Source organism: Solea senegalensis, linkage group LG8 (assembly GCF_019176455.1).
Source record: "Solea senegalensis isolate Sse05_10M linkage group LG8, IFAPA_SoseM_1, whole genome shotgun sequence".
NCBI lineage: Eukaryota > Metazoa > Chordata > Actinopteri > Pleuronectiformes > Soleidae > Solea > Solea senegalensis.
In genome coordinates this window covers 26,788,066-26,859,182 of record NC_058028.1, presented here as the reverse complement: position 1 = coordinate 26,859,182, position 71,117 = coordinate 26,788,066, and the positions used below count along the sequence as shown (strand labels likewise).

At 42.7% G+C, this 71,117-nt stretch overlaps 5 protein-coding genes across 5 annotated transcripts; all 5 read left to right on the top strand.

Moving 5' to 3' along the window:
- Positions 1–278: 278 nt before the first annotated feature.
- LOC122772978 (vomeronasal type-2 receptor 26-like) lies at positions 279–1,246 on the top strand (the record flags this gene model as incomplete). Its single annotated transcript, XM_044031321.1, has 1 exon — positions 279–1,246. A coding segment is annotated over one exon (801 nt), but the record flags the coding sequence as incomplete, so codon positions are not given.
- An 11,082-nt stretch (positions 1,247–12,328) lies between these two features.
- Positions 12,329–18,985, top strand: LOC122773969 (extracellular calcium-sensing receptor-like). Its single transcript, XM_044032989.1, has 9 exons — positions 12,329–12,571; positions 12,796–13,090; positions 13,261–13,347; positions 13,543–13,806; positions 13,959–14,165; positions 14,241–14,516; positions 14,729–14,956; positions 17,778–17,901; positions 17,976–18,985. The coding sequence occupies exons 1-9, from the start codon at positions 12,354–12,356 to the stop codon at positions 18,884–18,886; spliced, it is 2,610 nt and encodes an 869-aa protein (XP_043888924.1). The 5' UTR covers positions 12,329–12,353; the 3' UTR covers positions 18,887–18,985.
- Positions 18,986–23,938: 4,953 nt separating this feature from the next.
- Positions 23,939–28,425, top strand: LOC122773964 (extracellular calcium-sensing receptor-like). The gene is made up of 9 exons (XM_044032985.1): positions 23,939–24,207; positions 24,303–24,597; positions 24,759–24,845; positions 25,044–25,313; positions 25,542–25,748; positions 25,816–26,091; positions 26,482–26,709; positions 27,299–27,422; positions 27,501–28,425. Exons 1-9 carry the CDS (start codon positions 23,957–23,959, stop codon positions 28,409–28,411), a joined length of 2,649 nt encoding a protein of 882 aa, XP_043888920.1. The 5' UTR covers positions 23,939–23,956; the 3' UTR covers positions 28,412–28,425.
- Positions 28,426–36,026: 7,601 nt separating this feature from the next.
- On the top strand, positions 36,027–40,639 carry LOC122773968 (extracellular calcium-sensing receptor-like). Its single transcript, XM_044032988.1, has 9 exons — positions 36,027–36,282; positions 36,514–36,808; positions 36,979–37,065; positions 37,262–37,525; positions 37,679–37,885; positions 37,961–38,236; positions 38,704–38,931; positions 39,522–39,636; positions 39,715–40,639. The coding sequence occupies exons 1-9, from the start codon at positions 36,050–36,052 to the stop codon at positions 40,623–40,625; spliced, it is 2,616 nt and encodes an 871-aa protein (XP_043888923.1). The 5' UTR covers positions 36,027–36,049; the 3' UTR covers positions 40,626–40,639.
- Positions 40,640–46,936: 6,297 nt separating this feature from the next.
- LOC122773966 (extracellular calcium-sensing receptor-like) lies at positions 46,937–51,540 on the top strand. The gene is made up of 9 exons (XM_044032987.1): positions 46,937–47,192; positions 47,422–47,716; positions 47,883–47,969; positions 48,165–48,428; positions 48,582–48,788; positions 48,864–49,139; positions 49,607–49,834; positions 50,414–50,537; positions 50,616–51,540. Exons 1-9 carry the CDS (start codon positions 46,960–46,962, stop codon positions 51,524–51,526), a joined length of 2,625 nt encoding a protein of 874 aa, XP_043888922.1. The 5' UTR covers positions 46,937–46,959; the 3' UTR covers positions 51,527–51,540.
- The last annotated feature ends 19,577 nt before the right edge of the window (positions 51,541–71,117 follow it).

Below are 71,117 nucleotides of genomic sequence, written 5' to 3'. Positions count from 1 at the left end.
ATATAGCATAAATCTAAGCAGCAGAAGTATTTTTGTGTACTACTTGCACTGCATATATGGTTTATGGTTATCTCTTTATTAAGACAAATTAAATAAATGAATACATAAATTTGACAGTTCAGAGCTGTTGTATAAACATGTATCTCATCACTTTCCTTCTTTTCTCAGACTCCATGGAGTGCACCACTTGTCCAGAAGATTTCTGGTCCAGCCCCAGGCATGACCACTGTGTTCCTAAGAAAACAGAGTTCCTCTCCTACCATGAGCCTCTGGGTATCTGCTTGACAACCACCTCACTGTTGGGCACATGTATCTGTGTTGTTGTTCTAGGCATCTTCATCCATCATCGCAACACACCTATAGTTCGTGCCAACAATTCAGAACTCAGTTTTCTTCTCTTGGTGTCACTTAAACTCTGTTTCCTCTGCTCTTTGCTCTTCATTGGACGACCCAAATTATGGACTTGCCAACTAAGACATGCAGCATTTGGCATCAGCTTTGTGCTTTGTGTCTCATGTATCCTGGTGAAAACCATGGTGGTTCTGGCTGTGTTCAGGGCCTCCAAACCAGGAGGTGAGTCCAGTCTCAAGTGGTTTGGTGCTGTACAGCAGAGAGGGACAGTTCTGGTTTTGACTTCTGTTCAAGCAGCAATCTGCACTGCCTGGCTTGTCTCTGCTTCACCAGTGCCTCATAAAAACACCCAGTATCACAGTGACAAGATAGTTTATGAGTGTGCAGTTGGGTCCACAGTTGGTTTTGCAGTTTTACTTGGTTATATTGGTTTACTGGCTGTCCTCAGTTGTTTGTTAGCTTTTCTAGCAAGGAATCTTCCAGACAGTTTCAATGAGGCCAAACTCATCACTTTCAGCATGTTGATCTTCTGTGCAGTGTGGGTGGCCTTTGTTCCTGCTTACATCAACTCACCAGGCAAATATGCAGATGCAGTGGAGGTTTTTGCCATCCTGGCCTCCAGTTTTGGCCTCTTGGTGGCGCTGTTTGGACCCAAATGTTATATAATCCTTGTGAGACCTGAAAGAAACACAAAGAAAGCAATCATGGGTCGTGGGACCACAAAATAATACAGTTAACACCCCTGTCTCTCTCTGTGATGCTCTTTATTTTAGAATTGTGTTTAAATGACTAGATCACAATACAGGCAATAAAGATGTTGATAAGAAATACTTAAAATATCTAACTTTTCTTTCTTGCCACTAATTATTCCACTGTTGGGAGTTACTGTAATTTTACATTACTTATTTTTCCCTATTTTTCCTCTTACCCCCATACAACTCCAATCCTTGTTCACATCCTCATCCTCTCCTGCATCCACTACTCTCCACTCTGGTCTGCTCCCTCACATATCCCTCTATAAACTTCAACAGGTCCAGAATTCAGCTGCTGCTTCATCACCCCCATCCTACAATAACTCCACACTCTCCCGGTAAATTTCAGAATCCTATTCAAAATCCTTCTGCATGCCTTAAAGGCCATCCACAACCTTGCACTTCTGTATCTCTTCAACCTCCTCCAAATCCCCACATCCTCCTCCATTCACTGCCCACCTCAGCACAATCTTGCGCTTATAGATAAAATGCATTATTATTATTATCCAGGTCCAGGACGGAAGTGGAGATTTTCATGTTGGAGATGATGGGGAGGAGTTCCAGGGGGGAGACAGGGGTGAAGTATGACAGTGGTTGAGTGGTGGTGGAGGCGGTGAGCGGTGGAGAGACTGAGATGAGCGAGGGTTGCTGAGTATAAATGGTTTTGATCTTTGATTGAAAAAGGCCAGGAAGGGGTTGCATTTGTCAGCTGTGATGGAGGTGAGGATGTTGTTGCAGGGTTTGAGGAGTTTATTGGCAGTGGAGAAGAGAGTCTTGGGGTTATTGGAGCAGGAGTGAATGAGTTGTGAGTCGTGGTTGGAGCTGCAGTCATGGTTGGCTGCATTGTGGGCATCTTTGTAGTTTGAAAGGTGGGCTGTATAAGCATGGAGATGAACTGTGACACTGGTTTTCATGTAAAGTCTAAAGCAGTCTGGAGAAGTGTCCCCACCAAATGCGGGAATGGGACGGGAGATGAAAACGGACTTTCCGCAAGTGTGTAGGAAGTCCAGGAGGGAGAGTTCAGAGGCACCCCAGGCCAGGTCGTTGGTTCCTATGTGCGCCATGTCTGTGTGCTATCTGCGGGATCGGGAGAGTTTTAATCTGTTTGTTTGCTTTTGCGAGCATCGTGTTGTCACAGGCCATGGTTGAAATGCGCATCACTAACTTTTGGCTTGTCTGCTAAGCTAACAGCCAGATGATGTGTATCACAACAAGATCACCTGTTCAAATTTGGCCTCTTGAAATGTTCAAAGCTCAATGTTAAAAGGGAGAAGGAAAAGAAGCCAAGTAGATCCAGAAAACAGAGACAGAATTAGCTTCAAACCATCTGTGTGAGCAAAAGAACAACTCTAACGTTTCTGACTTGTCATGAAATATTACATGACAAATCAGAGTTTCATATAATACAATACTTCAGAAATTACACAAGTGACTATGTATAATGGTTGGCCAGTAAAATTCACTTACTTGAGTAACGTAAGTCAACGTCCAGAAACTAGGTTTATTTGGGCAGCCCGTGGCTGGGGTACCCCTGAGCAAGGTACCCAACCCCCAATACTCCCCGGGCGCTACTCAGTGTGGCAGCCCACTGCTCCTAATTCTAGGATGGGTCAAAATGCAGAGGAATACTTTCCCTAAGGGGATTAATAAAAACTAACTTTAAACTTTAACTTTACGAGTGGAGGATAAGAATATGTTTTTGTATCTTTGAATAAATGATAGTTACAAAGATGGCTGCAGTCTCAGCATTACAATTTTGCTAACTACTTATTTTCCTTCAATAATATAAAAATCAAGAATAGATGGCCAGACAATGACAGATGTTCTGTAGAGGGTGAGTTCAAATGTTGATGGATTACATTTAATTATTTGATGTATTTTCCAAAGCGACTATTAGTTGAAGAGAGGTGTCATTAGTCAATTGGAAGCAAAAATATATATTTATGAAATAATTTACAAATAAGACTCCATGATCAACCTCACAGAAGAGGTCAGTCCCAAATATGTTGCAAAAAACTTTCAGCCTTTGGATTTCATGACTAATATTTCACTTAAAGGTGACATAGAATGCTGGTATAGCACATATATGTTAGTTATGGAGGTCTACTTACATATATTAACTTGTTTTCATGGTTAAAAACCTCCCAGTCGCTGCAATTGTCTCGTCAGCCACGCTGTTTCAGACAAAAATCACACCCCCAGAACGTGGACTGTGTTGTGATTGGCCAGCCAACGAGAGCTTTCCCACTGTCCTGTAATTGGCCAGGTACCTGGAAGTGACGTAATTGGTAGGCCAGCTCTCAGATACACAGCTCCCCCTCTGTCACGGTGGATGTTCTGCATCTCAGCAGCTACAACAAGAGTAGTTCTTCTTCTTCTGCGGTTGGATGTACGCAACCGGATGTGCCCAGACTAGTGCCCGCACCAGGAGGCGCTATTGTGGTGAGAGGAGTGGTGAGGATTTCTGATGACGACATCAAATTGAGGAAGTGCTGATCCGCTTCGCAGAGCCCAGGAAAACAATAAAACAGTATTTTCTCAGCAGTGGCTGAACTGTTTGTTCTTAAACTTTACGGTTTCATAAACGAGGTAATGATGCAGATACACACACAAATTGAAGCTTCCGGTCTATGTCACCTGTAACAGAATCAGAGTAGTTTTTATTGTCAAGTACATTTACACATACAAGGAATTTTGAAAAAATAAAATAAAACAGAAACCTAAGTTATAAAAAAAATTGAAAAAAATACAGAAATATAAGCAAAATATTTACATATGGTGCAGTGGGTTTAATTTAATTATTGTCATTATATTTTATATGGTTTGAGTTATGACACAAATCTGCATTTGTATTTGCTAACATTAATATGTTTGCTGTATTGTGGGCTGGATTACAGTCAGTTCTTTGTGGGGGGTGGGGGTAGGTCAGGGATGCTGTTCATGAGACTCAGCAGAGGGAATGGAGCCCAGCCAGAGGGAAGGGAAAGAGATGATGACTGGGATGAGAGGGGTTGATTTTACCTGCACGCCTCAGAGTCCTGGAGGTGTACATGTCATGGAGAGATGGGAGGTTGCAGCCGATCACCTTCTCTGCAGAGCAAATGATACGCTGTAGCCTGCTCTTTTTACGTTTGTACCAGACTGTGATGGAAGAGGTGACGATGGACTCAATGATGGCAGTGTAGAAGTGCAGTTTGAACTTCTTCAGCTGGCTCAAGAAGTACATCCTCTGCTGTCCTTTTTTGATGAGGGAGCTGATGTTCAGCTGGATGCTAAGTGATTTTAATGTTTGTGTCCACCTTGTGTTTGTGTGTATGTCTGACTATGCTGCTGCCTCAATGAGTCTTTTCCTGGTTAAATAAAGGTTAAAAAATAAAAAATAAAAAATAAATGAGGTGCGGGGTGATGATGGTCCCCAGATGTGGATAGAGTCCATGGTAGAAATGGTAGAGTTGCAGAGGGTGATGGGGGCAGGTCTGAAGTCTTTTCTATAGTCCACAGCAATCTCCACTGTTTTTATATCGTTGAGCTCTAAGTTGTTTTGACTGCATCATCAGGCATGTTCCTGCTTAGTCCAGGTGCTCCAGGATGAAGTAGAGGGCCAGGTTAACAGCATCATCTAGCAAACTGTTGGGCTACATTGCCTTAGCAAGTCCTAGGCCACTATTTGTTCACCTGGACTAATTCAGATTTGCATGGATAGTGTGTAAAACATGTTTGTGGATGACATCAACTGTCAAATCTACATTTTACTTTAGTGGAATGAATGTATATACTTGTTACAATGCAATGTTCAGGTGGTAAGGCAGAATGTGACCAGAGGGCGCTGCTGTGCAGGGGAGGATTATAAGCTTTTGTTTTCCTGTGTCAAAAATGGCGTGGAGCACAAGTTAATAATACATTCAACATTGTCCCCAATGAAATTGTTTTCATTTGATGAACGCAATTTCCACTGTAGACACTTCGTGTAGTTGTATGTGAATAGTTGGTTGTGCCGGATGCTGCGCGTTCTCTGTTTCTGGTCAGTGGGGCCTGGCCGAGATATCCTTCCAGCGCCTGCAGTGTTGTGTATTTCTGAACTGCACGTGGATGCACACGTACAGCGCACGCTTCAGTTATAGCAGTGGGGCCAGAAGTTTAGGGACCCAGAGTGCTTCTCATTGGTTGATTTGAACTGGTTTGTGCACATGAAGGACCACAGAGTGTCATTCCTCTTCAAGAAGTGAGTGGTCAGTCTAATTTATTTTTATTCTAACTTGTAATTGATAATTTAGTTTACATATTGTTTGAAGTTCTGCAATGCATAACTGGCGAGACGTGTGTGGGTGTGTGTGGTGGCTTTGCATATGGAGTGTGCGCTGTTCATGCCATGAGTCGTGCATTGTTGTTATTGTTGTCACGTTTCGATCTTGAGTGTTTGATATTGTGAGATTTTGAACACTGCCATTTGGTGGTGCTATTGATATGATAATATATGTCATAAGATTGGCATTGTTTGTGTGATGGCATTATTCAGCTACAATGTTGTGTCAAAGGTGCTGTGGTCCCCTCTCTCACTTGGGTTAGTGAGGGTATGAGAGTGATAAGTGGTATTTCTGGATTGCATTATAAGATTTTCCTGCATGGCCCCACCAGAATTTCCGGACCAAAATCGCCACTGGGGAACACACATTTCAGTGTAGATTTGCACCACCCCCAGCAGGTTGGGTGGAAGCTGGGGGAGAATTATGCACTGGAAGTTATAGAGAATGTGGAGACTGATTTCCTGGGTGTTTCAAACCTCAGACCAGAGTACAATGTTTATAAGGCTGTGTACACTCTGGCGTATGCTCTTGATGACATGCTGCTGTGTGAGCCAGGGAAAGGACCTCTCAGTAACAACACCTGTGTTCATTTACAAAGACTGGAGCCATGGCAGGTGAGATATCAGTTTACACTCAACTCTTCATTTCACTTAATTCTTTGTATTTCTTTATGATTTGTAAGTGTAAGAACTTCATAGATTAATATAATAAAAGCATCTCACTTTCCCTATACAGCAAGCAGATAGTGTAGTATCAGGTCAGTGTAAGTACATGTGGGGTGACATAAAATTACAATCTTTTATGGAAATTTGTTTTTAAAAAGTATCCTGCAATAATTAGATTTATGTTGATTTATCTGTACTGCTGTGTTCACAAATGCTGTTACACACTTATTCTCTTTATACAAGTTAGATACATGAAAGAAGGTGAGTCCAGTCTCAAGTGGTTTGGTGCTGTGCAGCAGAGAGGGACAGTTCTGGTTTTAACTTTTGTTCAAGCAGCAATCTGGCTTGTCTCTGCTTCAAGGTAAGCGATGCAGGTAGTCTGAGATATCAGACAGCAATGGGGGACGATTTACAGTCTGATTACTCAAAACATCTCTGGACAACATCCTTGTATGAGGCTTGGGTATTCAGTAGAGCTTGACAATCATACCGGAAGAGTAGTTGAGCCAATCCGAGGGGCGGTAACGTATTGTGTCACTTCCTGTGCTTCCACTGGTGTTCCGCTGTGTGTCTCCTGTGCTCTCTGCAGTTTATATCTACTGGAACTATCATTTCACTGAACAAACACTCGTTTTATTACTAATACTAGTACTAAGACTAATACTTTCACCCGCTACTTTTGCTTCACGTACGGTGTTTCTGTCTTTGCAAGTGTAAAGTTAGCTTAGCAGCGATGGCTTCTCTCTCTCCCTCTCCTTCTCCTGCTCTCTCCTGTGTTGTGTGCCACATGTTTAGTTACTCCTCTGCCTCCTTTAGCAATAAAAGTACTAAAAAATTTAGCTTGCTGGCTAGGGTGGAGGCGAGGCTTAGTGAAGTAGAAACTAGGCTCCGCACCATAGAAGCAAAATCAGTTAGCCAGTCCCCAGTAGTCGTTGCAAACCACATAGCATTAGCTCCCCCAGCAGCTCTCGTACAGCCTGGAGACAAACAGGGCAGCTGGGTGACTGTAGTGTTAAGCCTAAGAGTCCTGTCCACCACCAACCTGTTCACACCTCAAACAAGTTTTCCCCTCTCAGCACCACACAGACTGAGAAACCAACTCTAGTAATTGGTGACTCCATCCTGAGGAACGTGAAAATAGCAACGCCAGCGACCACAGTCAGGTGTTTTCCCGGGGCCAGAGCGGGCGACATAGAGTCTTATCTGAAACTGCTGGCTACAGATAATCATAAATACAGTAATGTTATTATTCATGTCGGCAGTAGTGACACCCGATTACGCCAATCGGACGTCACTAAAGTTAATGTTAAGTCTGTGTGTAGGTACGCACAATCTATGTCTGACAGCGTAATCTTCTCTGGTCCTTTGCCCAATTTAACCAGTGATGACATGTATAGCCGCATGTCGTCATTCAATCGCTGGCTGTCGAGGTGGTGTCCAGAAAACAACATTGGGTATTTAGATAACTGGCAAAACTTCTGAGGGAAACCTGGTCTCATGAGGAGAGACGGCGTCCATCCCACTTTGGATGGAGCAGCTCTCTTATCAAGCAGCTTAGGGCATTTTATTAGAAACCCATGACAATCCAGAGTTGAGACCAGGACACAGAATTCCAGTCTTTCATGCTTCTCTGTGCTTTCGGACAGCATCCCAGAATCTGCCATTCATCTTACAACGCACTCCGTCCACCGCGGAGACCGTACAGTGGCTTCGGAAAGGAAGAGAGGCAGGGGCGTGTGTGTCTACGTAAACAACAGTTGGTGTTCGGACGTACAGGTGGTTGAAAGACACTGCTCGACTGATATCGAACTTCTAATGATGAAATGCAGACCATTCTATATGCCTAGGGAGTTCAGTGCTGTGTTTTTGCTGAGTGTTTACATCCCGCCGCGGGCGGACTCCGCCTTGGCGTTGAGGCTGCTGCATGACATCATCAACAAACACGACACCACACACCCGGATGCAGTGTTCGTTGCAGCCGGCGATTTCAACCACTGCAACCTCAAGAGTGTTCTCTCCAAATACCACCAACAAGTGAACTTTCCGACGAGGGAGAACAACACTCTGGACCAGGTCTACTGCAACATAAAGGGAGCCTACAAGGCTGTGCCTCGGCCTCACTTGGTCAGTCCGACCACATCTCAGCTTTCCTCTACCCCGCATTCAGACAACGCCTCAAGCAAGCCCCTCCAGTATGTACTACTGTTAAAGTGTGGAATGAAGAAACTGAACTGGTGCTTCAGGACTGCTTTGGTAGTACAAATTGGGACATTTTTAAAGCTGCTACGGGGACTGACTGTATTGTGGACTTGCAGGAATATGCCTCCAGTGTCACATGCTACATCAGTACATGTGAAGAAAACATTGTACCCACAAAATGTCGCAAGATATACCCAAACCAACAGCCCTGGATCAACTGTGAAGTTCGGTCCATGCTACATGCTCGCTCAGCTGCATTTGCCTGAGGCAGCGCTGAGGACTACAAAAAGGACCTGCGTAGGTCCATCAGAGATGCCAAGAAGCAATACAGACTGAAGCTGGAGGGTTTCTACTGCACCACAGATTCCTGTTGCATGTGGCAAGGACTGCAGCACATCACTGACTACCAGCAGGGGAACAGATGGGCCACAACCAGCCAGCCCTCACTACCAGATGAGTTAAATGAGTTCTATGCCCGCTTCAAGGCCTTCAACACCAACCAACAGAGAGGACCACTGACCACGGAGCGTGCACAAGACTCACCACTCACCGTGACAACAGCTGAGGTGCGTACAGCTCTGAGGAGAACAAATCCACGAACGGCAGCCGGCCCAGACAACATCTCCGGGCGTGCCCTCAGGGTCTGTTCATGGGAACTGGCTGATATGCTTGCTGATATCTACAACCTGTCACTAGCACAAGCTGTTGTTCCTGTTTGCTTCAAATCCACCACCATCGTTCCCCTCCCAAAGAGGGGAACGATGGTGGTTTTACAGTTTGCGTACCGTCAGAACCGTTTTTCTTTTTTTTTACCTTATATATGCTTTTTTACCTTATATATGCTTTCTCTAGGGAACATTATTAGAAAGCATAACATACATTTTCATTGTTATGCAGATGACACACAGCTATATCTATCGATGAGGCCGGATTAAATAAATCAGGTTGTTCAACTCCAGGAATGTCTCAGAGACATTAAGTCCTGGATGACCTGTAATTTTCTACTTTTAAACTCAGAAAAAACTGAGGTCATTATACTCGGCCCTAAACACCTCAGAGAAAAACTTTCTGTCACTTTAGATGACATCACCCTGGCTTCCAGTTCCACTGTGAGGAACCTTGGAGTTACTTTTGACCAGGAAATGTCTTTTGATTCACACATAAAACTAATTTCCAGAACAGCCTTCTTCCACCTGCGGAACATTATGAAAATTAGAAACATTCTGTCTTTACAGGATGCTGAAAAACTAGTTCATGCTTTTGTTACATGTAGATTAGATTACTGTAACTCCTTATTAGCAGGATGTTCTAACAAGTCTGTTAGAATCCTTCAGTTAATTCAAAATGCTGCAGCACGAGTTCTGACAGGAACTAGAAAGAGAGACCATATAACTCCAGTGTTAGCTTCTCTACACTGGCTCCCCATACAGTTTAGAATTAAATTTAAAATTTCTCTCCACTGATGCCTAGTGTTTGCTCATTGTGTGAACTGTTGGGGTTCTCTGCTCTCTTTGATGTTGTCTATGTACAGTGCCTTGAGATAATGTATGTTATGATTTGGCGCTATACAAATAAATAAATTGAAATAAATTGAAATTGAAATTAGAACCGGTCCACAGACAATGCCATCAACACTGTCATTCACACCACCCTCACTCACCTAGAGGCCAAGGATACATACGTCAGACTGCTTTTCATAGACTACAGCTCAGCGTTTAACATGGTCATTCCCCATAAACTCTCTACTAAGCTCCTCACTCTTGGTTCAACACCTGGTCTCTGTAACTGGTTGCTGAGCAGTCAGTCAGAGTTGGCTGAACTGTAAGCATAGGGACTGCGTGCCGAGTCCCTTACTGTACACCCTCTTCACCTACGATTGTGTGACCACCCAGAACAACAACAGTATTGTAAAGTTTGCGGACGATACTACAGTCATCGGACTGATTACTGATGGGTCGGAAACGGCGTATAGGAGAGAGGTGGCAGAACTTGTGGCCTGGTGTCAGGACAATAATCTCTCCTTGAATGCAGAAAAGACCAAGGAGATGATCATTGACCCGAGAAGGAAGACAGTGCAGCACATACCACTGTGCATAGGTGAGACAGAAGTGGACAGGGTGAAAACCTTCAAATTCCTCGGGACTTACATCACTGAGGACTTCACTTGGTCTCACAACACACAGCAAAGGCTTAAGGAAGCGACTGTACTTCCTGAGAAAGCTGAGGAAATTTGGCATGTCATCCAAAATCCTCAGCAACTTCTACAGGTGTACGGTCGAGAGCATCCTCACCAGTTCCATCACAGTCTGGTATGGAAACTGCACTGCCCAAGACAGGAAGGCCCTCCAGCGGGTGGTCAAAACTGCACAGTCCATCTCTGGAGCAGCCTTCCACTCACTTCAGGACATCTACTCCACCAGGGCCACCAGAAGAGCCCACAACATCATCAAAGACAGCACACACCCACATCACAGACTCTTCACGCTGCTACCATCAGGCAGACGCTACAGGAGTCTAAGATCCAGAACCACAAGAATGACAAACAGTTTTTATCCACAGGCCATCAGGCTGGTGAACAGCTCCCTCATCAAGACCCCCCCCCCTCCCTCACATCCCTGAACTGATCTACATACACACACACCCACACACACACCACCCCGAACTGATTAACATACGAACACTGCTACTACTCTCTGTACTGTCAATACTTGTTATCATTTCTTCCCAGAATCAATTGTACAATATTGTCCTTGGATCTGTTCTAAGATTCCATTTTTCATTTTAATTTTAATTTTGTTTTTTTAGTCTGTACATTTTTAACTTGTTAAGTTATATATATATTTTTATTTCATTTTTTTCGTGTGACCAGGGAGATGTGCAAAGTAAGAATTTCATTGTGCAGTGTGACGTGTGTCTTAACTGAACATATGACAATAAACCTCTTGAATCTTGAATCTTGTTGAAATGTCTGGATTTAGTTTAATATGATGTTAGTGATGTCCATGCGTCCTAGCTTTCAGCTCTAGATGCATGCTTGTAACCTCTCATATAACCAGGCATTTCATTCTACAAAAGTGGTTAACAAAGGAACACATCAGCCATGTGTTCAAGAAGCCATCTTTGATTTTTTGTCAACCATCATCTTGATTTGTTGTCTACCTCTATCTGACTTGACCATTTGGTCTGTACACACACATAAACACAAGGTATATAGTTGCATTAGTATTGTTTTAATCCTTGATGTATTTTTAATAAATGTTTCTAAAATATAGTCTGGTCTGATTAATATTGCACAAATGTAAATATTGCCAACCTCTTCCCTGTAGAACTCAAATCCTTCAATTCTAGTACTGTGATTTATCAACTACCAAGTGAATTATTAATCATAATCCAAATTGACGTACATCTTGTTGTGAGACACTACACAGGTTAAACCTGTTCCTCAGGTTAAAACAGAAACTAATTGATTTGTCTATGTATTTTACAATTTGCTTCAACTCATTCTCGAGACCTAAAAAATGATAGTCCCCTAAGAAACTGTTTTTTTTCTGGCTATGTTGAATTCAGCAACAGGTTAAATTTGAATGAGTGCAAGGAGATAATAAACTCTCAACTATGAAAGTTTTGATGCTAAGAATGCATCGAATGTATCATTGTTGGAATGCCTCCTGCTAAATTACCACAGACAGGCCAGCCTTTCACTTCTAGGCAAAGCAGGTCTACAGAAAGAAGTTGAGTCCCGAACAATGCTTGCCTCCTCCAAGAGGTAAACAAGGCCAATAAGAAAGCTGTGTGCTATTTAGTAGACCTACACTCATAGAGTTGTGGAGTCAGGAATCCAACCCACAACCTTCTAAATAAATAAGAAATACAAACACTTGCACCATGATGATAATGACAAGAGAACTATGTGCAAATGACGCATGACGTTACTGAGGACCTGCCCCTACAGCTTCTTAGTCTGCCCTGATAGGTTATGTGCAAAAATAAACATTGTCATAAGTTAATAAAATGTGAGTGGTGATGGGACTGAACTCAATAACTGGATGAACGATAGGAAAGTTGTGAATCATAGGAAAGTCATGAGGGTATTGCTATTGCTAATGTTGTACTGCTGCTTATTCTCTGCTGTGTACTCCTTTTTTTATTCATCCTCTTGTCAGTTACAGGGACAGTTTATTCTAAATGGCATGCACAAAACTGGAGATGTGATTCTAGGTGGAATTTTTGCAATCAACTTATTTTCTGCTGATCCTGACCTGACTTTTACCTCAGAGCCACAGCTGCCTACCTGCTATAGGTGAGTCTGAAAGGGAAACAGTACATTTAAGGAGCTGTTGTTTAGCTAATCAGTATGACATATTTTTTTAGTAACAAGAACTGATTACATTATAGCTGACATTTTTAAGCATTGAAGTTTGATTAAGGGTGTTAATGATGATATTATTTTCAGTAGCTGTAGTCGTGAAATATGTAGCGTTGCACCTTATAAGGTTTTTCCAAAAACACTTGTTTTTTTGTTAGTTTTGATGTCACAGGATTCAGACAAACTCAGACCATGGCCTTTGCTATCGATGAGATCAACAGAAACTCCAACCTGCTGCCTAATGTCACTCTGGGATACAGTCTGTATGATAACTGCGTCCAACTAGGAATTGGATTTCGTGCAGCACTGACCTTAGTCAGTGGTCAAGAAGAGCAACTTATATTAGAGGAGAACTGTGTAGGAACTCCTCCAGTCCTAGGGATTGTGGGTGATTCTTCATCCACACGTTCAATTGCCTTATCATCATTGTTAGGTTTGTACAGAGTGCCTCTGGTAAGTTTATCTGCCTCTGTAGTCAGTCATTGTTTTAAATAATTGGCATGTAATTTAAAAAAAAATAATAACAATAATTCAATTGTAAATATTAAATATTCAACATTGGAAAGCTTTTTGAGTCTGCAGATGATGACTGTTTTTAGTATATGAGATGTTATTTTTTGCAGGTGAGTTATTTTGCCACATGTTCCTGCCTGAGTGATCGACGGAAGTTTCCATCTTTCTTTAGGACGATCCCAAGTGATGCTTTTCAGGTGAAAATCCACCCCCCCAAAACCCCCCTGAAAAAGTGTCTCACTCATGTCTCAATAACAGAGTTGTGTGGTGTCAGATATTCAACACTTAAAGACAGTGATTAAACATGAGTCTTTGATGAACCTATTCAGCAGGATTTCTAGTAAAGAGGATTCCAGCCTGTGCACTAATCCCTCTGCTATGTGTCCACATAGGTGAATGCTATGATTCAGATTCTAAAACACTTTGGTTGGACTTGGACAGGTCTCATCATCAGTGATAATGATTATGGAGTCCACGCTGCCCGATCCTTTCACTCTGATCTGGGTCCAGCTGGTGGAGGTTGTCTGGCTTACACTGAGATTTTGCCTCAAGGTGACGACCCTGATGAAATAAGGAGAATAGTGGATGTGATGAGGAAATCTACAGCCCGAGTGGTGATTGTGTTTGCAACTCGCACGATTAATCTCATGAAAGAGGTCAGTCATTAAAGAGATATTCTAAAAAAAACAGTTTAGAGTTTAGATTTCATTTTTAATGTTTCAACTGTAAGTTGTTAAAGCTGTTGTTAGGAGGGTTTTAGAGTAACTGTGTTTACCAGGACCATTACTTATTATATTTCAATGTACAGGTGGTGAGGCAGAATGTGACAGGCCTGCAGTGGATTGCCAGTGAAGCCTGGACAACAGCTGCTGTGCTCCAGACTCCTCACTTCACCCCATACCTGGGTGGAACACTGGGCATCTCCATCCGTCGAGGAGAAATACCAGGACTCAGAGACTTCCTGTTACAAATACGTCCTGAACTACATCACAACAACACAGATGGAAACAACAGGGTGAGAATTTTCCACTAACTGGTTATTTGTGGATTTTATATACTGGCTTTAATACACAAAATAATTATCTTTCAGGTGAATCAGTTTTGGGAACACACATTTCAGTGTAGATTTGCACCACCTCCAGCAGGTTGGGTGGAAGCTGGAGGAGAATTATGCACTGGACAGGAGGTTATAGAGAATGTGGAGAATGAATTGGTGGATGTTTCAAACCTCAGACCAGAGTATAATGTGTATAAGGCTGTGTACGCTCTGGCGTATGCTCTTGATAACATGCTGCAGTGTGAGCCAGGGAGAGGACCTTTCAGCAACAACACCTGTGCTCATTTACAAAGACTGGAGCCATGGCAGGTGAGATATCAGTTTACACTACTATTAGTTTAATTTGATTCTTTGTATTACTTTAAGACTTGAATAACAGACAGGTCTCTCTCTTTGACTGAAAATATAAATTCCTTTCAAGTCAACTTGCACATGTTAAATGAGAGTGTGAATCTGTTGGTCAGCCCAGGGAAACAATGACTGTCTTGTTTTCTTTTTATGTCTGATTCTCCTTTCCAAAGCTTGTGTATTACTTGGAGAAAGTCAACTTCACCACAACATTTGGTGATCAAGTGTCATTTGATGAGAATGGTGATTCCATACCAATATATGACATCATAAATTGGGTGTGGCTCCCTGATGGAAGAACTAAAGTTCAAAGAGTGGGTGAGGTTAAGAGGTCAGCCTTCAAAGGTGAAGAACTCACACTGGAAGAAGACACAATCTTCTGGAACTTTGAATCCAAACAGGTTACTACTTTTTTTTTTCTCCATTATTGTCTCTTTGCCACACTCACTGGTCTGGATTCATATTTTTCCTGAGTTTGCAGAGGTTTGCTATGGTCCATATAATGTGAATGATGTCATTCACCCATGTTCGTTATGGTACTGTTAAAGCCTTCATGGACATATGCGTGCACCTTTGACTGTATGAAAGTCCCACAGGCCTTTCATTTCGATAACTGATATAGGATTTCCTTTTTGATTCTCTCCCATAAATCACCCATGTGTGATATAGGTAAAACTACAATGTGCAGGCTTTCTCTTGAAATAAGTTGGTCAATGTAGCAGCACTGTGGGCAGTGCTCAACTCACTGAAGCACCAACAAATTGTTGACATGCAAGTGAAAGGCATGACCCACCACTTGCTGTCTGCACTAATTCCTCTTGTGAGATGTGTTTTCAGATGAAGACCAACATTGGTGAAGGGTGGCATTAGTGAGAGCATGTCCACCACAGGGTGGTTTACTGTTGTCTTTTAGATCTGTAAGTGACACATTTGTAGATAATCACTCTCATTGCGCCTTCTGTGATCTGGCGGCCCTGATGAGCTACATTCTCATGGTTGTATCTGAGCAGGAGAGAAGCAATGTGTTGAGTGCGGGGAATGATTAGTGAGTGCTTTTCTTCATTTGTGAGAGGTGCCATCATCAAACATTTGCCAACTCTGAGCATTCCATCTTCATCTTTGTAAGGGGACTTTGTTTTAGCAATGTTTGCTTCAGATGAAAGAATATTCTTCTTTGAATAGCTCATGCTGCACAGAGCAAATAATCACTGCCATAGCTCTGAGAAGGCCTGTTGTGGTGTTTGACTCACTATACCACTTCCACAGCATCTGCTTTGATTTGAGATATTTTTGAAGGATGCTGCAACTCAAATCAGTGATGCTAAAGTGCAGCACAGGATCATCCATTAAGAAAATCTAAAAGATGCACCGCTTTCTTCCTTGAGCAACAGACTCTGACAATGGAACGTAGCATCTTGCTATCTGAATATCTGAACAAATCCTTCCACTTTCTTCACAGAGAAAAGCTTTTCCTTTACAAACATTTGACAGTGTCTAAGACACCTCTTTGAGTGTATTGTTTTCCTCTTAGGAAACCTGAAATGTGAAACTAAGTCTTTCAAATCCTTGGCCTGCTCATCAGGCCTTCCTTTGTGACTGTTGGATGTTATCATATGTAATAGTAGTTTAGACTCTGACGTCCATCATCAATATAAAATTAACCACAAAATGCTAAGCATCAGAGACAAGCTTCTTTGCTCTCATATGTGGCTCACCTCATACTGTAGATTGCCACAGCAGCTGTGGCACTGTTGCAAAAGGCATGTTGTCGTATAGTCTCTAACATCCTTACTGATGCCACCGAGTAGCAAAGACATTTTATAATATGAGACTGTCCTCCAATGAAACGTACATATAGGTCGTATGCAGGAATTACGACCTATGTTTACGTTTTCAAAACCAGCGCCCCGAGCGGTTGTATACTTAACAGCAACCACTTCCACCTTAGACGCGGTATCTAGTAGCTTCGCTGCTGTCGGCACCGGCAGTCGGCTCAGTGGCGAGAGCACTGTGCCGGAGCGTGGTCGACAATAATATGATTCCTAACTATACCACCTTTTTAATATTTTTTTAATTTTTACTACCGAACCCTGTCTTTTTTGCCCTAACCCTACCCTCAGTAACATCTGTGCATATTCGAGTTGGAAAATACTAGTAAAAACATACCTTTACGTCGCATTCAGGGCTTTGAAAAAAACGACCCACAGTCACGTTTTCAGAAAACTACCTATATGTACGTTTTCAGGGGTTGAAAAAACAACCTATATGTACGTTTCAGTTGAAGGACAGGTTGCATAATATTCAGCACTTGCAGCTTGAACTTGATCCTTGCTGAGGTTATTATCTTCTTAACATAGCATTCTGAGGTAGTCTCTGTGGTACACTTGCACCACAATAAAACAATAAAACATTTGCTGTATGTCTGCTGCAAATACTACAGAATGTTTTTTCGCGGTGAGGGATGACCCCTAAAATAGTCTTGTTTGAATTGGGGCCACCAAGTAGCAAAGACTTTCCATCATATTCGGCATATGACTTGAGCATCACTCTCAGCTGATCAGATTTATGGGGATTCACTAAATGATGGTCAGTACCAGTGTGCTTTATCTTTCTCAGTGGCAGGCTCTACATCTTCATTGTGAAGTATTGTTTGTATGAACTTAATGCACTCTTCATGTCTGGTGTGAAACAATGAATATGGTTCATAGTTTTGGAAGGTGCTGTCTGGGGAGCTTAACAGTAATGGTGCCACCCAGTTATTGCCCTTGTATTAAACATCTCTCCATGATGTCAAGAGAAGCTTGATCATCCACTAAAGCAGCAACCTTATCATCATTCCATCTTTTCTTAAAAACTGCAGAACCGAGTTTGTCAATGTTCTTTCTAAAATTATTTCTTGTGTAGAAAAAGATATAGAGCAACTGCGATGAGATGACGTATGGCTGAAATTCTCCTTGACCAGGACTTTGTTTGGACATTGTCAGATGTACAACCACTGCTGAGTACAAGCATTTTCACCACATTGACACTCACTGATTTGCAAGTTGTTTGCAGGCAGACTTCACCCACTATGATCCACACAAGGTCCAGCTGCTTCATGTAGTTATACAAGTATCACCATCCACAGGGCTTAACAGACATGCAACAGAAAACACACAGCACATGGAAACGTATGAAGGGGTACCATAAGAGACAATAACAGACTGATTCTTCTCTACACAGCCTCCTCAGTCAGTGTGCAGTGAGAGTTGTCCTCCAGGTACCCGCATGGCCAGAAAAAAGGGGGAACCTGAGTGTTGTTTTGACTGTGTCCCTTGTTCTGAGGGAAAGATCAGCAATACAACTGGTGAGTATGACGCTTTAAACACCACAGTTCAGAGCTGTTGTATAAACATGTATGTCATCACTTTTTTTTCTCAGACTCCATGGAGTGCACCAGTTGTCCAGAAGATTTCTGGTCCAGCCCCCAGCATGACCACTGTGTTCCTAAGAAAACAGAGTTCCTCTCCTACCATGAGCCTCTGGGTATCTGCTTGACAACCACCTCACTGTTGGGCACATTTATCTGCGTTGTTGTTCTGGGCATCTTCATCCATCATCACAGCACACCTATAGTTCGTGCCAACAATTCAGAGCTCAGTTTTCTTCTTTTGGTGTCACTCAAATTGTGTTTCCTCTGCTCGTTACTCTTCATTGGACGACCCAGATTATGGACTTGCCAAATAAGACATGCGGCATTTGGTATCAGCTTTGTGCTTTGTGTCTCATGTATCCTGGTGAAAACCATGGTGGTTCTGGCTGTGTTCAGGGCCTCCAAACCAGGAGGTGAGTCCAGTCTCAAGTGGTTTGGTGCTGTGCAGCAGAGAGGGACCATTCTGGTTTTGACTTCTGTTCAAGCAGCAATCTGCACTGTCTGGCTTGTCTCTGCTTCACCAGTGCCTCATAAAAACACCCAGTATCACAGTGATAAGATAGTTTATGAGTGTGCAGTTGGCTCCACTGTTGGTTTTGCAGTTTTACTTGGTTATATTGGTTTACTTGCTGTCCTCAGTTTTTTGTTGGCTTTTCTAGCAAGGAATCTTCCAGACAGTTTCAATGAAGCCAAATTCATCACGTTCAGCATGTTGATCTTCTGTGCAGTGTGGGTTGCCTTTGTCCCTGCTTACATCAACTCTCCAGGCAAATATGCAGATGCAGTGGAGGTTTTTGCCATCCTCGCCTCCAGTTTTGGCCTCTTGGTGGCGCTGTTTGGACCCAAATGTTATATAATCCTGGTAAAACCAGAAAGAAACACAAAGAAAGCCATCATGGGTCGTGGGACCACAAAGTAATAGCTTAACACCCCTGCTGCACTTTCTGATACACCATATTTTAGAATTGTGTTGAAATTATTATATCACAATACAGACAATAAAGATGTTGAAAATAAATAGTTACAATCATGTAGTTTTTTTTTTTCTAACCACTGATTATTCCAGTGTTGGGAGTTAACATAAGGACAACATTTATCACAACTCACCTTGCGCTGCTCCTGCTGAATCAACTCTGCCATGTATCTTTCTCTCCAACAGCACGGCCCCAAAGCATGCCCACCTCCACACCCAAGAACAGTTTTGGCAAAATGCTAACACTAAACACAAAAAACAGTCTTTTACTTTTTATATTTAGTCAGATATTGCCTGCTACACTATCAAGGTCAGGGTGGCAATTACACATGGATGGTAGTTGGCTCTTCAACAGAATCCTTCAGGACAGGCTCAGGATCAGGCTTGGTATTGTGGGACCCCTGATGGTAGGAAAAGGTGACGGTGAAGAAAAGGGACCAGTGGACCTGGTGAGAGTTCAATATCTTGGTGGTGCAGATGTATTCAAGGTTTCTGTGGGCAGTTCAAACCAAGAAGGGTTCCTTGGTGCCCTCACATCATCAGTAGTGTAACTATGAATCAGGGGGTGTTTCCTATGCTGAAAGTGGATGAGGCTGAGGAACCTTCCCTAACTACTGAGCCAACTCCTTGTCAATGATGCAGGCTCATTTTTGATATATTCTGGCATGCCATTGAGGACCAGGGTAGCAGGGGCCCAGTGAGGGGAGTGAAGATGCAGAAACCAGTTCTGCCACAGCAGGTTTTGATGCTGTACAGCAGAGAGGGACAGTGACAAGATAGTTGATGAGTTTGGTCCACAGTTGGTTTCTCAGTTTTACTTGGTTATATTGGTTGCATTTTATCACCCCTTATGAGCTATTATTTATTCTTCTTTGGTTCACTGTATGTCAATAACATTGTTCTTTCTCGCCCTAGTTTGTGTCTTTACTCTCTCTCTCGATCATCTGTGTAAAAGTTTTTCACAAAATCGTAAATAAACTTTTCTGTGTATTTTCTTTCACCACAAGGAGGCACTGTTTTCAAACTTAGCCGTTTTTGCATAGATGTCTTCAGCCATAGCCCATCATCAATCATAGCAAGTTTGGTTCAGATCGGACGTTCCATCGCAAAGTTATAAGAGTTTTTTTTTTTTTAATGCGAAACATCAGAATGTTCACCAACTTTGCCACCCCCTATCTTGTGCGCCATGCTTTCCATACCATAAGCTCCTCAACTGGTCCACAGTGACCTCACCAACTTTGAGGTTGATTGCATGAAAACTCTAGGACAAGTTTGTTCAATTACCATTGGAGCGAATTCGCCAAAATCGTTAAAAAATGGCTGTTCAACCCAAGATGGCGGCCTTCCTGTAGAACTTACGGCAAAGTCCTCATAGACTTGATGATTAACATGTGTACCAAGTTTTGTTTATGTACGTGAAACACGACAAAAAGTCTCCTGGTAAAAGCTGATTTACGTTTTTGTAAGCCCCTCCCACATCCAATTTTCAACGCTTTTTCGCCAAACGACTTTCACGCGTAAATTTTCACCAGGATTGATGCGGTCGCAAAAAATCTGTAAGTTTTGGGGTACAGGAAAGGCCTCAAAACTGCGATTCATTTGAGAAAAGTGGTAATGAATGGGTTCGAGCTCGAGGGCTCGCGAGTCTCCTTGTGCCCACGTCGCCACACGAGTCCTCGAGCTCATCTCCCGCTCATTCACCGCTTGCAGTACTAGTTATTTTCAGTCCTAGTTCTTTTTCAGTGGCGTCCCCACGCAAAGTTAGAATGCTTTACCTGTTTAAAATGGCCAACTTCCTGTTGGGTGAAAGGCGTGTCCGTAAACGTGTTCAGGGAAGTTTCCTTGTCTCATAGATCAAGTTTTGTGCAGATCGGACAGTGTATGGCTAATTTAAAGGGCACTTCCTGTTTAAAATGACCGACTTCCTGTTGGGTTGTAGGCAGGTCTGTAAATGTGTTCAGGGAAGGACCCTTGACTCACATATCAAGTTTTGTGTGGATCGAACAATGTTAGACATTACTTCCTGTTTTGGGCATTCTACTTCCTGTAGGGAGGTGACCTTTTACAGACATGTTCAGGACGGGTCTGAGGTCTCACATTAAATTTCAAGTGGCTATAACAATCCCTGTTAGAGCAGCATAATAAACTGTAAATGTCATTTTGTCGGCCGTCACCAGGGGGCGGTGATTTTGACATGGAATATTTTCATGCAGGAAGAGACGTCCGACATATGGATCAAGCCGAACACTACCGAACTGTAAATCAGTTAAAAACACTGAGGGACAGCACCGCTGATCGCCACTGCTGATCGCCAGCAGCGCGCGGCGAGCTGCATAAACTGCCACTGTATGTGACTGTATCAGACTGAGTCTGTGCTCCGGAGACCTCCGACACAATGATCAAGCTGAACACTGCCGAACTGTAAATCAGTTAATAAGACTTAGGGACAGCACCGCTGATCGCCAGCTCCAGTCTGATACAGTCACATACAGTGGCAGTGGAAAGGTAGCGAGGTGAGAAGCTTAGGTGCAGGTTTGAAGTTGTACTACTATGGTATTGATAGGAAGAGAAATGGAGTAGGGGTTATCCTAAAGGAGGAGTTTGTTAGGAATGTCCTGGAAGTGAAAAGAGTGTCAGATAGACTGATGAGTCTGAAGCTTGAAATTGAAGGTGTGATGTTAAATGTTATTAGTGGCTATGCCCCACAGATGGGATGTGAATTAGAGGAGAAGGAAACATTCTGGAGTGAGTTAGATGAAGTGATGCAGAATATCCCCAGAGGTGAGAGAGTGGTAATTGGTGCAGACTTCAATGGACATGTTGGTGCAGGAAATAGAGGTGATGAAGAAGTGATGGGCAGGTTTGGTATCCAAGACAGGAACACAGAGGGACAGATGGTGGTAGAATTTGCAAAAAGGATGGAAATGGCTGTAGTGAATACTTTTTTCCAGAAGAGGCATTAGCATAGGGTAACTTACAAGAGTGGAGGTAGGAGCACACAGATAGACTACATCTTGTATAGACGATGTAATCTGAAGGAGATCAGTGACTGCAAAGTAGTGGTGGGTGAGAGTGTAGCAAGTCAGCATAGGATGGTGGTTTGTAGGATGCCAAAGTGGTGGAAGCTGAAAAGAGAGGACTGTTCTATGGTTTTCAGGGAGGAGTTGAGAAATAATCTGGGTGGTCAGGGAGAGCTCCCAGATGACTGGACAACTACAGCTAATGTAATCAGGGAGACAGGTAGGAGAGTACTTGGTGTGTCGTCTGGAAGGAAAGTAGATAAGGAGACTTGGTGGTGGAATGGGGAAGTGCAGGAGCATATAAAGAGAAAGAGGTTAGCAAAGAACAATTGGGACACTGAGGAGACTGAAGAGAGCAGACAGGAGAACAGGGAGATGCAGCACAGGGTATATGATAACTTGTATGCTCAGTTGGAAAGTAAGGAGGGAGAGAATAATTTATACAGGTTGGCAAAACAGAGAGATAGAGATGGGAAAGACGTCCAGCAGGTTCGGGTGATTAAGGATAGAGAGGGACATGTGTTGACAGGTGCCACAGAAGTAATGGGAAGATGGAAAGAGTACTTTGAAGAGCTAATGAATGAGGAAAATGAAAGAGAGCAAAGGGTAGAAGAGGTGACTACTGTGAACCATGAAGTAGCAGAGAAGTGAGGGGGGCATTGAAGAGGATGAAGAATGGAAAGGCATTTGGTCCCGATGATACCTGTGGAGGTATGGAAGTGTCTAGGAGAGGAGGCAGTAGAGTTTCTGGTTAGACTATTCGACAGGATCTTAGAGAGTGAGGGGATGCCTGAGGAATGGAGAAGAAGTGTGATGGTGCCCATTTTTAAGAATAAGGGAGATGTTCAGAATTGCAGTAACTATAGAGGAATACAGTTGATGAGCCATACAATGAAGTTATGGGAAAGAGTAGTGGAAACTAGACTGAGAGCAGACGTCAGCATTTGTGAGCAACAGTATGGTTTCATGCCTAGAAAGAGTACTACAGATGTAGTATTTGCTTTAAGAATGCTGGTAGAGAAATACAGAGAAGGTCAGAGAGAGCTGCATTGTGTCTTTGTAGATCTGGAAAAAGCTGACAGGGTGCAGAGAGAGGAACTATGGTACTGTATGAGGAAGTCTGGAGTGGCAGAGATGTATGTTAGACTGGTGCAGGACATGTATGCCAACTGTGAGACAGCAGTGAGGTGTGCTGTAGGTGTGACAGAGAAGTTCAAGGTGGAGTTGGGACGACATCAGGGTTTGGCTCTGACTCCCTTCTTGTTTGCGGTGGTGATGGACAGACTGACAGATGAGGTTAGACAGGAATCTCCATGGACTATGATATGAAGAAGAAGAAGAAGAATCCTTACGGTTGCAACCTTGTTGCTCGAACCCTAATAAGAATATTCTGCACTTCAATAGGGTTCTTGCAACCTTGTTGCTTGAACTCTAATAATGTTTCATAAACATCATCATGACATAAATGTAGCAGAGATTATCAACAATGTGGTTTACTGTCACCGTTCAGAGACATTAGATACCTCTTCTCCAGATGCCAGAGCTTCAATGAATATTTTTGGAGTTTGTTGACATTGTTGAAGACAAGAGCTAAAATGTTAGTTTATTGCAAACAGAAACATAACAGCTCAATAACATAGCTGACTGTAGTCACAGTAAGTCCCAACTTAATTTGCAGAGTTAAAACAGAAATTATGTTCTTCCAATTATTTTAGATTTATAAAATGATGCATTGTCTTGCCTTGTTCACGCACCCACATTTAAATAACAGAAAAAAAAAAGTTTGTATTCATTCATTAACACAGCATATCTGTGTGAAATACTGGACAACAAATACACTGACGTAAGACTCAACTAGAGGAAAAAAAAAAAACTATCTGCTGCTGAGGAACTGCCCCTACAGCGTGTTATTCTGCCCTGATAGGTGATGTGCAAGAATAAACATAACTCAATAAAATAGAGATGATGTAGTGATTGGACTGAACTCAGTAAAGGGATGAACCACAGCAAAGTCATGAGGGCATTTTTAGACAACAACTTGCTCTCACTGATGTTGTATTCCTTCATCTCCTCTGCTGTGTCCTCCACTCTTTATTCCTCCTCTTGTCAGTTACAGGGACAGTTTAATCTAAATGGGATGCACAAAACTGGAGATGTAATTCTTGGTGGACTTTTTGCAATCAACTCATTTTCTATTGATGCTGACTTGACTTTTACCTCAGAGCCACAGTTGCCTACCTGCTATAGGTAACTCTGACAGTATCTATAGTTGTGAAACGTGTATATATGCAGAATTACTGTAGAAAGTATTTTTTAATAGTAAACTTATATATTTGTGTTAGTTTTGATGTTCTAGAATTCAGAGTGTCTCAGACCATGGCCTTTGCTATTGACGAGATCAACAGAAACTCCAACCTGCTGCCTAATGTGACTCTGGGATACAGTCTGTATGATAACTGTCTTCAAGTGGGGGTTGGATTTCGTGCAGCACTGACCTTAGTCAGTGGTCAAGAAGAGCAAGTTACATTAGAGGAGACCTGTGTAGGAACTTCTCCAGTCCTAGGGATTGTGGGAGATACTACCTCTTCGAATTCTATAGCCATTTCTACAGTGTTAGGTTTGTACAAAGTGCCTCTGGTAAGTTTTTTTTACTGTAAACATTATGATTACATTTTGAGATTAATTTAAATAGAATTGTATTAGTTTTAACTATTTCAATTAATATTTGACAGTTGAGTAATCAACCTTGAATATTTGACTTAACTTTTCTCAGAGGAACTGGTGTGCTCTTTTTGCAGGTGAGTTATTTTGCCACATGTTCCTGCCTGAGTGACAGACAAAAGTTCCCATCTTTCTTTAGAACGATCCCAAGTGATGCTTTTCAGGTAAAAATCTATCTGCAAAAAGAAAAGAGGGTGTCAACAGTCATGTTATATGTTTCATTCACAGAATTGTGTGGTGTCGGATATACAACACTTAAATACAATGATTAAACATGAGTCTTTGAGGAACCTGTTTAGCAGAATTTCTAGTAAAGATGATTCCAGCCTGTGAACTAATCCCTCTGCTTTGTGTCCACATAGGTGAATGCTATGATTCAGATTCTAAAACACTTTGGTTGGACTTGGACAGGTCTGCTCATTAGTGATGATGATTATGGATTCCATGCTGCCCGATCCTTTCACTCTGATCTGGGTCCAGCTGGTGGAGGTTGTCTGGCTTACACTGAGATTTTACCCTGGGGTGATGACCCTGCTGAACTAAGGAGAATAGTGGATGTGATGAGGAAATCTACAGCTCGAGTGGTGATTGTGTTTGCACATAAGGGTCACATGCTTAATCTCATGGAAGAGGTCAGTCCTGAAAGAGATTTGTTGCCAAAAACTAAGCTTTTGGAAAACAGATTTAATTACTAACTTTTAACATTTAAATAAAAGCTGCTTCTAAGGTTTAATAGTGAGGGTTTTTTTTTAAAATGTACATGTAATCGTGTGTAAATGTTTGTGTATGAAATTAACTGTGGAAACTATATTTTACTTTACTGTTGTGGATTTATATACTTGTTATTATGCAATGTACAGGTGGTGAGGCACAATGTGACAGGCCTGCAGTGGATTGCCAGTGAAGCCTGGACATCAGTTGATGTGCTCCAGACTCCTCACCTCATGCCGTACCTGGGTGGAACACTGGGCATCGCCATCCGTCAAGGAGAAATACCAGGACTCAGAGACTTCCTGTTACAAATACGTCCTGATCTACATCATGGCAACACAGAAGTAAAAAGCATGGTGAGAGATTCCTCTGACTTGTGGAAATAATAAACTGGCTTTAATTTAAAAATAAACTTCATTACAGGTGAATCAGTTTTGGGAACACACATTTCAGTGTAGATTTGCACCACCTCCAGCAGGTTGGGTGGAAGCTGGAGGAGATTTATGCACTGGACAGGAAGTTGTAGAGAATGTGGAGAATGAATTGGTGGATGTTTCAAACCTCAGACCAGAGTATAACGTGTATAAGGCTGTGTATGCTCTGGCGTATGCTCTTGATGACATGCTGCAGTGTGAGCCAGGGAGAGGACCTTTCAGCAACAACACCTGTGCTCATTTACAAAGAATGGAGCCATGGCAGGTGAGATATCAGTCAACACTCTTCATTTTACTTAATCCTTTGTATTTCTTTAATATTTGAATTATTAAAGTGTAAGAACTGAATATATTAAAAAATTAAAGCATCTCACTTTCCCTATACAGCAAGCAAACAGTGTTTGCAATATCAGGTATATCAGGTTAAAGTGTAAGTATAAAATAGCCATGTGATATGACTTAAAAGGAAATTCATTTCTTAATACAAATTCTCAAATAAATACATTTTGCATGTTCACTTGTTAAGTGAACATGCAGATTTTATGTCAGAAACTTGTAAGTACGTTGGTCAGCTAAGGCAAACGACTGCTGGACAGGGAGTAATTGTTGTTTTTGTTCTTGTTTTTCCATTTGTGTCTGATTCTCATATCCAAAGCTTCTGTATTACCTGGAAAAAGTCAACTTCACAACAACATTTGGTGATCAAGTGTCCTTTGATGAGAATGGTGATGCCTTACCAATGTATGACATAATGAACTGGGTGTGGCTCCCTGATGGAAGAACTAAAGTTCAGAGAGTGGGTGATGTTAAGAGGTCAGCCTTCAAAGGTGAAGTGCTCACACTGGATGAAGACAGAATCTTCTGGAACTTTGAATCCAAACAGGTTACTTCTTCAATTTATAGACAACCATTGATTTCCCCTGCTTATTAGTCTCGGCCCATACTTTACCTTTGAATCCACAGAGGTTTGCTATGGTCCCTCTAATGTGAGTGATGTCATCCACCCATATGCATAATGTTACTGACAAGCCTTTCATACATAAAGTACACACTCCTACTCCTACTCCTATTGTATGCATGTGGACCAATGCTTAAGCTACATGTAACACACTTTCCAGTCTAGTTGGTGGGACCTCTTGCTTTGGTTGAAGAAGGGACATCAAAGAAAACAATTACCATGGACTCTTGCTTGAAATTATAAAATAACTTTTGGTGATACCCTCACCTGCACGAAGTCTACAAGAATATACAAGTAGGGCTGATCTCCTGTTGAGAAACCACTGTTTTTGTCAGGTGATGTGAGATCAACTACACATTAGTTTGAACACAGGATCTTAAAGACCCACATTTTTACTAAATGGAATCTTTGTCATGGATGCCCAACGAAAATCCATAGCAACACTCTGTGGACACAGAACATGGAACAGTATGAAGAAAAATAAAATTACAGATACTGATATTTCTCCACACAGCCTCCTCAGTCAGTGTGCAGTGAGAGTTGTCCTCCAGGTACCCGCATGGCCAGAAAGAAGGGGGAACCTGAGTGTTGTTTTGACTGTGTCCCTTGTTCTGAGGGAAAGATCAGCAATACAACTGGTAAGTGTAAAGTTTTAAACACCACAGTTCACAGATCTTGTATAAACATGTATCTCACCACTTTCCCTCTTTTCTCAGACTCCATGGAGTGCACCAGTTGTCCAGAAGATTTCTGGTCCAGCCCCCAGCGTGATCACTGTGTTCCTAAGAAAACAGAGTTCCTCTCCTACTATGAGCCTCTGGGTATCTGCTTGACAACCACCTCATTGTTGGGCACATTTATCTGTGTTGTTGTTCTGGGCATCTTCATCCATCATCACAGCACACCTATAGTTCGTGCCAACAATTCGGAGCTCAGTTTTCTTCTCTTGGTGTCACTCAAATTGTGTTTCCTCTGCTCATTACTCTTCATTGGACAACCCAAATTATGGACTTGTCAACTAAGACATGCAGCATTTGGCATCAGCTTTGTGCTTTGTGTCTCATGTATCCTGGTGAAAACCATGGTGGTTATTGCTGTGTTCAGGACCTCTAAACCAGGAGGTGAGTCCAGTCTCAAGTGGTTTGGTGCTGTGCAGCAGAGAGGGACAGTTCTTGTTCTGACTTCTGTTCAAGCAGCAATCTGCACTGTCTGGCTTGTGTCTGCTTCACCAGTGCCTCATAAAAACACCCAGTATCACAGTGACAAGATAGTTTATGAGTGTGCAGTTGGGTCCACAGTTGGTTTTGCAGTTTTACTTGGTTATATTGGTTTACTGGCTGTCCTCAGTTGTTTGTTAGCTTTTCTAGCAAGGAATCTTCCAGACAGTTTCAATGAGGCCAAACTCATCACTTTCAGCATGTTGATCTTCTGTGCAGTGTGGGTGGCCTTTATCCCTGCTTACATCAGCTCACCAGGCACATATGCAGATGCAGTGGAGGTTTTCGCCATCCTGGCCTCCAGTTTTGGCCTCTTGGTGGCGCTGTTTGGTCCTAAATGTTACATAATCATGTTGAGACCAGAGAGAAACACAAAGAAAGCTGTGATGGGTCGAGGTACCACAAACTAAAATTGTGAACACTGCTGTCTCTCTGTCTATCCTCCATATTTCAGAAGTGAGTGGTGATTATAAAATGACAATATAAGTAATACAATTGTTGATAAAAAAATAAAAAAATAAATGTAAATACATTTTAACTATTTTATTTTTTCTTATTTTTTCCAATGTTTGGAGTTAATGTCATTTCACATAACTTATTCTACTGTTAGGAAATCTAACCTTTGTTTTGTTATTATTTCACATTTATTCAGCCATGCCATGCAATTGAAATCTGTACATATAGACCTGCTAAATGTGGCTCCATGGTGTATGATTGGTGTGTACCTTTACTTAAAGGTTAAGTGTATCATTTCTAGTGACAATGAGAGGATAAGATGGAGATTGCAGTGAAGAAATGCTTCTTTCGTTGAACATATTATGTTCGATGTTTAGATGGGGAGGATGTTCTCACCCACCTGAGCTGAGCACAGCAGTGGAACAAACCAAATGGTGAGGACTTTATGTTTCACGTTGAAGTGGTTCACGTTTTGTGCTTTTGAACCATGAAATACAAACACTGCCCTGTATTCTAGTAACAGATATAAAAAGATAAATAACATTTCGATAAGCATTTGAAATTACCTGCAAACAGAAAACAGCGTCAATTTGTAAACCTTTGTCTCTCATCAGTGATGTTTACTCTGTCAGTCACAAACACCTTTTTTGGCATCATGTTGGTGCTCTTTTTACAGCAACACAATAAATATGATCCTCCATCCTCAAAAAAGTCCAACTTCTCTCTGCGCTCTCTCTCCATCTCACATTAGGTTGCACCTCTGTCACTTGACTTGGTTTTTTCTTTGTCAATGTAATCATATATGCCTGTGTGAGCAATCTTATAGAGTGTGAAGTGACTGTTGGCAGCTCAGTCCAAATAATAATAATCCTCCATTTTAAAACATTGGACACAATGATAAATGTCTTTAAGGTTGTTCACCTCACACCAACAGTAAGCAATAACATAAATATAAACTCAAATACAAATGAGTTAGACAAACTAAGACGGTCCTTTATTAGACCTGCAGTGGTGAAACCAAAAGGATTCTTGTGTTCTCTAACAAAAATATTTTAATTGTCATTTAAAGGGGACATATTATGCAAAATCAACTTTTTAACCATTTTAATACTGATATTTGGGACTCTGGGGGCCCTACCAGTCGCCAAAGTGTGGAAAAACAATACTCAGTCATGTTTTCGTGGTTCCGCTTAGTGTAAGTATAGGCGATAAAACGCTCGCTGTTGAATTCCCTGCGCTTATGACGTCAGCATGCGCATTTCACCGCGAATGTTACCGCCCCACCAGTACGTTTACTTCGCAAGCTCCACCTTAGCTCCACCTTGTCCCTGCGAGAGTGCAGGCGAGGGAGAAAGAGCGGTATTATGTCAACGCGGCGGGACAAGTGTGCTGCACAGTGGAGCACAGTGTTTTACAGAGGATTTTATATATGAAGCTAATGTGCCGGATAAAGTCAGCAATCGTGTGTTCGCACCACTTCACATCAGACTGCGGCCAGCGGTCGCTGTATTTAGTCATGGGACGTATTTCACCGACGTACAAACACACAAATTGTTAAGAAAAGATCACATAGAGCTCATAACTGTTCAGTACGTCCTCCATGACCGGAGCACAGACTCAGTCTGATACAATCACATAAAGCAGCTGTTTATGCAGCTCGCCGCTGACGATCAGCGGTGCTGCACTCTCTGTGCAGCGGTGCTACACTCTCTGTGTCACCGATAGCCTAAACTGCCGCTGGCGATCAGCTGCTGAATAAAATGTATGTTGCTGTATCAGCTGATCGCCACCGCTGATCGCCAGCTCGCCGGAGCACCGGAGCTGGTCAGCGGTGGTGAGGTCTCCGGAGCACAGTCTCCGGTCTGATACAGCAACATACAGTTTATTCAGCGCGCCGCTGGCGATCCGCGGTGGCGATCAGCGGTGCTGCACTCTCTGTGTCACCGCTGATCTTCTGTTCCTAAGTGTTTTTAACTGATTTACAGTTGGACAGTGTTCGGCTCGATCCTTATGTAGGACGTCTCTTCCTGTGACGGCACTCTCGCTGACATGTTGATATTGTCAGAGAGCTAGTGGAGGGAGGGGGAGACGAATAGAGCTGTAAAGCGCTGTAAAGAGGACAAATCAGAAACCCCCTGGAAGAAGTGGTTGTGTGTTTGCCTGTGTCTCATTTGCATATAAAGGGACCATGCACGAAAACCGAGCGTTCTGAAAGGGGCGGGTTTAGCAGGGTTATTGAACTACTATGATTCTTCATCCTTATGGTATTTTGACCAAAGCATGTCACTGACATGTTCATTAGGACACCAGGGAACTATTTTAATGGGGGAAATAGGGTATAATATGTCCACTTTAACATATTTAGGCAAAGCAAAAACAAATAGAAAACATTTTAAACTTTCAGAATCAGTTCCTCAGGCCTAACATAAACCTTACTTTAAAACACTTGATTAAAGAAAGAATCCAAGTCCCTAATACTCATCAAAGACCTCCACATTCATCCCTTCATCTTCGGCTGCGGAGAACGCGTCGTCCTCGGAGGAAGGGACCTATGTCGTCACCATCAGATGGGCGGAGCAGAGGAGCACGTGGTTTGGGGGTATGACTGGTACTGGCTGGCTGATCTGGGTGGCGTTGATGGAACTCTCTGATGAGGTTGTGGTCCAATACATGCCTCGCAGGGACCCAGGACCTCTCCTTCGGACCATAGCCCTCCCAATCCACCTGGTATTGGAGCCCTCTACCACGCCGCCAGGACCGCAGGAGACGACGAACGGTGTAAGTGGGCCCCCCATCGATGAGGCGAGGAGGTGAAGGAGGTGGCGCAATAGGAACCAGAGCACTCTCTTGTACTGTTTTTATCTTAGAACATGGAAGGTGGGATGGACCCGCATGGACCTGGGGACCTCACCGCCACTGGGCTGATGATCTTCCCAACCTTGAACAGTCCGACAAACCGAGGAGCCAACTTCTCTCTTTCCAGGTTGGTACTCCAGGGACTGGGAGCGGTGAAGGTTGGCAGCGGCTGTGTAGCAGCCGGCGGCTCAAAGAAGGGAGGCTCGGGCTCCAGGTCCTGTGGCAGCTACGGATGAAAGCCTGGACAGACAGGCAAGCGCTCTCTCTCTCCAGAGCTGGGAACAGGGGCGGCTGGAAGCCTTAGGCACATTGGAAGGGGGAGAGGCCTGTTGCAGAGCTGGTTAAGGTGTTGTGGGCATACTCAACCCACAGGAGTTGTTCAGACCAGGACGACGGGTGTTGGGACGTCATGCAGCGGAGGGCTGTCTCCTTCTGTTTTTTTTGTTCAGTCTGGCCATTGGACTGGGGATGGAACCCAGAGGACAGGCTGATGTGGCCCCCAGAAGTGAGCAGAACTCCTTCCAGAGGACAGAGGAAAACTGATGATAGGCATTGCGTAGATCAAGCTTAGTGAACATGGTGGCGTCTTCTAGGAGCTCTCTCTCTTCCGATGTGAGGCTGGCCTGGCTGACCTGCATGGGCTCAACTCCTGTTGTCTGGCTAGGATGCGAAAAACCAGCTCGATGATGCTGTCCAGTGAAGTGGCAAAGGTCTGGAAGGAGGAGCAGGATGGCCGTTCCTCACAGTTGAGTGTGACCCGTCAGATGATTTATGGTGAACGCCACCCTGGCTTCCTCGGAAGCAAAGGAGTTGGACTGGAGAGTGAAGAGAATGGAACAGTTCGTGAGGAAAGGATTACAGCCCTCCACATCGCCGGCGTAGTGCTCAGGTACCTCGACCCGAGGCTCTGTGACAGTACCATGCAGAGTTGGACCCGGTGGGGGTGGATCCAGGGAGACTGGTGGAGCGAAGGTCTGAGCTAGGGTGGTGGTGAGCTGCTGGACCTGGGCGGCTAGTGCGGCGACGCCTTGCTCTTGATTTGCCGCTGCTTATCAAACCTCAGCTGTGGTGGAGGGTAATATTTCCTCATGGCGTTGGAGCTGATCCTCAACTAGACCCAGGCATGCCAGTGGCTCAACGGTGTGTGCTGGGTCCATGTCTGGCCAGATTGTACTGTAACGGGTCGGGGTAGGACCCAAATGCAGCACACGTAGGCAGACAGACAGTCGGTAATGACTTTTATTCTTCACCTTTTCAATGGAAAGTTCAAAGACGGCACAATAGTATAAACTTGCTTCATGGTGTGCAGCTGGTGATCCCTGTGGCTGAAGCAGCAAACAGACTCTGAGGAAATAGCAGGAAATGGACCTGAGGCTGAGCTGCTCCGTCACTGCAAGGAGACTGAAGACCGGCAGGGAGCAGGCAGAATCCATTGTTGGGGCGGAAGGCTGGGTCGATCACCAGAACAGAAACAGAGTAGACAGGTCGGGGACAGGCAGGGTCGAAACCAGGGAATCAGTCCAAAAAATGCGGGAGAGACTAGTGCAAACAACATAGAACAATCTGGCAGTGACTGCACGGTGGAGAGGAGTATATATAATGGGCTGATTAGTGATCAGGGGCAGCTACTGCAAACAGGTGAGTGGAGTTGAGCTGATGAGGAGGGAGTGGCTGATGAGGAGGCAGTGGCTGGGAGGTGAGTGAGGAGGAGGGGCTGGTTAGCTGAGGTGACAGAGATGACAGAGAGAAGATCATGTCAATGACTCTTTTCTTTCAAACATGCATGACACTGCTTTCCATGCTCACCTCAATAGAGAGGGGGTTAGGTCTGTTCAGGACTAACCCTCCCCCTTTTCAGGCTCCTCTGCAGTATCATGGTGATAAGAGCCATGCAGGCTTCACCTACCCCCTCAGAGAGAACAGCAGGAGCACAAGAAAGACATGTTCAGACCTCACAATGTCCTCATTTTAAGATACTGGAATCTCTCTCATTGATCATTTTGATCCAGACAACTGTGATGACAACATTAACAATTATTTTAGTGAGATAGACCAAGGTCTTATTGACCTTCCCTATGCAAGTGAAAGGGAGAAGATTAATCTTGTGGAGAAGACCAACTCTAATACTGTCCGCAGGTTTATATAAGCGTTGATGAGATTACTTCCATAGTTGCAGCCTTTCATGTTAAACATACCCATCACAAACACCTAAGAAATGCCCCAGGCTTGGAAGAAAACCCAAATTTTAAGTCCCTGTTCGCGCGCAACCTTCACACATGCATATACACTCATGTTGTGCTACAAACACGCTAAGGTAAACTTTCCATGCTTGAGATAAAGAAAATATCTCTGGTGGCTTGGGAATCAGTTGTTCCTCCACAGGCAAGAGATAAAACCTTTAAACATGAGTGGTCAACTCCAAAAGTGTCACCCAGACGAACGGCTTCAAAAGGTGGAACAAAGGTGGATCTCCTCCCCAGGTCATCTGCTCCAAACAGTTAGCCTCCTCTGTGTCCAGTAACATGGACTCACCGGCTGCTCAGCCTCTTGGCAGATGATATACCAGGTCCTTCGGGAGAGTAGTCGAAGGCTAATAGCAAAATAATTGCTATTTATGTTATTTATGCTAATTTTGTATCTTTGAAGGATAGAGAAATTGGACAATCTATGTCAGATATCGTGTATATGTGAATACATTTACCTTTAGTCATTTGGCAGATGCATCTTAGATATGACAGGCAACTTGTGGCCAAGTGTCTGCTGAGGGGCACATCAGCACATATAGAGTAGTGGAGCCAGAAAGGTAACCTACGACCTTCTAATTCAATTCAATTCAATTCTATTCAATTGTATTTGTATAGCACCAAATCATAACATACATTATCGCAAGGCACTGTACATAGACAACATCAAGGAGAGCAGAGAACCCCAAGAGTTCACACAATGAGCAAGCACTCGGCATCAGTGGAGAGAAAAAACTCCCTCTTAACAGGAAGAAATCTCTGACAGAACCCGGCTCAGAGATGTGCGGTCATCTGCCTCGACCGGTTGGGGTGAAAGGAAAAATGGGGGACAGTGGAGAGGTGGGGGACAGAAAGGGGGGAGAGAATTTGACAAGAGGGAGATGAGGAAGAGACAGAAGAGAGAGAGAGACCAGGAGCAGATACACAACAACTGTATCAGGTTACAAGATTATACAGTTAATGATATCGACTTTTTAATAATGGCACAATAATAATGGTGATGATATGGGTAGCCTCGAAAACTTGATCTTGATCCCGCAACCTGCATGATGAGAATACAGAGAGAGAGAGAGGGAAGGAAGGAAAGACACAAGCTAGGGAGAGAAATAGACAAGGTTAATGACATATAACAGTCATAATCATACCCTCAGTGTGAGAGAGTGAATATGCGTGCACCACAGGAAAATCCCCCAGCAGTCTAGGTCTATAGCAGCATAACTAAGAGCTGGTCCACGTTTCCCTGAACCAGCTCTAACTATAAGCTTTATCAAAAAGGAAAGTTTTAAGTTTAAATTTAAATACAGAGAGAGTGTCCGCCTCCCGAACTATCATTGGGAGCTGGTTCCACAGGAGAGGAGCCTGGTAACTAAAGGCTCTGCCTCCCATTCTACTCTTACATCCTCTGGGAACCACAAGTAAACCTGTATTTTGTGACCTAAGTGGTCTATTGGGGTGATAGGGTAAGACTAGTGCTTTGTGCATGAGGAGGAAGATTTTAAATTCAATTCAAAACTGTACAGGGAGCCAGTGTAGAGAAGCTAACACTGGAGTTATATGGTCTCTCTTTCTAGTTCCTGTCAGAACTCGTGCTGCAGCATTTTGAATTAACTGAAGGGTTCTAACAGACTTGTTGGAGCATCCTGATAATAAGGAGTTACAGTAATCTAATCTAGATGTAACAAAAGCATAAACTAGTTTTTCAGCATCCTGTAAAGACAGAATGTTTCTAATTTTCATAATGTTCCGCAGGTGGAAGAAGGCTTTTCTGGGGATTAGTTTTATGTGTGAATCAAATGACATTTCCTGGTCAAAAGTAACTCCAAGGTTCCTCACAGTGGAACTGGAAGCCAGGGTGGTGTCATCTAAAGTGACAATGTGATCGGAAAGTTTTTCTCTGAGGTGTTTAGGGCCGAGTATAATGACCTCAGTTTTTTCTGAGTTTAAAAGTAGAAAGTTACAGATCATCCAGGACTTAATGTCTCTGAGACATTCCTGGAGTTGAACAACCTGATTTATTTCATCCGGCCTCATTGATAAATATAGCTGTGTGTCATCTGCATAACAATGAAAGTGTATGTTGTGCTTTCTAATAATGTTCCCTCGAGGAAGCATATATAAGGTAAAAAGTATAGGCCCAAGCACTGAGCCTTGTGGAACTCCACAATTAACTTGTGTTTGTAATGAGGCTTTATCATTGATATGAACAAACTGGAATCTATCAGATAAGTATGATCTAAACCAGCAGAGGGCAGCACCTGTGATACCAAGAGTCTGCTCCAATCTCTGCAGTAGAATAAAATACAAACACTTGCACCATGATGATAATGACAAGAGAACTATGTGCAAATGACGCATGACGTTACTGAGGACCTGCCCCTACAGCATCTTAGTCTGCCCTGATAGGTGATGTGCAAAAATAAACATTGCCATAAGTCAATAAAATATGAGTAGTGATGGGACTGAACTCAATCAAATAGGAACCATAGGAAAGTCATGAGGGTATTTTTAGATAACAAGTTGCTGTTGCTAATGTTGTACTGCTGCTTATTCTCTGCTGTGTCCTCCTCTCTTTATTCCTCCTCTTGTCAGTTACAAGGACAGTTTATTCTAAATGGCATGCACAAAACTGGAGATGTGATTCTAGGTGGAATTTTTGCAATCAACTTATTTTCTTCTGATCCTGACCTGACTTTTACCTCAGAGCCACAGCTGCCTACCTGCTATGGGTGAGTCTGAAAGACAAACAGTACATTTAAGGAGCTCTTGCTTAGCTAATCAGCATGACGTATTTATCTAATCTTTTTAGTAATATGAACTGATTACATTATAGCTGACATCTTTAACCATTGAAGTTTGATTAAGGGTGTTAATGATGATATTATTTTCAGTATCTGTAGTAGTGAAATATGTTGCTTTGCACCTTATAAGGTTTTTCCAAAAACACTCGTTTTTGTTAGTTTTGATGTCTTAGGATTCAGAAAAACTCAGACCATGGCCTTTGCTATCGATGAGATCAACAGAAACTCCAACCTGCTGCCTAATGTCACTCTGGGATACAGTCTGTATGATAACTGCGTCCAACTAGGAATTGGATTTCGTGCAGCACTGACCTTAGTCAGTGGTCAAGAAGAGCAAGTTACATTAGAGGAGAACTGTTTAGGAACTCCTCCAGTCCTAGGGATTGTGGGTGATTCTTCCTCCACACGTTCAATTGCCTTATCATCATTGATAGGTTTGTACAGAGTGCCTCTGGTAAGTTTATCTGCCTCTGGAGTTAATCATTGTTCTAAATAATTGGCATGCAATTTCAAAAGAAATAATAACAATAATTAAATTGTAAACATTAAATATTCAACATTGGAAAGCTTTTTAAGTCTGCAGATAATGACTGTTTTTAGTATATGAGATGTTATTTTTTGCAGGTGAGTTATTTTGCCACATGTTCCTGCCTGAGTGATCGACGGAAGTTTCCATCTTTCTTTAGGACGATCCCAAGTGATGCTTTTCAGGTGAAAATCCACCCCCGCCAAAACCCCCCTGAAAAAGTGTCTCACTCGTGTCTCAATTACAGAGTTGTATGGTGTCAGATATACAACACTTAAAGACAGTGATTAAACATGAGTCTTTGATGAACCTATTCAGCAGGATTTCTAGTAAAGAGGATTCCAGCCTGTGCACTAATCCCTCTGCTATGTGTCCACATAGGTGAATGCTATGATTCAGATTCTAAAACACTTTGGTTGGACTTGGACAGGTCTGATCATCAGTGATAATGATTATGGAGTCCACGCTGCCCGATCCTTTCACTCTGATCTGGGTCCAGCCGGTGGAGGTTGTCTGGCTTACACTGAGATTTTGCCTCAAGGTGACGACCCTGATGAAATAAGGAGAATAGTGGATGTGATGAGGAAATCTACAGCCCGAGTGGTGATTGTGTTTGCAACTCGCATGATTTATCTCATGAAAGAGGTCAGTCATTGAAGAGATATTCAAAAAAAAAACAGTTTAGAGTTTAGATTTCATTTTTAATGTTTCAACTGTAAGTTGTTAAAGCTGCTGTTAGGAGGGGTTTAGAGTAAGTGTGTTTACCAGGACCATTACTTACTATATTTCAATGTACAGGTGGTGAGGCAGAATGTGACAGGCTTGCAGTGGATTGCCAGTGAAGGCTGGACATCAGTTGATGTGCTCCAGACTCCTCACTTCATGCCGTACCTGGGTGGAACACTGGCCATCTCCGTCCGCAGAGGGGAAATACCAGGACTCAGAGATTTCCTGTTACAAATACGTCCTGATCTACATCACAACAACACAGATGGAAACAACAGAGTGAGAATTTCCCACGACCTGGTTATTTGTGAATTTTATATACTGGCTTTAATACACAAAATAATTATCTTTCAGGTGAATCAGTTTTGGGAACACACATTTCAGTGTAGATTTGCACCACCTCCAGCAGGTTGGGTAGAAGCTGGAGGCGAATTATGCACTGGACAGGAAGTTGTAGAGAATGTGGAGAATGAATTAGTGGATGTTTCAAACCTCAGACCAGAGTATAATGTGTATAAGGCTGTGTACGCTCTGGCGTATGCTCTTGATAACATGCTGCAGTGTGAGCCAGGGAGAGGACCTTTCAGCAACAACACCTGTGCTCATTTACAAAGACTGGAGCCATGGCAGGTGATTTATCAGTTAGCACTCCTCATTTTACTCAATCCTTTGTATTTCTTTAATATTTGAATTATTAAAGTGTAAGAACTGAACATATTAACAAATTAAAGCATCTCACTTTCCCTATACAGCAAGCAAACAGTGTATTGTAATATCAGGTTAAAGTGTAAGTATAAAATAGCCATGTGATATGACTTAAAAGGAAATTCATTTCTTAATACAAATTTATGAATAGGTTTAATATTTCTCAGCACTGGTAATAGCTGAGGCCAAAGTCATTGGTTTCAGCCAGTAATCTTTAGCAAATCCTGTCAACACACACTCAAATAAATACATTCCTTTTTAAGTGAACATGCACATTGTATGTAAGAAACTTGTAAATATGTTGGTCAGCTGAGGCAAACAACTGCTGGACAGGGAGTAATTGTTGTTTTTGTTCTTGTTTTTCCATTTGTGTGTGATTATCATATCCAAAGCTTCTGTATTACCTGGAAAAAGTCAACTTCACCACAACATTTGGTGATCAAGTGTCCTTTGATGAGAATGGTGATGCCTTACCAATGTATGACATAATGAACTGGGTGTGGCTCCCTGATGGAAGAACTAAAGTTCAGAGAGTGGGTGATGTTAAGAGGTCAGCCTTCAAAGGTGAAGTGCTCACACTGGATGAAGACAGAATCTTCTGGAACTTTGAATCCAAACAGGTTACTTCTTCAATTTATAGACAACCATTGATTTCCCCTGCTTATTAGTCTCGGCCCATACTTTACCTTTGAGTCCACAGAGGTTTGCTATGGTCCCTCTAATGTGAGTGATGTCATCCACCCATATGCATAATGCTACTGACAAGCCTTTCATACATAAAGTACACACTCCTACATTGTATGCATGTGGACCAATGCTTAAGCTACATGTAACACACTTTCCAGTCTAGTTGGTGGGACCTCTTGCTTTGGTTGAAGAAGGGACATCAAAGAAAACAATTACCATGGACTCTTGCTTGAAGTTATAAAATAACTTTTGGTGATACCCTCACCTGTACGAAGTCTACAAGAACATACATAAGTAGGGCTGATCTCCTGTTGAGAAACCACTGTTTTTGTCAGGTGATGTGAGATCAACTACACATTAGTTTGAACACAGGATCTTAAAGACCCACATTTTTACTAAATGGAGTCTTTGTCATGGATGCCCAACGGAAATCCATAGCAACACTCTGTGGACACAGAACATGGAACAGTATGAAGAAAAATAAAATTACAGATACTGATATTTCTCCACACAGCCTCCTCAGTCAGTGTGCAGTGAGAGTTGTCCTCCAGGTACCCGCATGGCCAGAAAGAAGGGGGAACCTGAGTGTTGTTTTGACTGTGTCCCTTGTTCTGAGGGAAAGATCAGCAATACAACTGGTAAGTGTAAAGTTTTAAACACCACAGTTCACAGATCTTGTATAAACATGTATCTCATCACTTTCCCTCTTTTCTCAGACTCCATGGAGTGCACCAGTTGTCCAGAAGATTTCTGGTCCAGCCCCCAGCGTGACCACTGTGTTCCTAAGAAAACAGAGTTCCTCTCCTACTATGAGCCTCTGGGTATCTGCTTGACAACCACCTCATTGTTGGGCACATTTATCTGTGTTGTTGTTCTGGGCATCTTCATCCATCATCACAGCACACCTATAGTTCGTGCCAACAATTCGGAGCTCAGTTTTCTTCTCTTGGTGTCACTCAAATTGTGTTTCCTCTGCTCATTACTCTTCATTGGACAACCCAAATTATGGACTTGTCAACTAAGACATGCAGCATTTGGCATCAGCTTTGTGCTTTGTGTCTCATGTATCCTGGTGAAAACCATGGTGGTTATTGCTGTGTTCAGGACCTCTAAACCAGGAGGTGAGTCCAGTCTCAAGTGGTTTGGTGCTGTGCAGCAGAGAGGGACAGTTCTTGTTCTGACTTCTGTTCAAGCAGCAATCTGCACTGTCTGGCTTGTGTCTGCTTCACCAGTGCCTCATAAAAACACCCAGTATCACAGTGACAAGATAGTTTATGAGTGTGCAGTTGGGTCCACAGTTGGTTTTGCAGTTTTACTTGGTTATATTGGTTTACTGGCTGTCCTCAGTTGTTTGTTAGCTTTTCTAGCAAGGAATCTTCCAGACAGTTTCAATGAGGCCAAACTCATCACTTTCAGCATGTTGATCTTCTGTGCAGTGTGGGTGGCCTTTATCCCTGCTTACATCAGCTCACCAGGCACATATGCAGATGCAGTGGAGGTATTTGCCATCCTGGCCTCCAGTTTTGGCCTCTTGGTGGCGCTGTTTGGTCCTAAATGTTACATAATCATGTTGAGACCAGAGAGAAACACAAAGAAAGCTGTGATGGGTCGAGGTACCACAAACTAAAATTGTGAACACTGCTGTCTCTCTGTCTATCCTCCATATTTCAGAAGTGAGTGGTGATTATAAAATGACAATATAAGTAATACAATTGTTGATAAAAAAATAAAAAAATAAATGTAAATACATTTAAACTATTTTATTTTTTCTTATTTTTTCCAATGTTTGGAGTTAATGTCATTTCACATAACTTATTCTACTGTTAGGAAATCTAACCTTTGTTTTGTTATTATTTCACATTTATTCAGCCATGCCATGCAATTGAAATCTGTACATATAGACCTGCTAAATGTGGCTCCATGGTGTATGATTGGTGTGTAGCTTTACTTAAAGGTTAAGTGTATCATTTCTAGTGACAATGAGAGGATAAGATGGAGATTGCAGTGAAGAAATGCTTCTTTCGTTGAACATATTATGTTCGATGTTTAGATGGGGAGGATGTTCTCACCCACCTGAGCTGAGCACAGCAGTAGAACAAACCAAATGGTGAGGACTTTATGTTTCACGTTGAAGTGGTTCACGTTTTGTGCTTTTGAACCATGAAATACAAACACTGCCCTGTATTCTAGTAACAGATATAAAAAGATAAATAACATTTCGATAAGCATTTGAAATTACCTGCTAAGCAGGAAACAGCGTCAATTTGTAAACCTTTGTCTCTCATCAGTGATGTTTACTCTGTCAGTCACAAACACCTTTTTTGGCATCATGTTGGTGCTCTTTTTACAGCAACACAATAAATATGATCCTCCATCCTCAAAAAAGTCCAACTTCTCTCTGCACTCTCTCTCCATCTCACATTAGGTTGCACCTCTGTCACATGACTTGGTTTTTTCTTTGTCAATGTAATCATATATGCCTGTGTGAGCAATCTTATAGAGTGTGAAGTGACTGTTGGCAGCTCAGTCCAAATAATAATCCTCCATTTTAAAACATTGGACACAATGATAAATGTCTTTAAGGTTGTTCACCTCACACCAACAGTAAGCAATAACATAAATATAAACTCAAAAACAAATGAGTTAGACAAACTAAGATGGTCCTTTATTAGTCCTGCAGTGGGGAAACCAAAAGGATTCTTGTGTTCTCTAACAAAAATATTTTAATTGTCATTTAACATATTTAGGCAAAGCAAAAACAAATAGAAAACATTTTAAACTTTCAGAATCAGTTCCTCAGGCCTAACATAAACCTTACTTTAAAACACTTGATTAAAGAAAGAATCCAAGTCCCTAATACTCATCAAAGACCTCCACATTCATCCCTTCATCTTCGGCTGCGGAGAATGCGTCGTCCCCGGAGGAAGGGACCTATGTCGTCACCATCAGATGGGCGGAGCAGAGGAGCACGTGGTTTGGGGGTATGACTGGTACTGGCTGGCTGATCTGGGTGGCGTTGATGGAACTCTCTGATGAGGTTGTGGTCCAATACATGCCTCGCAGGGACCCAGGACCTCTCCCTCTGACCATAGCCCTCCCAATCCACCAGGTATTGGAGCTCTCTACCACGCCGCCAGGACCGCAGGAGACGACGAACGGTGTAAGTGGGCCTCCCATCGGTGAGGCGAGGAGGCGGCGCAATAGGAACCAGAGCACTCTCTTCTACTGGTTTTATCTTAGAAACATGGAAGGTGGGATGGACCCGCATGGACCTGGGGACCTCACCGCCACTGGGTTGATGATCTTCCCAACCTTGAACAGTCAGACAAACCGAGGAGCCAACTTCTCTCTTTCCAGGTTGGTACTCCAGGGCCTGGGAGCGGTGGCGGTTGGCAGCGGCTGTGTAGCAGCCGGCGGCTCAAAGAAGGGAGGCTCGGGCTCCAGGTCCTGTGGCAGCGACAGATGAAAGCCTGGACAGACAGGCAAGCGCTCTCTCTCTCCAGAGCTGGGAACAGGGTCGGCTGGAAGCCTTAGGCACATTGGAAGGGGGAGAGGCCTGTTGCAGAGCTGGTTAAGGTGTTGTGGGCATACTCAACCCACAGGAGTTGTTCAGACCAGGACGATGGGTGTTGGGACGTCATGCAGCGGAGGGCTGTCTCCTTCTCCTGTTTTTTTTTGTTCAGTCTGGCCATTGGACTGGGGATGGAACCCAGAGGACAGGCTGATGTGGCCCCCAGAAGTGAGCAGAACTCCTTCCAGAGGACCGAGGAAAACTGATAATAGGCATTGCGTAGATCAAGCTTAGTGAACATGGTGGCGTCTTCTAGGAGCTCTCTCTCTTCCGATGTGAGGCTGGCCTGGCTGACCTGCATGGGCTCAACTCCTGTTGTCTGGCTAGGATGCGAAAAATCAGCTCGATGATGCTGTCCAGTGAAGTGGCAAAGGTCTGGAAGGAGGAGCAGGATGGCCGTTCCCCACAGTCGAGCGCGACCCGTTATGGTGAACGCCACCCTGGCTTCCTCGGAAGCAAAGGAGTTGGACTGGAGAGTGAAGAGAATGGAACAGTTCGTGAGGAAAGGATTACAGCCCTCCACATCGCCGGCGTAGTGCTCGGGTACCTCGACCCGAGGCTCTGTGACAGTACCATGCAGAGTTGGACCCGGTGGGGGTGGATCCAGGGAGACTGGTGGAGCGAAGGTCTGAGCTAGGGTGGTGGTGAGCTGCTGGACCTGGGCGGCTAGTGCGGCGACACCTTGCTCTTGATTTGCCGCTGCTTATCAAACCTCAGCTGTGGTGGAGGGTAATATTTCCTCATGGCGTTGGAGCTGATCCTCAACTAGACCCAAGCATGCCAGTGGCTCGACGGTGTGTGCTGGGTCCATGTCTGGCCAGATTGTACTGTAACGGGTCGGGGTAGGACCCAAATGCAGCACACGTAGGCAGACAGACAGTCGGTAATGACTTTTATTCTTCACCTTTTCAATGGAAAGTTCAAAGACGGCACAATAGTATAAACTTGCTTCATGGTGTGCAGCTGGTGATCCCTGTGGCTGAAGCAGCAAACAGACTCTGAGGAAATAGCAGGAAATGGACCTGAGGCTGAGCTGCTCCGTCACTGCAAGGAGACTGAAGACAGGCAGGGAGCAGGCAGAATCCATTGTTGGGGCGGAAGGCTGGGTCGATCACCAGAACAGAAACAGAGTAGACAGGTCGGGGACAGGCAGGGTCGAAACCAGGGAATCAGTCCAAAAAATGCGGGAGAGACTAGTGCAAACAACATAGAACAATCTGGCAGTGACTGCACGGTGGAGAGGAGTATATATAATGGGCTGATTAGTGATCGGGGCAGCTACTGCAAACAGGTGAGTGGAGTTGAGCTGATGAGGAGGGAGTGGCTGATGAGGAGACAGTGGCTGGGAGGTGAGTGAGGAGGAGGGGCTGGTTAGCTGAGGTGACAGAGATGACAGAGAGAAGATCATGTCAATGACTCTTTTCTTTCAAACATGCATGACACTGCTTTCCATGCTCACCTCAATAGAGAGGGGGTTAGGTCTGTTCAGGACTAACCCTCCCCCTTTTCAGGCTCCTCTGCAGTATCATGGTGATAAGAGCCATGCAGGCTTCACCTACCCCCCAGAGAGAACAGCAGGAGCACAAGAAAGACATGTTCAGACCTCACAATGTCCTCATTTTAAGATACTGGAATCTCTTTCAAAATACATTGATCATTTTGATCCAGACAACTGTGATGACAACATTAACAATTATTTTAGTGAGATAGACCAAGGTCTTATTGACCTTCCCTATGCAAGTGAAAGGGAGAAGATTAATCTTGTGGAGAAGACCAACTCTAATACTGTCCGCAGGTTTATATAAGCGTTGATGAGATTACTTCCATAGTTGCAGCCTTTCATGTTAAACATACCCATCACAAACACCTAAGAAATGCCCCAGGCTTGGAAGAAAACCCAAATTTTAAGTCCCTGTTCGCACGCAACCTTCACCCATGCATATACACTCATGTTGTGCTACAAACACGCTAAGGTAAACTTTCCATGCTTGAGATAAAGAAAATATCTCTGGTGGCTTGGGAATCAGTTGTTCCTCCACAGGCAAGAGATAAAACCTTTAAACATGAGTGGTCAACTCCAAAAGTGTCACCCAGACGAACGGCTTCAAAAGGTGGAACAAAGGTGGATCTCCTCCCCAGGTCATCTGCTCCAAACAGTTAGCCTCCTCTGTGTCCAGTAACATGGACTCACCGGCTGCTCAGCCTCTTGGCAGATGATATACCAGGTCCTTCGGGAGAGTAGTCGAAGGCTAATAGCAAAATAATTGCTATTTATGTTATTTATGCTAATTTTGTATCTTTGAATGATAGAGAAATTGGACAATCTATGTCAGATATCGTGTATATGTGAATACATTTACCTTTAGTCATTTGGCAGATGCATCTTAGATATGACAGGCAACTTGTGGCCAAGTGTCTGCTGAGGGGCACATCAGCACATATAGAGTAGTGGAGCCAGAAAGGTAACCTACGACCTTCTAATTCAATTCAATTCAATTCTATTCAATTGTATTTGTATAGCACCAAATCATAACATACATTATCGCAAGGCACTGTACATAGACAACATCAAGGAGAGCAGAGAACCCCAAGAGTTCACACAATGAGCAAGCACTCGGCATCAGTGGAGAGAAAAAACTCCCTCTTAACAGGAAGAAATCTCTGACAGAACCCGGCTCAGAGATGTGCGGTCATCTGCCTCGACCGGTTGGGGTGAAAGGAAAAATGGGGGACAGTGGAGAGGTGGGGGACAGAAAGGGGGGAGAGAAATTGACAAGAGGGAGATGAGGAAGAGACAGAAGAGAGAGAGAGACCAGGAGCAGATACACAACAACTGTATCAGGTTACAAGATTATACAGTTAATGATATCGACTTTTTAATAATGGCACAATAATAATGGTGATGATATGGGTAGCCTCGAAAACTTGATCTTGATCCCGCAACCTGCATGATGAGAATACAGAGAGAGAGAGAGGGAAGGAAGGAAAGACACAAATTAGGGAGAGAAATAGACAAGGTTAATGACATATAACAGTCATAATCATACCCTGAGTGTGAGAGAGTGAATGTGCGTGCACCACAGGAAAATCCCCCAGCAGTCTAGGTCTATAGCAGCATAACTAAGAGCTGGTCCACGTTTCCCTGAACCAGCTCTAACTATAAGCTTTATCAAAAAGGAAAGTTTTAAGTTTAAATTTAAATACAGAGAGAGTGTCCGCCTCCCGAACTATCATTGGGAGCTGGTTCCACAGGAGAGGAGCCTGGTAACTAAAGGCTCTGCCTCCCATTCTACTCTTACATCCTCTGGGAACCACAAGTAAACCTGTATTTTGTGACCTAAGTGGTCTATTGGGGTGATAGGGTAAGACTAGTGCTTTGTGCATGAGGAGGAAGATTTTAAATTCAATTCAAAACTGTACAGGGAGCCAGTGTAGAGAAGCTAACACTGGAGTTATATGGTCTCTCTTTCTAGTTCCTGTCAGAACTCGTGCTGCAGCATTTGGAATTAACTGAAGGGTTCTAACAGACTTGTTGGAGCATCCTGATAATAAGGAGTTACAGTAATCTAATCTAGATGTAACAAAAGCATAAACTAGTTTTTCAGCATCCTGTAAAGACAGAATGTTTCTAATTTTCATAATGTTCCGCAGGTGGAAGAAGGCTGGGGATTAGTTTTATGTGTGAATCAAATGACATTTCCTGGTCAAAAGTAACTCCAAGGTTCCTCACAGTGGAACTGGAAGCCAGGGTGGTGTCATCTAAAGTGACAATGTGATCGGAAAGTTTTTCTCTGAGGTGTTTAGGGCCGAGTATAATGACCTCAGTTTTTTCTGAGTTTAAAAGTAGAAAGTTACAGATCATCCAGGACTTAATGTCTCTGAGACATTCCTGGAGTTGAACAACCTGATTTATTTCATCCGGCCTCATTGATAAATATAGCTGTGTGTCATCTGCATAACAATGAAAGTGTATGTTGTGCTTTCTAATAATGTTCCCTCGAGGAAGCATATATAAGGTAAAAAGTATAGGCCCAAGCACTGAGCCTTGTGGAACTCCACAATTAACTTGTGTTTGTAATGAGGCTTTATCATTGATATGAACAAACTGGAATCTATCAGATAAGTATGATCTAAACCAGCAGAGGGCAGCACCTGTGATACCAAGAGTCTGCTCCAATCTCTGCAGTAGAATAAAATACAAACACTTGCACCATGATGATAATGACAAGAGAACTATGTGCAAATGACGCATGACGTTACTGAGGACCTGCCCCTACAGCATCTTAGTCTGCCCTGATAGGTGATGTGCAAAAATAAACATTGCCATAAGTCAATAAAATATGAGTAGTGATGGGACTGAACTCAATCAAATAGGAACCATAGGAAAGTCATGAGGGTATTTTTAGATAACAAGTTGCTGTTGCTAATGTTGTACTGCTGCTTATTCTCTGCTGTGTCCTCCTCTCTTTATTCCTCCTCTTGTCAGTTACAAGGACAGTTTATTCTAAATGGCATGCACAAAACTGGAGATGTGATTCTAGGTGGAATTTTTGCAATCAACTTATTTTCTTCTGATCCTGACCTGACTTTTACCTCAGAGCCACAGCTGCCTACCTGCTATGGGTGAGTCTGAAAGACAAACAGTACATTTAAGGAGCTCTTGCTTAGCTAATCAGCATGACGTATTTATCTAATCTTTTTAGTAATATGAACTGATTACATTATAGCTGTATTTAAGCATTGAAGTTTGATTAAGGGTGTTAATGATGATATTATTTTCAGTATCTGTAGTAGTGAAATATGTTGCTTTGCACCTTATAAGGTTTTTCCAAAAACACTCGTTTTTTGTTAGTTTTGATGTCTTAGGATTCAGACAAACTCAGACCATGGCCTTTGCTATCGATGAGATCAACAGAAACTCCAACCTGCTGCCTAATGTCACTCTGGGATACAGTCTGTATGATAACTGCGTCCAACTAGGAATTGGATTTCGTGCAGCACTGACCTTAGTCAGTGGTCAAGAAGAGCAACTTACATTAGAGGAGAACTGTGTAGGAACTCCTCCAGTCCTAGGGATTGTGGGTGATTCTTCCTCCACACGTTCAATTGCCTTATCATCATTGATAGGTTTGTACAGAGTGCCTCTGGTAAGTTTATCTGCCTCTGGAGTTAATCATTGTTCTAAATAATTGGCATGCAATTTAAAAAAATAATAACAATAATTAAATTGTAAATTAAATATTCAACATTGGAAAGCTTTTTAAGTCTGCAGATGATGACTGTTTTTAGTATATGAGATGTTATTTTTTGCAGGTGAGTTATTTTGCCACATGTTCCTGCCTGAGTGATCGACGGAAGTTTCCATCTTTCTTTAGGACGATCCCAAGTGATGCTTTTCAGGTGAAAATCCATCCACCCAAAACCCCCCTGAAAAAGTGTCTCACTCATGTCTCAATTACAGAGTTGTGTGGTGTCAGATATACAACACTTAAAGACAGTGATTAAACATGAGTCTTTGATGAACCTATTCAGCAGGATTTCTAGTAAAGAGGATTCCAGCCTGTGCACTAATCCCTCTGCTATGTGTCCACATAGGTGAATGCTATGATTCAGATTCTAAAACACTTTGGTTGGACTTGGACAGGTCTGATCATCAGTGATAATGATTATGGAGTCCACGCTGCCCGATCCTTTCACTCTGATCTGGGTCCAGCCGGTGGAGGTTGTCTGGCTTACACTGAGATTTTGCCTCAAGGTGACGACCCTGATGAAATAAGGAGAATAGTGGATGTGATGAGGAAATCTACAGCCCGAGTGGTGATTGTGTTTGCAACTCGCACGATTAATCTCATGAAAGAGGTCAGTCATTAAAGAGATATTCTAAAAAAAAACAGTTTAGAGTTTAGATTTCATTTTTAATGTTTCAACTGTAAGTTGTTAAAGCTGCTGTTAGGAGGGGTTTAGAGTAAGTGTGTTTACCAGGACCATTACTTATTATATTTCAATGTACAGGTGGTGAGGCAGAATGTGACAGGCTTGCAGTGGATTGCCAGTGAAGGCTGGACATCAGTTGATGTGCTCCAGACTCCTCACTTCATGCCGTACCTGGGTGGAACACTGGCCATCTCCGTCCGCAGAGGAGAAATACCAGGACTCAGAGATTTCCTGTTACAAATACGTCCTGATCTACATCACAACAACACAGATGGAAACAACAGAGTGAGAATTTCCCACGACCTGGTTATTTGTGAATTTTATATACTGGCTTTAATACACAAAATAATTATCTTTCAGGTGAATCAGTTTTGGGAACACACATTTCAGTGTAGATTTGCACCACCTCCAGCAGGTTGGGTAGAAGCTGGAGGCGAATTATGCACTGGACAGGAAGTTGTAGAGAATGTGGAGAATGAATTAGTGGATGTTTCAAACCTCAGACCAGAGTATAATGTGTATAAGGCTGTGTACGCTCTGGCGTATGCTCTTGATAACATGCTGCAGTGTGAGCCAGGGAGAGGACCTTTCAGCAACAACACCTGTGCTCATTTACAAAGACTGGAGCCATGGCAGGTGATTTATCAGTTAGCACTCCTCATTTTACTCAATCCTTTGTATTTCTTTAATATTTGAATTATTAAAGTGTAAGAACTGAACATATTAACAAATTAAAGCATCTCACTTTCCCTATACAGCAAGCAAACAGTGTATTGTAATATCAGGTTAAAGTGTAAGTATAAAATAGCCATGTGATATGACTTAAAAGGAAATTCATTTCTTAATACAAATTTATGAATAGGTTTAATATTTCTCAGCACTGGTAATAGCTGAGGCCAAAGGCATTGGTTTCAGCCAGTAATCTTTAACAAATCCTGTCAACACACACTCAAATAAATACATTCCTTTTTAAGTGAACATGCACATTTTATGTAAGAAACTTGTAAATATGTTGGTCAGCTGAGGCAAACAACTGCTGGACAGGGAGTAATTGTTGTTTTTGTTCTTGTTTTTCCATTTGTGTGTGATTATCATATCCAAAGCTTCTGTATTACCTGGAAAAAGTCAACTTCACCACAACATTTGGTGATCAAGTGTCCTTTGATGAGAATGGTGATGCCTTACCAATGTATGACATAATGAACTGGGTGTGGCTCCCTGATGGAAGAACTAAAGTTCAGAGAGTGGGTGATGTTAAGAGGTCAGCCTTCAAAGGTGAAGTGCTCACACTGGATGAAGACAGAATCTTCTGGAACTTTGAATCCAAACAGGTTACTTCTTCAATTTATAGACAACCATTGATTTCCCCTGCTTATTAGTCTCGGCCCATACTTTACCTTTGAGTCCACAGAGGTTTGCTATGGTCCCTCTAATGTGAGTGATGTCATCCACCCATATGCATAATGCTACTGACAAGCCTTTCATACATAAAGTACACACTCCTACATTGTATGCATGTGGACCAATGCTTAAGCTACATGTAACACACTTTCCAGTCTAGTTGGTGGGACCTCTTGCTTTGGTTGAAGAAGGGACATCAAAGAAAACAATTACCATGGACTCTTGCTTGAAGTTATAAAATAACTTTTGGTGATACCCTCACCTGTACGAAGTCTACAAGAACATACAAGTAGGGCTGATCTCCTGTTGAGAAACCACTGTTTTTGTCAGGTGATGTGAGATCAACTACACATTAGTTTGAACACAGGATCTTAAAGACCCACATTTTTACTAAATGGAATCTTTGTCATGGATGCCCAACGGAAATCCATAGCAACACTCTGTGGACACAGAACATGGAACAGTATGAAGAAAAATAAAATTACAGATACTGATATTTCTCCACACAGCCTCCTCAGTCAGTGTGCAGTGAGAGTTGTCCTCCAGGTACCCGCATGGCCAGAAAGAAGGGGGAACCTGAGTGTTGTTTTGACTGTGTCCCTTGTTCTGAGGGAAAGATCAGCAATACAACTGGTAAGTGTAAAGTTTTAAACACCACAGTTCACAGATCTTGTATAAACATGTATCTCACCACTTTCCCTCTTTTCTCAGACTCCATGGAGTGCACCAGTTGTCCAGAAGATTTCTGGTCCAGCCCCCAGCGTGATCACTGTGTTCCTAAGAAAACAGAGTTCCTCTCCTACTATGAGCCTCTGGGTATCTGCTTGACAACCACCTCACTGTTGGGCACATTTATCTGTGTTGTTGTTCTGGGCATCTTCATCCATCATCACAGCACACCTATAGTTCGTGCCAACAATTCGGAGCTCAGTTTTCTTCTCTTGGTGTCACTCAAATTGTGTTTCCTCTGCTCGTTATTCTTCATTGGACAACCCAAATTATGGACTTGCCAACTAAGACATGCAGCATTTGGCATCAGCTTTGTGCTTTGTGTCTCATGTATCCTGGTGAAAACCATGGTGGTTATTGCTGTGTTCAGGACCTCTAAACCAGGAGGTGAGTCCAGTCTTAAGTGGTTTGGTGCTGCGCAGCAGAGAGGGACAGTTCTGGTTCTGACTTCTGTTCAAGCAGCAATCTGCACTGTCTGGCTTGTCTCTGCTTCACCAGTGCCTCATAAAAACACCCAGTATCACAGTGACAAGATCGTTTTTGAGTGTGCAGTTGGGTCCACAGTTGGTTTTGCAGTTTTACTTGGTTATATTGGTTTACTGGCTGTCCTCAGTTGTTTGTTAGCTTTTCTAGCAAGGAATCTTCCAGACAGTTTCAATGAGGCCAAACTCATCACTTTCAGCATGTTGATCTTCTGTGCAGTGTGGGTGGCCTTTATCCCTGCTTACATCAGCTCACCAGGCACATATGCAGATGCAGTGGAGGTATTTGCCATCCTGGCCTCCAGTTTTGGCCTCTTGGTGGCGCTGTTTGGTCCTAAATGTTACATAATCATGTTGAGACCAGAGAGAAACACAAAGAAAGCTGTGATGGGTCGAGGTACCACAAACTAAAATTGTGAACACTGCTCTCTCTGTCTATCCTCCATATTTCAGAAGTGAGTGGTGATTATAAAATGACAATATAAGTAATACAATTGTTAAAAAATAAATGTAAATACATTTTAACTATTTTATTTTTTCTTATTTTTTCCAATGTTTGGAGTTAATGTCATTTTACATAACTTATTCTACTGTTAGGAAATCTAACCTTTGTTTTGTTATTATTTCACATTTATTCAGCCATGCCATGCAATTGAAATCTGTACATATAGACCTGCTAAATGTGGCTCCATGGTGTATGATTGGTGTGTAGCTTTACTTAAAGGTTAAGTGTATCATTTCTAGTGACATTGAGAGGATAAGATGGGGATTGCAGAGAAGAAATGCTTCTTTCGTTGAACATATTGTGTTCGATGTTTAGATGGGGAGGATGTTCTCACCCACCTGAGCTGAGCACAGCAGTGGAACAAACCAAATGGTGAGGACTTTATGTTTCACGTTGAAGTGGTTCACGTTTTGTGCTTTTGAACCATGAAATACAAACACTGCCCTGTATTCTAGTAACAGATATAAAAAGATAAATAACATTTCGATAAGCAATTGAAATTACCTGCTAAGCAGAAAACAGCGTCAATTTGTAAACCTTTGTCTCTCATCAGTGATGTTTACTCTGTCAGTCACAAACACCTTTTTTGGCATCATGTTGGTGCTCTTTTTTCAGCAACACAATAAATATGATCCTCCATCCTCAAAAAAGTCCAACTTCTCTCTGCGCTCTCTCTCCATCTCACATTAGGTTGCACCTCTTTCACATGACTTGGTTTTTTCTTTGTCAATGTAATCATATATGCCTCTGTGAGCAATCCTATAGGAGTGTGAAGTGACTGTTTGGCAGCTCAGTCCAAATAATAATCCTCCATTTTAAAACATTGGACACAATGATAAATGTCTTTAAGGTTGTCCATCTCACACCAACAGTAAGCAATAACATAAATATAATCTCAAATACAAATGAGTTAGACAAACTAAGATGGTCCTTTATTAGTCCTGCAGTGGTGAAACCAAAAGGATTCTTGTGTTCTCTAACAAAAATATTTTAATTGTCATTTAACATATTTAGGCAAAGCAAAAACAAATAGAAAACATTTTAAACTTTCAGAATCAGTTCCTCAGGCCTAACATAAACCTTACTTTAAAACACTTGATTAAAGAAAGTATCCAAGTCCCTAATACTCATCAAAGACCTCCACATTCATCCCTTCATCTTCGGCTGCGGAGAATGCGTCGTCCCCGGAGGAAGGGACCTATGTCGTCACCATCAGATGGGCGGAGCAGAGGAGCACGTGGTTTGGGGGTATGACTGGTACTGGCTGGCTGATCTGGGTGGCGTTGATGGAACTCTCTGATGAGGTTGTGGTCCAATACATGCCTCGCAGGGACTCAGGACCTCTCCCTCTGACCATAGCCCTCCCAATCCACCAGGTATTGGAGCTCTCTACCACGCCACCAGGACCGCAGGAGACGATGAACAGTGTAAGTGGGCCTCCCATCGGTGAGCCGAGGAGGCGGCGCAATAGGAACCAGAGCACTCTCTTCTACTGGTTTTATCTTAGAAACATGGAAGGTGGGATGGACCCGCATGGACCTGGGGACCTCACCGCCACTGGGTTGATGATCTTCCCAACCTTGAACAGTCCGACAAACCGAGGAGCCAACTTCTCTCTGTCCAGGTTGGTACTCCAGGGCCTGGGAGCGGTGGTGGTTGGCAGCGGCTGTGTAGCAGCCGGCGGCTCAAAGAAGGGAGGCTCGGGCTCCAGGTCCTGTGGCAGCGACGGATGAAAGCCTGGAGAGACAGGCAAGCGCTCTCTCTCCCCAGAGCTGGGAACAGGGGCATACTCAACCCACAGGAGTTGTTCAGACCAGGACGACGGGTGTTGGGACGTCATGCAGCGGAGGGCTGTCTCCATCCCCTGTTTTTTTTTTGTTCAATCTAGCCATTGGACTGGGGATGGAACCCAGAGGACAGACTGATGGTGGCCCCCAGGAGTGAGCAGAACTTATTCCAGAGGACCGAGGAAAACTGATGATAGGCATTGCGTAGATCGAGCTTAGTGAACATGTTGGCGTCTTCGAGGAGCTCTCTCTCTTCCGGTGTGAGGCTGGCCCGGCTGACCTGCATGGGCTCGAACTCCCTCGTGGATTGACCGGCAGGAGGAGATGGCCGTCCGTTGTCTGGCTAGGATGCGGGAAACCCACTTGATGATGCTGTCCAGTGAGGAGGGCAGGTCATGAGAAACCAGCTTGTCCTTGACATAGTCAGCCAGTGCCAGAAGGAAAGCGTCGACCTGGGCTGGTTGGTTCCACTTGGTCATCCGAGCCTGGGTGCGGAAGTCGATGGCATAATCGACCCATGGCTAAGTCCCAGGAGGCCACCTAAGGCGTCGGGATCCCGCAATGCCACCCCGAACACCTTACGGTGGCAAAGGTCTGGAAGGAGGAGATGATTTATGGTGAACTCCACCCTGGCTTCCTGGGACGCAAAGGTGTTGGACTGGAGAGTGAAGAGAATGGAACAGTTCGTGAGGAACGGATTACAGCCCTCCACATCGCCGGTGTAGTGCTCGGGTACCCCAACTCGAGGCTCTGTGACAGTATCATGCAGAGTTGGAGCCGGTGGGGGTGGATCCAGGGAGACTGGTGGAGCGAAGGTCTGTGCTAGGGTGGTGGTGAGCTGCTAGACCTGGGCAGCTAGTGCGGCGTCGCCTTGCTCTTGATTTGCCGCTACTTATCGAACCTCAGCTGCGGTGGAGGCTAAGATCTCCTCATGGCGTTGGAGCTGATCCTCAACTAGACCCAGGCATGCCAGCGGCTTGATGGTGTGTGCTGGGTCCATGTCTGGCCAGATTGTACTGTAATGGGTCGGGGTAGGATCCAAATGCAGCACACGTAGGCAGACAGACAGTCGGTAATGACTTTTATTCTTCACCTTTTCAATGGACTGTTCAAAGACGGCACAATAGTATAAATTGCTTCATGGTGTGCAGCTGGTGATCCCTGTGGCTGAACAGCAAACAGACTCTGTGGAAATAGCAGGAAATGGACTAGAGGCTGAGCTGTTCCGTCACTGCAAGCAGACTGAAGACAGGCAGGGAGCAGGCAGAATCCATTGTCGGAGCGGAAGGCTGGGTCGATCACCAGAACAGAAACAGAGCAGACAGGCTCGGGGACAGGCAGAGTCGAAACTGGGGAATCAGAAAGACATGTTCAGACCTCACAATGTCCTCATTTTAAGATACTGGAATCTCTTTCAAAATACATTGATCCTTTTGATCCAGACAACTGTGATGACAACATTAACAATTATTTTAGTGAGATAGACCAAGGTCTTATTGACCTTCCCTATGCAACTGAAAAGGAGAAGATTAATCTTGTGGAGAAGACCAGCTCTAAAGCTGTCCGCAGGTTTATATAAGTGTTGATGAGATTACTTCCATAGTTGCAGCCTTTCATGTTAAACATACCCATCACAAACACCTAAGAAATGCCCCAGGCTTGGAAGAAAACCCAAATTTTAAGTCCCTGTTTGTGCGCAACCTTCACCCATGCATATACACTCATGTTGTGCTACAAACAAACTAAGGTAAACGTTCCATGCTTGAGATAAAGAAAATATCTCAGGTGGCTTGGGAATCAGTTGTCCCTCCACAGGCAAGAGATAGTCTGAGATACTTCCAGAGGGTAGTCTGTGGAAAATAATTGCTATTTATGCTAATTTTGTATCTTTGAATGATATAGAAATTGGACAATTTATGTCAGATATTGTGTATATGTGATTACATTTACCTTTAGTCATTTGGCATATGGCCACACGGTGGCGTAGTGGTTAGCACTCTCGCCTTGCAGCGAGAAGACCCGGGTTCGAGCCCCGGTTGGAACAAGGGCCTTTCTGCATGGAGTTTGCATGTTCTCCCCGTGTGTGCGTGGGTTCTCTCCGGGTTCTCCGGCTTCCTCCCACAGTCCAAAAACATGCAATGTGGGGATAGGTAAATTGGACACTCTAAATTGACCGTAGGAGTGAGTGTGAGAGTGAATGGTTGTTTGTCTCTAGTTGTGTGTGGCCCTGCGATGGACTGGCGAACTGTCCAGGGTGTACCCCGCCTATCGCCCGATGTAGCTGAGATTGGCACAGCACCCCCCGCGACCCTCTGGTGGAGGATAGAGCGGTTAGATGATGACTGACTGACATTTGGCATATGCATTAGATTTGACAGGCAACTTGGGGCCAAGTGTCTGCTGAGGGACACATCAGAACATATAGAGTAGTGGAGCCAGGAAGCTAACCTACGACCATCTAATTGAAAGATGACCTGCTTTATAACTGACCCACAATAATGAGGATTAATCCATATTAAATAAACAACATTAAACAACAAACACAACATAAAATGAATGAACAATTCAAATTCAATTTTATTTGTATAGCACCAAATCATTACATACATTATCTCAAGGCACTGTACATAGACAACATCAAGGACAGCGGAGCAACCCAACAATTCACACAATGAGCAAGCACTAGGCATCAGTGGAGAGAAAAAAACTCCCTTTTAACAGGAAGAAATCTCTGACAGAACCAGACACAGAGAGGAAAGGAAGGTGTTATGCCCCAGTCTAGGGGGCCTAGGACATAACATGATAAGGCCCCATCAACCCCAAGTCCCAAGTGACCACAAACGATTTTTAGCGTTGTATACAAAAAAAAGAATTATTTATTTACACGGGTAGGGTAAATGACAACAAAAATGGATGAACTGAGGTCTAGGCTTCAGGGTGGACTGAGGCCAAAATAACAAACAAAAAAGGTCCCTGTCTAGAAAACAATAAACCTTACCTAAGCAACCTTTACTAAACCAAATGACAAGAACTTACCTCCCTAACTACTTAAACAGGAGAAAATGCTGTAACAAAAATGGCAGTCCACCCCTACTATTTGCAAAAACTACTAAACTATACAAAAAGACTAAACTACTGTCGAAGTGTGGCCGGTTGGGAGAAGAGGAGGATGAGGAAGTGAGTGTCGCCATCTGCCATGCTGCTCTTTTTTGTCCACTGTCTTCCACCATATTGGCTCCTTTTGTATCAGGTGGTGATCAAGTGCAGCCAATCGAGCGGCAGGGCCCAGAACCAGTCCACCAATCCTGGTACGGCTAGGACACACAGCAAATTACCTAGAAGATTGAGGACAGAAACAACACAGGGCACACACACAAAGCACACACAGCAACATAACAACGACAGTCGTAACACCCCCACACCCAAGAATTAAACAGTGTTTAATCCTACGGATTTTGAGGAACACCTGGACAACGCATCGGCTATTACGTTTTCTATGCCCTTCTTGTGTAAAATCTGCAGATTAAAATCTTGCAGGAGAAGACACCAGCGCATAAATCGCTGGTTAGAGTTTCGCATATGGGCTAGGAATACGGATTATGGTCGGTAAAAACTAGGACAGCCTGCGAACTAGACCCAAGATAAACCTCAAAATACTGCAAGGCAAGCAAGAGGGCGAGGGCTTCTTTCTCGATAGTGCTATAATTAACCTGGTGCTTGTTAAACTTTTTAGAAAAATAACAGACCGGGTGGTCAATAGCCTGCTCGTCTTCCTGCAGGAGCACAGCACCTGCGCCACACGCACTAGCATCAACCTCGAGTTTAAAGGGCCGTGTGAAGCAGGGCGCCGCGAGGACGGGCGTGCTACACAGAAGCGCCTTGGCAGATTCAAAGGCAGCCTGGCAAGCGGGGGACCAAACAAAGTTTTTCAAAGGACTTTACAAGACCTGTGAGAGGAGCCACAACATCAGAAAAGTTTCTACAAAAACCACGATAATAACCAAACATCCCAAGAAAACGGCGCAATGCTTTTTTGGACTGTGGGACCAGGAAATCAATAATCACCTGCACGTTTTTGGCTAAGGGACGCACCTGCCCCTGACCTACTTGTTTACCTAAATAAGTAATGGTCGCCTTGCCGAATTCACATTTTGCAAGGTTTAATGTGAGGGAAGCTTCACGGAGACGGCTGAAAATAAGGGACAGAGTGTGTAAATGATCGGACCAAGGAGAAGAATAAGCAACCACATCATCTAAATAAGCTTTGCAGTTATCAACGCTAGCTAACACGCAATGCATTAATCACTGGAATGTAGCGGGAGCATTACGCAGCCCAAACGTCATAACAGTGTACTGGAGGAAAGTGTCGGGTGTGACAAAAGCTGATATATCTGAGGCACGCGGTGTTAAAGGGCCAGTAGCCTTTCAACAGGTCCAGCTTTGTCACGAATTTGGCGGAGCCTACACGATCTATACAGTCCTCCATCCTGGGGAGTGGAAACGGGTCAGGTTTGGTAACTGAATTTACTTTTCTATAGTCAGTACAAAAATGAGGGGTGTTATCAGGTTTCGGAACTAAGACACAGGGTGAGCTCCACGCACTCGTACTGGGAACAGCTAATCCATGTTCAACCAGGTAGCTCACCTCCTGCTGCATCAGGAGGTGAGTTTAGTTGGATTTACACGATATGCGTGTTGCTTAATGGGTCCGTGGCCCTCCACGTCAATGTCATGATACAGGACAGATGTTTGGCAAGGATGATCAGAGAAAAGCAACAGATTATCCTTAATCAAAGCTGTGATATCTGCCTGGGCCGAAACAGACAGATGAGACAAAAAACCTTCCAGGTTACTTAACACCTCTGAATTCCTCAAACGAGCGGCCGGCATTAAACCTCTTTTCTCTGCCAACCCATCATCAGCAAGGTGGTACTTCGGAGGAGACACAGACATCACGGGTGTCGACGAAGGATTACTCTCTCTGGAAAAGTAACGTTTCAACATGTTTATGTGGCATACTCTGGACTTTCTTTCCGATCAGGGGTCTGAACAACATAATCAGTATCACTGAGTTTTTTCTCCACCGTGTATGGACCCAAAAACCGAGACCGCAAGCTGGATCCAGGTAACGATAGCAGCACCAGGTTGGAATACACAGACGACAGACCTTTTGTCATAACGACGTTTTATTTCAGATTGGCTTTGTGCCAAATTTTCACGAGCTAACTGACAAGCGTGATTAAGACACTCACGAAAAGAACTGACATAATCCAGCACATTATGCTCAGTTTTTGACGATTCTGACAGCCACTTCTCTTTAAGGCACCGTATGGCCGAAAACTAAATCACATGGGCTGAAACCTAAGGACTCTTGTGGAGTTTCACGCACAGCGAATAACAGAAGAGGGAGGCCCTCATCCCACTCTTTGTTGGACTCGAGACAGTATTTGCGCAGCATGGATTTTAATGTTTGTTGGAACCTCTCAAGCGCATCTTGGGACTCTGGGTGGTAAGGACTTGACCGTGCGCCGCGACCGTGTCGCTGATTGTCATTATATTTTATATGGTTTGAGTTATGACACAAATCTGCATTTGTATTTGCTAACATTAATATGTTTGCTGTATTGTGGGCTGGATTACAGTTTGTTCTTTGTGGGGGGTGGGGGTAGGGCAGGGATGCTGTTCATGAGACTCAGCAGAGGGAATGGAGCCCAGCCAGAGGGAAGGGAAAGAGATGATGACTGGGGGGAGAGGGGTTGATTTTACCTGCACGCCTCAGAGTCCTGGAGGTGTACATGTCATGGAGAGATGGGAGGTTGCAGCCGATCACCTTCTCTGCAGAGCAAATTATACGCTGTAGCCTGCTCTTTTTACGTTTGTACCAGACTGTGATGGCGGAGGTGACGATGGACTCAATGATGGCAGTGTAGAAGTGCGGTTTGAACTTCTTCAGCTGCCTCAAGAAGTACATCCTCTGCTGTCCTTTTTTGATGAGGGAGCTGATGTTCAGCTCCCATTTGGATGCTAAGTGATTTTAATGTTTGTGTCCACCTTGTGTTTGTGTGTATGTCTGACTATGCTGCTGCCTCAATGAGTCTTTTCCTGGTTAAATAAAGGTTAAAAAATAAAAAAAATAAATGAGGTGCGGGATGATGATGGTCCCCAGATGTGGATAGAGTCCATGGTAGAAATGGTAGAGTTGCAGAGGGTGATGGGGGCAGGTCTGAAGTCTTTTCTATACACTGTAATCCCAAACAGTTGTACTAGCTCATAACTAATAAGGTCATAACAGTCAAATGTCGTTATGCAGTTGACCAAACTATAAAGTGTTGAGCTCTGTTGAGATTTATGCCACTTTAATTAAATAGGGCTCAATATTTTATAGCTAATTTGTGTGGAACGCTCAAAAAGTTCAAATCATCGAGTTCATGACGTCATTGTGGGTGGGTCTTATCTCTCCCTCAGGAAAGTTGAGTCAGCCATCTTGAATTTGTTTTGATGCGGGGAAGTTTTGGCCAGCTCGTGTTGATGTAGAACACAGTTTTTATTCGTTGCAAATATATTTTTATTTGTGTGCAATGCGCAATTTTATCCCACCGCTTCAAACCACCACCATTGTCTTATTGCCCTCGTTTTCTTACGCGTCGTCTTATCATCAGCCCTGATTGGTAAGTACCGCTAACGTTTTTTTTATTTGAATTTCGATTAAATTTGGAACTGGGAATACATTTGTACAATGTGATTAGTGAATATTTGTTGTGAATAGTTTACAAATCCAAGTAATTGTAACTTTAGAAGTTGTTGAATGTGACAAATCTTACAACGGCGTAACGTTATCTGTCGGTTTCTTAGATGAACTACATTTCCCATAATGCATGTTTTCCCGGGACGGGGGAGTTAGGTCCTTGAGTCTGAACTTTCTGGCGGAGGCAGAAAGCATAACGTTATCCCTGCTTTCCGGTTTCTGCCGGTTGTTGTTTTCGTTGTTCGCCGGTAATGCACGTGCATACTGTGAGTATACTTATTTCAATAAGTGTCCGCGTTACACAGTCAATAGTTTACGTTGTCGAGCTGTGTGTATGTGTGTGCTAGCGTGAAACGAACAACATGATGCTAATCAGGCCTGGTTTTTGTACTTCTTCGTAGGCTCAAGTGTGTGGTTGTGAGATCATCTCGAAATCAGTTCAGGTAGGATATATTATGAAATAGTGTTATTAACAATTGGTTTTATTTTATGTGTTTCCACAGTCGTTCTTTTGCTATTTCTTTAAATGTTGTATCTCAACTGTGGGGTCCACAGTTTGAACCCTTTATTAATACTTTGTTAAAAACAAAAACAAAAACATCAACAACAGAAATAACAGATCTATTAGTACAACTTCGATGCTTTGCTTGTTAATAACTTACTTGCTCATCTTTTAACATTTTCATCTTTACTATAATTAGTGTATAATAAATGTTTTCGATGGATTTGGAAACTTTTTTTATCTATATATTCACTTTTTTAAATTTCATGTAGCATTATGTATTATTTTAAGAAAGTTTTTGAACATTAATAAATCATCTCTGTGTGCATGTTGTGTACAGATATTGGACTACAAAGAGTGCTACAGAGAGTCAGCGTTTCACCATCAGACAGGTGCCAATTGCTGAGGTTTGTATATTACTAATGTACTAATTTGAATTAAAAGAAATAGTGGTTTTTGCCCTGAATTATTCACAATGTTTAGATTTTTTGCAGCAGAACAGACTTAATCAATTTACTGATGTGTTGTCCACTTGTGGCATAATCGTTTCCCCCCTTATTCAAAATTTTACACATATTATAACTTGTACAAATTCAATTTTTGAATAGCCAACAGTGCAAAACAGGGCTGAATTGTCTTAAATTTAAAATATTTAAATTGCAGGGTGAAGTTGGCCTAATGGAGCGGAAGTGCAAGTTGTGTTCTGCAACTTCAAATACTCGGGGACAGTTATTTTGGCACTATACTGTACTGCATAGCCAATATTCAAGAGTGTCCCCCCTGCCATGTCTCTATGACGGTTGCATTTGTACTTTTCCATCATTTGAAGCGATGAAAGCTCATCTGTCAAGATCTCATAATGATTCATGTAGAGTAGATGCAACTGAAGGAGCATGTAGTTTTTTTACATGTCCTTTGTGTGACTTCAAGCAGCCCTTTTCTGAGGAAATTCTATTTGGTCATTTGAGAAGTAATTTACGAAGTCATGAGATGGTAGCATGCCCATTCACGAACTGTAATTACAGAACAAATAGCTACTCAGCGTTTAATGCACACAAAAGTAGAAAACATGGTGGTGATTCAGACTTTGGTGAATGTGTTGTATTGGCAGACAATGATAGTGCCCCAGTTGTAGTTCCAGCAGAAAGTCTTGGGGAACCTGCTGAAAGTCACAGTGCAGGGTCTGCGGACACATTTGATCATGATGAGGTAAACAGTCAGTGTGACACAGACTCTTTAAGAGCCCAGTTGAACCATAACTTGGCATCATTGTTCCTAAAGATGCAATCTATTCTTCATGTATCTGACATGGCATCTCAGGAAATAGTGGAACATTTGACTCAGATATTTTCCTTGTCCCAACCGATACTCAAACATGACATTAGAAAGGTCTTACAGAGTCATGACATCACTGTCAGTGAAACACTTATAAATGAGGTCGTCAGTACTGTTATGGACAGTAATGTTATTGTCAGTGCCACAGCTAAGGGGAAGCAGTTATCCTCAACCAAGAGAAGGAAAACCTTCATTGAACATAATTACCCTGTGGTAAAGCCTGTACAATATCTGCTACAGCCAGGACACACAGCAGTGCATGTTCCCATTCTTAAGATGATACAAAACATCTTCAATCATACAGATATTCTGGACAAAATTAAAGAAACAAAAGTGGCACAAAACAGTCATTATGTAAGCCACCAAGATGGTTTTTACTTCAAAGAGAACACATTCTTGTCTTCAGATGAGTTGAAGATAACACTCATTTTGTACATTGATGATTTGGAAATAGCCAATCCACTTGGCACATCACGCAAAATACACAAAATCTGTTCAGTATACTGGATGCTTGCTGATCTTCCCAGTAAATATCGATCAGCCCTGCATGTGATTCAGCTTGCAGCTTTATGTAAAGTTGCTGACATACAGACATTTGGCTATGAAAAAGCACTTGGACCTTTGTTGAGAGACCTTCGTACCCTTGAACAAGATGGGGTATTCATTGAGTCTATTGGTAAGGTAGTTCAAGGAACAGTCGTGTGTGGTGTCTGACAATCTTGCAGCCCATGATTTGGCAGGCTTTTCAAAGTCTTTTAGAGCAGAATATTTTTGCAGATTCTGCACAGCGACACAAGCTAAACTCCAGACTCATGAAGTTGCAAATGGCGAGTTCAGTCTTAGGACAAAAGACAGCCATAATAGTGATGTAAATGCTGTAATGCATGGGGATAGTCAGAGTCAGAATGGTGTTCAGGCAGATTGTGTTCTGAGCCAGCATCTAGAGCATTTTCATACTGTCACTGGCTTTCCACCTGATGCCCTCCACGATCTTTTTGAGGGCATTGTGCCCGTAGAGCTAGCCCTGTGTATCGGAGAGATGATCCGTCATAAATACTTCACCCTTGAGTATTTGAACGAGAGAATACTCTTATTTCCATACCAGCACACAGACAAGCTTAACAAACCTCATAAAATACCACAGACCTTCTCTGTAAAGAAAAGCATTGGTGGTAATGGCCATGAAAATGCCACATTGCTTAGACTGCTTCCTTTGATTATTGGGAATGCAGTTCCTGAAGAGGATGGAGCATGGACTGTGCTAATGGACTTAAAAGAGGTAGTAGAGTTATCGCTGAGCTCAGAATTCACAGAGGAGTCCATCCAGTATTTACAGTCCAAGATACAGGATCATAGAGAGATGCTGAAAGAAGCCTTTCCAGATTTCAAACTCCGCCCTAAGCATCACTACATTGAACACTATCCTGACCTTGTACGCCGTTTTGGGCCCCTTGTACACTTGTGGACAATGAGGTTTGAGGGTAAACACCGTTTTTTCAAGAGAGTTGTACACGACACACAAAACTTTAAAAATGTGTTAAAAACACTTGCAGACAGGCATCAATACATGGTAGCATACCATCTCAGTGCCTCAGGATTCTTCAAACCTCACCAGCAGACATCAAATGTCTCTTCTGTACTGGTATCAATGCTTACAAATGTTGCCAAGACTTACATTGAACAAATAACAGCAAGCAATGTTATTTACAGCACATCAAAGGTCTGCATTGATGGAATTGATTATGATGTAGGAATGTTTTTGTCTGTGGGACAAGAGGGAGGACTACCTAATTACTGTAGAATTGAACAGGTTTTCCTGGTTAACAGTAGTGTTGTCTTTCTTTGCCAAGAGCACACATCACACTACATTGAACACCTGAGATCTTACGAACTTTTCCCAAACAATCTGGCTGTTCACACCCCATCAGAGCTAAATGACGAAACCCCTCTCTGTGCTTACAATATAGATGGAAGATTGCTCTTGACACCCAAACGTTTCATATTATTACACTGAAGATTTTTTGAAGCAGGTAAACAGCCCCACTCCAGCAGCTGGCCTTCCATACATCCCATCGTTCAAGTGGTGTCCCAGTGGGTATATGGGCATGTATACGGTGTATGTGTCACCTTCACTCTCCATGAAAATTAACGTTTTTTTGTCTTTTAGGAACCAAAAGATGGCTGCTGCCCAGAAGCATGTGCTGCGAGTGTATGTTGCCCGAGACACCCTTAAACTTACTCTACTAGAGCGACCAAAGTCAGTGGAGGAGCTGAAGGAAATAATGCAAGAGAGGTTCAAGCCGAGGCTGGATGGGGACTTTAGCCTGCACTATGAGGATCCGGACTTTGATGGTGATCTTTGTCTTCTTTTGGACATCCAGGAGTTACCAGAGAAGGGCACATTGAGAGTCGTCAGATCTGAAGGTGACACCTCATCTACTGGATCTTCTGACACAGACATACTCCCACATGTACCTGCTTTACAGCGCCAGAAGAGTTGGCCTGATCACTTTGTTGTTCCTGGTTTTGGTTATGAAATGGAGCATATACTAGATGAAGGAAATCGTGTTTATGAAGAATCAGGAAAATTGCTGAAGTTAAAGAGGTCACAGAAGAGTGAAATCCTTAAAAAGATGTCTGAAACGATCTACACTTTTAAACCCTACCCACATGAAAAGGAGTTGGCAATGGCTGCTCAAGCTTTGATTATAGCTCATCCATGTCTCAGAATGACAGCTGGTGAAGACGGGGAGTTGGGATGGAAACGTCACATAGGGTACAAGGTTGCGTCTTACCGTAACAATCTGGCCAAAGCTGGGGTTGCAGAAGTAGCCATCAACACAGGGAGGCGGAGCCGAAACAACCCAGACAATGATCACCCCCATCAAAACATAAAGAAAGCTCGCAAAGCAGAGGTCAACTACATCATCAACCTACCAAAGGATCAAACCCCAGCCACTCTGGAAACAATGAGAGAAGAAATCATACATGAAGTCGAAAAGACTGAGAGAAACCAATTAGTCATAGGCAGGCTCATGAACACAACCTATGCCCTTCGTCGCCAAGAAATTGTTGGCGCTCTTGTAGCTCCACGGGTGAGAGACGTCGTGGACAGATGGCCAGCCCTACTTATGGAGTCACAGGTAAAAAAAAATAATTTATTTTTCTATTAGTTTACTGTTCTCCCTGTTGAGCAATTAATCAACATGACTCTTTAGCATGCCCACTTTGAACATGTTCGATTTTTACAATATTTAAATGACTGTTTTAAAAATCAAAATTTTCAAAAAACACACCAAAAAGCAAATGGAAGATATAAAAGATGACAACACATCAAGCTCTGACATATTTTTTTGCCATTCACAGTAAACAAAGTATACAGAGGTTAATTATTTTAATTTCCATTAGATAACATTATACAGCCTGTTTTAAATTAAAGAATGACAATTAACTTTCTATTTTGACCTTGGTTCTGACTCATCCCTAATAGAATTTCCCTTGGTTTTGCTACCTGCCAACTGAAAACTTCTTAAAATACATTCACAATTCTGTTCCTAATTCATCATGGTACATTTCTGTGTAATTCTGTCCATGTACAGGTGTTTGCAGAGTTCCACAGAATCAACAACGTTAACCTGCGCAATCAATTCTACAAGGAGCTGGACAGACACATGCCTAAACTCATCACCTTGTTCAGAGGCAAGGCCACCAAGACTGGCAAGATAGCGGAGGAGCTAGCCAAGCTCATGAGGATTTATGACCTTCAGGTGAATTTGCAGAGAACTATAAGAAGCCATAGTGTGAATTGCCTCGACTGTGCCCCGAGGTTAAGTGATTATGCCATGAACACAACATTGTCATCTCATCATAGATAGACGTCTTGACAAGATGTATTCTATCAGTAAGAGGGACCTTAAAAAGATACTTTATCAGCTTCAATTTCAAGTAATCCAAATAACTACTGTTTTTGTAAGTTTTTTCTTTTGTGAATTATTAAAGTATTTACAATAGAAAGTTATTAAGTAAATGTTTTACTTAAGAAATGGTGACCCAAGATCTACCATCTATAGCAATGACCACTTTTTTAAGTGTTTGCTTTGCATTTGTGTAATTACTATTGTAATGGATATTTTTTGTCTATCTAGGAACAACGTGATACAAATATGAGACGGGCCCTCGTCCTTCGTGCACTTCCTGTGTACCTGCGTGAAGATGCCTCCAAGTTCTTCAGGACCTGTAATGTAAGTGTACTGGCCTCACTATCAATCCCTTTGCCTAGCTATTCTGTCAGCTTAAACATATGACGTCACTCAAAGAACTCTAGGAGAACAAGGGGGGTATTCCAGAAAGCAGGTTACATGAAAACTCAGTCTGAACCCTGAGATGAGGGAAACTCTGAGTTCTTTCTAGAGGGCTATTCCAGAAAGGAGGTTCAATAAACTTTGAGCATAACCCTGAACTCTGAGTTGACTTACCCTGTGATGTGAAATTCTGAGTTTTCAGTTCCAGAACAGCTGATCTGAGTTAGGTAAGTCGACTCTGAGTATGTGAACTCTGAGGTGAGCTTATGCCTGACGACTAGTAAAAAGACACCATCAATGAAGCTCAGATGCTGTGATTCAGGGGGAGAAAACAGGAAGCAGACATTTTCTGGGGGGGAAAAAAAGTAACACGGCCATAATAAAAAATCATTGACAGAGTTTTAGATGTGGTCGTCTTTTCATTTTGAATTTAAAATCACTTTCTTTTATATTAGCCTTAAATCAACTCAGAGTTCAGGGTTAGGCTCAGAGTGTGTTGAACATCCTGGAATACCCCCAAGTACCAATTTATGTAGTTTACTTGAGTTGTTATTCTGCAAACTAACATGTATAAATTACATAAATGAAAAGGTAAGTATAAAGCATTCCACTGAACAAAACGTATGCTAACAGATAGGTGCGAAACTAACATAAGACATAAGCATATATAAAGAAAATAGTTTAAACATGTAGCTTAGTGCTAAGTGACAGTAATGTCTAGACATCATTTGCATGATTTGTATCCTTGAGGGGCTGGACTCATTCTTGTAATATTTGTGTTTTGTAGTCAGCAGATGGTCCAGACCTCACTGACACTCCAGTGGCTCTCCTGACAGTCGTCATGGATGACACTACTGATGTGGCCCTCTTCAGCCCTGAGAGCATCTGTATTGTTGTGGAGGATGAAATACTTGTGAGTGGTCCCACAAATCTGGCTGACTCATTTGTCCTGCTCTTTGGGTACATCTATGCACTAGACCTAAAGTATCCAAAGAGTCTCGAGCTTACATTTACATTTATCCAAAAAGTTGTGATGTGTCTTGAGGACAACAAACCACTGAAAGGGCGTCTACTGACACTGAAGAATGATTTGTTCTATGAGTGAATCACCCAGAATGGACTATTTGTTGAGCTGAGTATTGAGGAAGGTTTTTCTTTTTTCCCCTGTTAACAAATGTAACCATTTGCCTCTTCTACCTCAGATTTCTACTCAGTACAAAGCCTAATTAGTTATGCTGAATGTGGCACAGTTTGCATCTTCAATTCACTGTTCAATTCATGCACTATACATGTTTAATGTTCTGTTGCCTAATGCCTACTTGATGCACTGCCTTGATGTTGCCAGTTGAAGTACGGCACAGTAGAGACAAGTACTTTATTTGAATGTTTTATTTTAAAAAAGTGATTTGTAGCCTTCAAGGTACAGTAAGTGCTGACAATGACCACTATCAGAATATGGAACTATTAAGAGAAGACACTTAATGTACTTTAAAACACATTTTGTTTTGCTGGAGTCATTTCCTTTTGTTTTAATTTATGTCAAGCATTTTGTTTTCACTGAGCTCCTTTGATTTGTGCCTTTTTAAAAAGCACATTGTGTTGAATAAAAAAAGTTGTTAAATTGTCACTGTGGTGTCACTTCAATGTTTTCTAACATTATTAGCTGATTATAATTGTGTAGCGGGTCGACATCAGTATTTCAGTTTAGAATTAATTTTGAGTGCATGTCCCCCAGATAATGAGCTGAAGAATATTGAACATTTTGAGTGTATTTTCCACATTATATGAGTTGAAGAATATTGAAAATTTTGAGTGTATTTTCCACATTATATGAGTTGAAGAATATTGAAAATTTTGAGTGTATTTTCCACATTATATGAGTTGAAAAATATTGAAGATTTTGAGTGATTTACTCCCTAATTATAAGTTGAGGAATATCAATATTTATAAGATAACATTGAGATGATTTAAGTCAACTGCAAATGTAATCTTTATTTTATGTGAACTTAAAACATTTAAAAATATCACTTAAATATTTTTGTGTAATCTGTTACAAAATAATTTTTGAGTTCTGTGAACTTATTAGGGTTTACAGTGTAGTCCACAGCAATCTCCACTGTTTTTATATTGTTGAGCTCTAAGTTGTTTTGACTGCATCATCAGGCGGTCAACCTCCCACCTGAAGGTGGATTTGTCCCCACTGTAGATGAGTCCATAAGACAGGAAGTATGTGATCCATATTCAGTTACATTACATGTCATTTAGCAGACGCTTTTATCCAAAGCGACTTACAAGGGAATTGAGTACAACCAGCCAGGGGGGAGCTGAACTTGTGACCATGATGTCGCTGCACACGGGGTACAGGTCTTAACCACTGAGCTACCCCACCCCGAGTTGGGCACGATCAACTGGGAGAGCTTGTCCTGTAGCCGAACTGGGATCACTGTATTGAAAGCAGAGCTGAAATCCACAAACATGATCCTGGCGTATGTTCCTGCTTAGTCCAGGTGCTCCAGGATGAAGTAGAGGGCCAGGTTAACAGCATCATCTAGCAAACTTTTGGGCTACATTGCCTTAGCAAGTCCTAGGCCACTATTTGTTCAACTGGACTAATTCAGATTTGCATGGATAGTGTGTAAAACAACATGTTTGTGGATGACATCAACTGTCAAATCTACATTTTACTTTAGTCGAATGAATGTATATACTTGTTACAATGCAATGTACAGTTGGTGAGGCATAATGTGACAGGCCTGCAGTGGATTGCCGTGCCCCACCAGAGGGCATTGCTGTGCAGGGGAGGATTATAAGCTTTTGTTTTCCTGTGTCAAAAATGGCGTGGAGCACAAGTTAATAATAAATTCAACATTGTCCCCAATGAAATTGTTTTCAACCCACAGCGTGTATTTTACTGGAGTTAGGACTCCACCGTCTCATCAATACACCGTTGTCCAAAAAAACACACACGATTGGCGATCTTCCTCGGCTACGACAGAGGAGAGACACAAAGTTAGCGACGTATCATTTCTCTGTGCATCAATCAACATTTTTCTTGTCACTTTTAAACTTAGGTCTGCGTCAGCAGGAAAGTAATCAGACTCAGAGACACATTTTACTACATCACACTCAGTAGTGGGGGACACAGAAAAGGACTCACTCTCATCTAATGTAGCCATAAATGATCTACAACTTCACCCAATTTACGAGCCTGTGCGCGTGTAATTTCGCACACAGGGAACACATTCGGCACAGGCAGACGCAACCGAAATGGGATCATTAATGACTTTGGGAAGAGGAAACACATTTCCTCCGGCCAAATCATTACCCAAAATAAACAAAATGCCACTGATTGGGAAACGTGGGAGCACGGCAACATGTCCCGACATGAGCATTGAATGCAAGTGGATCATGTGAAGTGGGGCCTTAAGTTCGCTCATTTTGATTCCCCACACTAGCAAATCAGAAAAACATGAAGTCTTATTCGAAAGCGACACTAGTCAGCATGAATGAATGATAAGCGGCTGTATCACGGAGAATTGTCACCGGTACTTTATCAGATTCCTCGCCGGTTAAGTAAACAAACCCGAGTGAAACAAACGGCTTGAAACGAGGGTCAATTTCTGTGTTTATTTCCGGTTTAGGTAAAGGCTCAGCGTGACGTACAGGATGGGACGCGGTGTTAATGAACCCCACACCTGTTGGAGCTTTACCATATTTATATTGTCCTTTTTTTCTAAGAGCCGTACAGACAGCAATCAAATGACCTGGCTCATGGCAGTAGAAACACTCGCCCCATCTTCCCCAAGTCCCAAGTAACCACAAACGATTTTTAGCGTTGTATACAAAAAAAAGAATTATTTATTTACAGGGTAAATGACAACAAAAATGGATGAACTGAGGTCTAGGCTTCAGGGGGGACTAAGGCCAACATAACAAACAAAAAAGGTCCCTGTCTAGAAAACAATAAACCTTACCTAAGCAACCTTTACCAAACTAAAATGACAAGAACTTACCTCCCTAACTACTTAAACAGGAGAAAACGCTGTAACAAAAATGGCAGTCCACTCCTACTATTTGCAAAAACTACTAAACTATACAAAAAGACAAAACTATGGTGGAAGTGTGGCCGGTTGGGAGAAGAGGAGGATGAGGAAGTGAGTGTCGCCATCTGCCATGCTGCTCTTTTTTGCCCCCTGCCGTCCACCATATTGGCTCCTTTTGTATCAGGTGGTGAATAAGTGCAGCCAATCGAGCGGCAGGGCCCAGAACCAGTCCACTAATCCTGGCACAGCTAGGACACACAGCAATTTACCTAGAAGATTGAGGACAGAAAAAACACAGGGCACACACCAGAGCACACACAGCAACATAACGACGACAGTCGTAACAAAGAAAAGACACAAACTAGGGAGAGAAAGAACAAGGTTAGTGACATAAAAAAAAAAGTCATAACAGACCTCACCTGCTGTATTTCAGTACAGGACCTTGAGTTTGACTTTGAGTTTGAATGTTGCAGTGTTGGTGTCCATCACGACTTGACTAAGAAGACTTACATGTACATAGTAAATGTGTGTAAAAACAATAACATTTGTAATAAACATCATTTATTACACAGATGTAGCAGAAGTCAGAAACAGTGTGTTTTACTGTCACTGTTCAGAGAGATTAAATGTTGGAGCTTCAGTAAATATTTATGGACCAGCTCAAAAACATAGTTGACTATAATCACAGTAAGTCCCAACATAGTTTGCAGAGTTAAAACAAAAGTGATGAAGTTTGGATTTCTAAAATAGTGTCCTGCCAAAATCTGTTCACACAGCCACATGA

Excerpts from the sequence above, each read along its gene's own strand:
- LOC122773966 (XM_044032987.1), top strand. The coding sequence starts at position 46,960 with ATGAGGGTATTTTTAGATAACAAGTTGCTGTTGCTAATGTTGTACTGC. Across the intron at positions 47,193-47,421 it reads CAGCTGCCTACCTGCTATGG|TTTTGATGTCTTAGGATTCA; the intron begins GTGAGTCTGAAA and ends GTTTTTTGTTAG. Across the intron at positions 47,717-47,882 it reads GTTTGTACAGAGTGCCTCTG|GTGAGTTATTTTGCCACATG; the intron begins GTAAGTTTATCT and ends TATTTTTTGCAG.
- LOC122773969 (XM_044032989.1), top strand. The coding sequence starts at position 12,354 with ATGAGGGTATTGCTATTGCTAATGTTGTACTGCTGCTTATTCTCTGCT. Across the intron at positions 14,957-17,777 it reads GGAACTTTGAATCCAAACAG|CCTCCTCAGTCAGTGTGCAG; the intron begins GTTACTACTTTT and ends TTCTCTACACAG. Across the intron at positions 17,902-17,975 it reads AAAGATCAGCAATACAACTG|ACTCCATGGAGTGCACCAGT; the intron begins GTGAGTATGACG and ends TTTTTTTCTCAG.
- LOC122773964 (XM_044032985.1), top strand. The coding sequence starts at position 23,957 with ATGAACCACAGCAAAGTCATGAGGGCATTTTTAGACAACAACTTGCTC. Across the intron at positions 24,598-24,758 it reads GTTTGTACAAAGTGCCTCTG|GTGAGTTATTTTGCCACATG; the intron begins GTAAGTTTTTTT and ends CTCTTTTTGCAG. Across the intron at positions 27,423-27,500 it reads AAAGATCAGCAATACAACTG|ACTCCATGGAGTGCACCAGT; the intron begins GTAAGTGTAAAG and ends CTCTTTTCTCAG.
- LOC122773968 (XM_044032988.1), top strand. The coding sequence starts at position 36,050 with ATGAGGGTATTTTTAGATAACAAGTTGCTGTTGCTAATGTTGTACTGC. Across the intron at positions 36,283-36,513 it reads CAGCTGCCTACCTGCTATGG|TTTTGATGTCTTAGGATTCA; the intron begins GTGAGTCTGAAA and ends CGTTTTTGTTAG. Across the intron at positions 36,809-36,978 it reads GTTTGTACAGAGTGCCTCTG|GTGAGTTATTTTGCCACATG; the intron begins GTAAGTTTATCT and ends TATTTTTTGCAG.